The following is a 69,225-nucleotide window of genomic DNA, read 5'->3' on the forward strand; positions in this document are numbered from 1 at the left end:
GATTTTATACTTATCTGTTGTATTAACTTTTTATTGTCTACCCTGCCTTGTTTTGATTTTATGCTGTCTGATACAGTGCTGTTTGTTTTTAATTGGGTTCTGTAAGGTGTCCTTGAGTGCTCTGAAAGGTGCCCACAAATAAAATGTATTATTATTATTATCATTTTGAATAATTTGTAGAGATCCGTTTTCACTTTGATATGAGAGTCTTTCCATTGATCAGTGTGAGAAAAAGCAACAAATTAAACCCACTGTGATTCAATGTTGTAAAACAATAAAAACTAAGGGGGTGAATACTTACTATAGGCTCTGTGTAGCTTCATGCAGCCATTATGAATTGCCTTGATAGTTTAAACCAAAACAGAGCTGAATAACATTTTATTCAGTATCAATATTCAGAGGCTGAATGAGTCTCCATAGATAAAATGAATGGCTCTAAATGGATTTTAAAAGAGCATATGGCATGAAGGTAGATTTTACTTTATCTAATCATATCCACTATTTCCAAACTCCCATGGTGCAATGCAGAATTTGACTCATAACTTGGAGGACAAGCATTTAGATCCTGTTGTCTTTTTCTTCCTCACAGTGCCTTGCAGTCATTGTATGTTTGCCCCTCCATGAAGCGAATTTGATATTTCAGCTCCATAGAGCGTCAAGTGTTAGCTGGCCAAATTAACCGTTTTGGTGTTCTGCAGACTCCTCTCTCTCTCTCTCTCTCTCTCTCTCTCTCTCTCTCTCTCTCTCTCTCTCTCTCTCTCTCTCTCTCTCTCTCTCTCTCTCTCTGTGTTCTCTTTCTGTCCCTGTCTCCATCCATCCATTAGCTGAACTGCTTATCCTGTTCTCAGGGTCGTGGGGATACTGGAGCCTATTTCAGCAGTCATTGGGCGGCAGGCGAGGAGACACCCTGGACAGGCCGCCAGGCCATCACAGGGTCGAGAGACACACACACACACACACACACATTCATACCTAGGGACAATTTTAGTACAACCAATTCACCTGACCTACATGTCTTTGGACTGTGGGAGGAAACTGGAGCCCCCGGAGGAAACCCACGCAGACACGGGGAGAACATGCAAACTCCACACAGAGGACGACCCGGGATGACCCACCAAGGTTGGACTACCCAGGGCTCGAACCCAGGACCTTCTTGCTGCGAGGCGACCGCGCTAACCACTGTGCCACCGTGTTGCCTGTCCCTGTCTCTCACCTGTTTAATTTTGATCATATACACAAAACTAGACAAGCACCCACACAAATCACACAGAGAGAAGATATAAACCACTAACTAACCAGACACCAGGACTAGAAGAAAAAAACTAACAGTGTTGCAAGAATCATCGTGATAAGAATAGCAAAAGAGATGACATTACAATAACAGAAATCATCACAAACACATACACAGGAAGAAAGAGAAGAAAAAGAAAGGGAGAGTCCTTCCTTCAACTTCAGCCAAGGAGGAGAATCACCCAGCTGCCTGTAGACAGTGGCCCTCAGCAAAGATACACCAAACTTATGCAATGGATCTTAATACGCTACTGCTGAGCAAGAGAGAGAGATTCTGTCATTAAGGATGGGCTGAGAATGACCCAAGGAACATGGTTCACATTACTGATGTAATAATGTGATTGGATAACAATAAATATTGAGGAGGAGAGGAGACACTGTTATACTATCTGAATGTATGATCCATTGATCAAGCAAGCAAGCAACCAACCTATCAAGGCCCAAGTTTAATGCTCTTAATTTCACTTTAAGTGGTCATGTCTCTGTGAGGCTGTTGGGTTATATGTTGCAGAGTCAACTCAAAAATGTCAAATGCTACCATCCACACAGTGGCATTAAATCTGACCAGGTGAAAAGGTCAACAGGACAGTAGTCTCAAAATGCAGAAATTGTATTTGTAGCCCACGTGTTTTGGTGACATAATTATGTGCCAAAGAACTTGAAAATCGGATTTTGATGAGGTAAATGAATTCATTATCAGTATCCCCTCATGCTCATAAATCACAGCATGCAAAACCTTCAGTCTTTGGGAAGAGCTGATGGACACAGCCAACGGTAAATGACAGCAAATAGTAGTAGCCAGCCTTATGCATCTATCATGTATTGTAACCGTAGGATACCTCAGATAATTTCTTTTGAATATAATGCAGTAACAACAACTCAGTAGACTTTGTGAAGACAATATACAGTAATTTGACAGCATAATTTGTTTTTCCTGCTTCAAGATATGACATACGAAGTTCTCTTTGGCAAAATAAAGCGGTTCTATTCTATTCTGTTCTGTCTGATTCTATTCTGTTCTGTTCTATTCTGTTCTACTATGTTCCGTTCTATTCTGTTCTATTATTCTATTATTATTATTCTGTTATGTTCTATTATTCGATTCTGTTCTATTCTATTCTAGTATGTTTTATTCTGTTCTGTTCTGTTCTATTTTATTCTATTCTGTTCTAGTCTATTATGGTTTATTCTATTCTGTTCTGTTCTGTTTTATTCTGCATTTAAGCAGAACAGCGACACCGAGTGTTTCAAAGGCACACGATTCTTCGGTGTTAAATGTTTTACTATAACGTTTCTATTTTCCCCCTATCGTTTATCTGTTAAAAAGATAACTGTTTTGTTTGCTTGTTTTTTTCGTTTATTTGTTTTTTGTGCGTGGTTACCGAACAGCTGGATTATCAGCGAGGCCATCCGCGGGCCAGGCATGGTTTTCTGTACGGCAGCATTATCTGACGTACACAGATAGAGGCTGGTGGGCGTGGCGTTGACCCGACGCAACTGCAAAGAGCTGCAGCGCAGGACGAGCGCAGGACACTTTACTCACTGAGAACAATCACTGTAAGTCTCCTTTTTTTATTACATTTCCAAGGGAAGTATATCACTTAAGTGCGTGTTGAACGCGTTTCATCTATAATGGTTGTTGTACATCAATGTTATTGGATTTGGGGAAATTAGTTTATTAATCGATATTCGCCGGTAGTATTGTTTTCAGGTTGTTTTCATATTGTAGAGGAAAACAAAACCGATGTTTCATTCTTGTTCAATTCAACCGCTTTTGCGGCTGTGACGGAATCGTAACTTAACTTCGCTGAATATCAATGTTAAGTATCGTTTCTTTGAGTGTCAATCGTGAGTATCGTTTCTCCACGCGGGTGTGTAGGGGCCGTCATGAAAGTGCTATTTACGTATATTCAACTTGCAATAACTTTTTATTTTAGTTTTCAAAACAACCCAGACAAATTATACTATCATTAGTGATTCTCCGTCTACCTTTCACAGCCATTGGATTGCCATTAGCCCATGTTTCATATATTATATAATGGCTTTTGTATATTACAATTGGCTTTTGAAGTAGCTGTCAGTGTTCAACATATCAATTTCAAACCACGTCTTAACTATTTCACATCTAGTTTATGAGTTTTGCTGGCTGTTAAAAAACAAAACAAAACCTAAAACCAGACATAAGTTCAATAATCTCTTAATTATGACTATTCCTTGTGTTTTTTGCAATGGCTTTATCAATTCAAAAGATAATGATTTCAAATCACCTCTCATATGTTATTCAAGTCTTCTTACAACTTTAACAGCTTTGAGTCTGTTTAAAAGGCCCTTAAGTGTCATAAGACCCTTCAGTCATATTGCCTTACTTATGATGATTTCCTGTTTATATTGTCAATGTTTTTTTTCAGTTCAAAATATATTCATCACCTCTTATATGTTATTCAGGTCCTCTTACAACTGTCACAGGCGTTAGTTTGTCAAAAAAAAGCCCTTATTAAGTGTCATATGATCGCTCAGGACAGAGGTCAGTCTCATTGCCTTAATTATGATGACTTCCTGTTTACATTGTCAATTCAAAACATTTACATTTAATTATTTCTTAAATGTTATTCAGGTCTACTTACAACTTTCACAGCTGTGAGTTTAGGGCTATTTAAACTAACAGCTGTGAAAGCTGTAAGAAGACCTGAATAACACATAAGAAGTGATTTGATGTCAATATCCTTTGAATTGAAAAAGCTATTGTAAATATAAACATCATATCATCATAATTAAGGCAGTAACACTGACCTCTGTCCTGAGGGATCTTATGACACTTAATAAGGGCTTTTTTTTAACAAACGCAAAGCTGTGAAAGTTGTAAGAGGACCTGAATAACGTAAGAGAGGTGCTTTAATATTATCTTTTGAATTGATAAAGCCATTGGGAAAACAAAAAACAAAAAAACAAGGAACAGTCATAATTAGAGATTGTTTAATTGATGTCTGGTTTTAGGCTTTTTAACAGCCAGCAAAACTCAAACTAGCTGTGAAATAGTTAAGACGTGGTTTGAAGTTGATATGTTGAAAACTGACAGCTATTGCAAAAGGCAATTGTAATATATAATGGCTATTATACAATATATATGAAACATAGGCTAATGGAAATCCAGTGACTGTGAAAGGCAGAGGAGAATCATTAATCATAGCATAAGTCATCTGAGTTGTTTTGAAAAATTAAAAAAATTATTGCAAGTTGAATATATGTAATTAGCACTTTTATGACGGTCCCTAATACTCCCCTAGACTAGTGAAACGCCACATAAGACTGATACTCAACGAAGTTAATTTGCGATTTTGTCACAACCGCTGGAGCTTTTGAATTGAACAAGACTTTTATTTTCCTCTACAATATAAAACTAACCTGAAAACAATCGGTTGCATTTACATGAAGCTATTGAGGTTAGAAGGGAAAACTACCAGTGAATATCGAATATGAAACTAATTTCACCGTGGTACTGTACCACACATTTGTGTACATACCCACCTAGAGAAAAGTTAACATGTTATGAGATGTTAATTGCAACTTAATTGGGGATCTTGGCGTAATTCTGTCTCTTCTATTCAGTTACAGATGGTGATTGCCTCTTTAAAGAGAACAGCAGTCTTGTTAAAATAAAGTTCATAATGTTAAATACACATAACGTTTTACATGAGTCATTTGTCATTTGAGACTCATCACGCAACGTGTATCAGATTTATCCCTGATCATTGTTATCCTCAGCATTTAAATCATCCTCATCAAATTAAACTACATCCTGTGACATCTTAAAATGCAAGTAGAAAAGTTAGGAACTGCTTATGCTTGCATCATTACAGCAGTGTGTCTTCAAACCCACTCATGACAACAATTCAATTTGTGGTCCCGCTGTAGCACCATGCCAGGGGGGGATATGAAGACACCCCTGCTGGTAGATACAGGCTCAGACAGTCCAGAGCCCCCGGGCCATAGCCCTGGAGACCCCGTGATTGGCATCATAGGCTCAGGAGATTTCTCCCGCTCCCTGGCTCTTCGTCTGGTGGCCTCAGGTCTCCGTGTATTCGTAGGCAGCAGGAACCCAAAGCGTATTGCCAGAGGACTGTTCCCTGATGGGATAGAGTTGAAATCCCAGATGGAGGCCGTTGCTGGTGCAGAGAGGGTGATCTTCACTGCCCTCTACCCAGAGCACTACCACACCCTGGTGGGATTGAGGGACGTTTTGGCCGGGAAAGTGCTGGTGGATGTAAGCAACGCCACAAAGGTGAACAGCGGAGAGCTGTCAAATGCCGAGAGGCTGGCAGAGCTCTTCCCACAGTCCAGAGTGGTGAAGGGATTCAACGTCATCTCTGCCTGGGCCCTACAGGCTGGAGCTCAGGATGGTAACAAGCAGGTAAGATGGGGGATTATCTTGTGTTTGCAGCAAGCTTTGGGGCATCCTGGTGGCCCAGTCAGTTAGCGCCAGACACCAAATGGTCTGAGACCCTTTTGTAGCCAAGGACCTGGATTGTATGTCATCTCTTAAAACTTTTTTGTTTTCTCTAAAGAAAAAAGAGCAGTGTTTTAGTTAATAATAATACATTTTATTTCATCTCAAATTGCTTGACAGTGCATAAAACAATTAATACAACAAAAATACTACATGGTTAATACTGAATGGGCAGTGTAGGCTACTATTCAAAGCTAAGTTGCAACCCTAAAGAAAAGGTTATATTTTACACTTGTTTCACTGGAGGAGATAGCAGTCATGCCAACAAAATTTTTTTTTATTTGCATCAGGTGAGGGTTTTCAATTAAGTGGCCTAAATACTGTTAGGACTGCTGTATTACCCTGCCCAAGAGCCTGTTGGTGAGGGAAACTCTCTAATCCATAGATATATCACAATCAAGTTGTTTTCACTGGACCTTGAACTCAAGCACCAGATAGTCACTTGGTGATGTTTCCTACCTGTAATGATGTTGAGGATAACATGGGGCACAAGTACAGCTCCAGGCTGGTTTATTTATTTGATCCTTAAACTGGTTCAAATCCATGCATGAGCAAATGCACTCACACTGAATACTCACCCAGCGAGATGTAAAATATAGGAAATTGACCTTTTTCATTCACCAGATACAGCAGTAGGGAGATACAGAAGTTCAGCAACCCCTTTCAGAAAGATTTTTGAAAATTTGAGCAGAAGCTTGAAGTCATGAGTGGCAAATTTACCGTCTTTATTCTAAAACAAAAGCATCGTGTGAGTGGTAATTTTCTCACTCTGAAAATAAGACATGAACCTGCAAAATCATAACATGTACATGAATGTACCTCAGCCTTTTTAACTCTGCTCCCAAAATCTAACATCTCCCCCCCCGTCCCCCTCCCAGGTTTTGATATGCAGTGACTGCCCTGACTCCAAAGCCACGGTGATCCAGCTTACCCGTCGTATGGGTTTCAGCCCGTTGGACCTCGGGGGCCTATCAGCCTCCAGGGACATTGAGGAAGTCCCCCTACACCTCTTCCCATCTTGGGGAGGCCCCATCCTGACCATTTTCCTCCTTTTCCTCTTCTTCTATGGGTACAGCTTCCTCAGGCATGTGCTCTTACCCTACCTCGCGCATGGTGAGAACAACTTCTACCAGCTGCCGCTGGAGATTGTGAATCAGACTCTGTCTGCGGTTGCCCTGGTCGCACTAGCATCGGTGTATCTGCCAGGTACTGGACAAAGTACAAGTACAAAACTTTGATGAGAAGTTTTGTTAAAAAAGTGAGATATCCACTGTTATAAAATACTGACGCCTACTCATAAACTGATAACTACAACAAATTCAAACAAATTATGGTAATTTTTAAAAGATCGTGTTACTCAAGTCCGTGGTTGTCAAACAGTTTGTTTTTCTAAAAACAAAAAACAAAAAAAAACAACTAGGTCACAATGAATAGGGACTTTAATTCTTCTTAATTCAAAAATGAATGTAGCTGTGAAATAGAATCAGGAACACTTTGTCAATTCACTTCATGTACTTGCGTACATGAAATGTTGTTTCCCCCAGCCCACAGCACTGCAACACAAAGACAAAAACACATACCCCAAAACTAGAAGTGCTCATCTGCAAGACTCTTAGCTGAAAATATGGAAAGACTGCTCCAATTAATCTGATGGAATGGTTGAGCAATTAATTGTTTGATTAGCTGTTTTTTATTTTTGAATAAAGGTATTAAATCATCCAATATGAATCATGTAGGTGACACAGGCACATGATTTCAACACATTTATCTAAAAAAAAAATATAACAGGGTAATCAAGTTACCCACTTAGGTTGACAGGTAGTGCAAGTCCTGTTTTTTTTTCCCCTAAGGTTTGTTTGCTGCCCTTCTCCAGATGAGCAGGGGAACCAAGTATAAAAGATTCCCAGGATGGCTGGACTGCTGGATGTGCAGACGTAAGGAGCTGGGACTGTTAAGTTTCCTCTGTGCGGCGCTCCATGCCGTCTACAGTATGTGTCTGTCACTACGCAGGGCTGCTGGATACACACTGCTCAATACCGCCTACCGCCAGGTGAGCACTCTGTGGGTCGGATGGATAAGTGTGTTTGTATGTGCCGGGGGGTGTGCTGTCAAAGATATTGAATGATGAATACACAGAACAAACAGACATGAAGAGTCAAGTATTATGTTGGTTTAGCCAGTGCGAAGACCCTTTCCACAAAAACTTCTCTCGCCTAATTATCATTTCACTCATTTCGATATTTAATTAGTCTTCACTGAAATCCGCAATCCATTTTATAAATAGATACTGACTTAATATTCAATTGCAACATTTAGCCTGTGGTATTCTTCCATTAACCAACTGACTTAAAGGTGTTTTCAGTGATGTCAGTTATTTCTTTTATACCCACAGTGAGATAAGGTGTGATGTAATGGCATGACTCTGTATTGAAAACATGGTTCATCCCTTAAAGTGTCCCCTAAGGGGCGAGAGGACATTCAGGAGAGTATGCAGTTCATAGCCACCGGCTATGACTAAGATTATAGTTAAGAGACTGGTTATTCCATCTGGTTATTCCAGTCTCTTAACCCCGGCGTATACACAGGTTCACCTGTGGAAAATTGGCAAATTTATACTGTATTACCATGCACCTTCTTAATTGAAATCACCCCATTACACGATATACTTGTAAGAATAAATCACAACAGAAATGGGAACGATGAAGTCCATACATTTATTTCACATTATACTAACTAACAAGAGTATGTACTTGATAGTTATAGTAAGAATAGCCTGTAGTTAGTCTAATTTATCTCATATATATAAATCATTCTGTCTTTTTTATTAGTGGATCTTACAACTGAAGTCCCCCATCATCAAAATTAAGTTATTCCATTCTATTTCATTACTATTTCCATTTTTTATTTATTTTTTATTACATTCTATTTTTATTTTATTCTGTTCTATTCTATTCAGAAAATCCATCCACTTCGGAGAATATGCACCCGGTTTTTATATATTTTATTTACTCTCAATTGTGAATACTGTATTACAGAGAGTCAGTGTTTCCAATTGTATTGCTATGGTAAACTTTTTAGATAATACCTCATTTCTTTGTTTCACTAAGACTTCTTATCCACCCTTTGGATTCTCACTGTAGAGAATATATTCACTGTTCATTGTTTCTATTTTACTTGACGACTTAGATAAACTCTTTTTTAGAGTCTTGCATTATTTGTGCAGCTCACTAAGTCAACATCCTTGTGTGTGTGTGTGTGTGTGTGTGTGTGTGTGTGTGTGTGTGTGTGTGTGTGTGTGTGTGTGTGTGTGTGTGTGTGTGTGTGTGTGTGTGTGTGTGTGTGTGTTCATACGTGCTAAAAAAAAGCAGATACTGGTTTTGACTTTTATGCATAATAGAGAATTTCATGAAAAACTTAAATGAAATTATCATGCAAGTGGCCTTTTTCCATTGAGTGCCACACAGTTTGACATGTGGGATGAAAGCCTTTGTAAAGTTCACCAAGTGGCGTTTTCTCGTGGCTTGTTCCACCCCCATTTTCTCATCTCCCTGACACCCTCCTGCTTCCTGCTGAGCTTTTGTTTATCTGCAGCCTCTGGTCATGCTCACCAGTGTCTGTCTACATCACACCACATGTTTTATGAGCCAAAGGAATAAAACAGTTCCACAGATTTCAGAGGCACCGCTTCTATCTAAGCAGGCACATTTCTGATGAACTGAAGAATTAATTATGTATATTAAACATGTGCAGTAGAAATTACAGTTAGATAATTATGAGGTACTTATCAATTAATCAACCTAAATGCAATAGAATTTTAATTTATGCAGTACTTTATATTACCTTGTGCTAGGTCTAAACTGAATCAAATTCTGTGTGTGAAAACTTACTTGACAACTTAACAGTTCTGATTTTTATAAATGTCACGTATTACCCTCCATGAAGTGAGAAAATTCACTTTAACAGCTATTATATGATTAATTATTACTATTCTCACTCTATACCTTTGATATCCCATATTAAATCCCTTGATGTAGTCTAGACTCGGTGTCTTTGGGTTGCTCACCACATTTTATTTTTGCGTCCATGCAAGATTATAGGAATTGAAAGGTGTCCTACAAAAAAAAAAAAGTCTGAGATGCTTGGCTTTAGTATTTTTCGTTTGTCAACTGTTCTGTTGATGAAAGGATAACAAATAAGATAGGAAGCCATTAATCAAGGCAGCCTGGTTATGTCTAGATGGAAAACAATGATAAAATAGAAATATTCCTAATTTTATACTTGGGAGATCTTCCCACAGTAACCCCGACTTTGAGAATTACTACTTAAAACTGTTGTAAGATTGCCCTCTCCCAATCACTTCCCATGCATGCACGCACACGCGCGCACACACACACACACACTGGAATAGAGTAAATCATAATAAAGCAGAACATATCCACCTCCATACATTCCATTACTGCGTCTGTATAGTTAATTTTTCACAAAGTCCTAGATTGACGAAGTTTCTTCGGAAAGTTTTTTGTTTCTTCGATTAATTTCCAACCTTTTCTCTTCACTTTCAGGTGAAAGCAGGCGTTGAGAACTCCTGGGTGGAGCAGCAGGTTTGGAGGTCAGACCTCTACTTGTCCAGTGGCATTCTGGGACTTGGAGTTCTCACTGTGCTGGCTCTCACTTCTCTACCCTCTGTAGGAAACGTACTCAACTGGAGGGAGTTTACTTTTGTGCAGGTTAGGAGATTGTTGGGATTTTTTTAAGTAACGCTTTGAAAAAAATTAAAGTTGTTTAAATTAAAAGTAAATAAAGTTTTAGTTGGATATTGAATTATTGGGTCATGCTGCAAAAGCACATCGACGTTCAACTTCTTTGTAGACCCACTGTGTTAAGCCACTCTATAGATTCAGAACTCACTGCCATAAGATGTAAAATTAACCTTTTTTGTTTTAGGTCTTCACATGACGTGTCTTTTTCTGTCCCTTCAGTCAGGACTTGGTTACATTGCCTTAACCCTCTCTGTTGTGCACGCTCTATTCTTCGGGTGGGACTTTGCCTTCTTCCCGTCGGCCTACCCGTATTACCTCCCTCCTGTGTACCTCCTGGCCCTGATCCTGCCATGTGTAGTGCTGGTGGGTCGGGTCTTCCTGGCACTGCCCTGCCTGGCATTTAGACTGGCAAAGATCCGCCGGGGTTGGGAGAGCTCACGACACCATCTGGCCCAGACAGATGAGGGAGAATCATCTGGTATTGTTCCACCTTCAGACTTTAATGACGATGTTTGAGGAGCCCATGGTGATGAAGTGGAGCAAGAACTGACAGTCGAAGTCGTGGTGATGGTGAAGTATAGACATAACCTGTTGAGGGAATTCCAGAAAAATTCACTTTTTTTTTCCACAGCTATTACACTATCTCAAAATAGCTGTTTTTTTTATGCACATTAATTCAGGGTTAAAAATTTATACTTACAAAGTGTATTTGTCACTTTCTAAAGTGAAATACCTTTCTTCCTGTGGCTAAGGAGTTAAATATAGTTCATGTACTTGAATTGATTACCATTTTAAATAATGTTCAGTTTTTTATTTACATGTTTTGGCTCACTCATTGCCCATCAATACATGTACATACATGTACACAAATACATAAACTCTTCTATGCACATGATTGGTACTCCATATCTCCACCCCTATGGTGAAGTTTCTATTTTGCTGCTGTTTTTTCTGTAACTTTGTTTTTTTGTTTTGTTTTTTTGTATTGACTGTAAATCACTTTAGCTTTTATTTATTTTTCCTGCCACATAATACAAATAATAAGTGGCTCAAGATTAGTTAATCACGGGAAACTTGTTTGGAATCACGTTATTGCATCAGCTTAATTGACATTGTCTAAATTACTCACCTGATATAAACGTCACCCTTCAGGTGTGCCTTGAATGTCAGGAAAAATAACTTTTTGCAGATACTTTATTTGATGCAGGTCCGTTGGATGTGTATTGTAGAAGATCTGTTGTGGATTTAATTTGTACTCCATCTAACAGTTAACATTACAGTGATCATATACAGAGAGTATATTAACCTATGTGCAATGAACCATGTTGCAACAGTATTATTGTGCAACAACATTTCCATAAGTCAGTGAGCAGTTTGATATGCTGAAAGAATATTATCAAGGAACATATATATATAATAAGTTAAATGAAGGCAAAACAATGCTTAGAGACAGGGCTGTCACATTTCAGGAGAATGAAGGCGATTAATCAAACCAGACACCCGCCATGATTCAGCAGTCTCCCGCTAGGACAGTAATGGGACCCTGCAACCCATTTTTCTGCACCACTTGACTGCAGCTGAGAAATTTTATTCTCTTTTTCTCATTACATTGTGCTCAGAAGTTGTACTGATGTTGTTTACAACAAGTTCTAGAATAGAGGGAATAGAGGAAAATATGTAAAAGGGTTGTTTCATAAGGAGGGCTTATTTCAAATAGCAATGTCCTTCATCTTTTCATCCGCCACACAGTCTAAAGTGCCTTCAAGTGTTCTTCTGTGCAGCTGCCACCGACTCAGGACAAAGATGTTTTAGATGTCCAGGGCTCGAACGACACAGAGGACAGCTGGCAACTTTCGGGCTGACCCGCATTTCCAAGTAGTATTTAATATACAACAGTTCTTTCAGTGTTAAGCATTTCAGGAAGGTTTTGGATTAAGTCATTTCATCTCAAAAGGCTGAGCTTCTGGGATCAACAAGAATCCAGTAAATTGGTAGTAAAAGGGAGGATCGCTGTATTGGCTTGTTAAGTACAATGTGCATTTTTCAACCTTTTTTAAAGATTATTTTTAATAGTTTTAAATGTATACCTTTTTTTATGAAATTAAATATGTACGGTCAGCTGTAGAACAAACCCACGTTCCTTTATTTTGACACACGGGATGCATTTTCCATCTAGGGAAGGGGAAAATGACTCAGCTGCTGCATATTTTTTAATCATTATGCAAGCTTTTTGTCATGACTGTTATGGTACAGCTGCAACAAGCACACAACCAGAACTTGCCACTGCAGTAGCACAACGAGAAAGGAAGAGAAAACCAAACACAGAGCTGATATGAAAACAGAGGCGAGTAAACTGGCAGCTATGCTTACCGTCACTGCAGCCGTGAGCTGGTTCGGGACCCCGTGAGGACGTCTCCTCTCAATGGTCCGAAGAATGCAATCCCAGCTCCCGTGAGCGGCCGGTCCTGTTCATTGTAGGTGGTGTTCAAGTTTTGTTGGTAGTGGAGAGAGAGGTGTGTAGAAATGCTGTTCCTTCCCCTGAGTGTGTGCCATACTGTCCTTAACCTCGTGGGCCGGCCGGCAGTGACCAATCAGTCATTCCCGCCAAATGAATGGACAACACATAGTAATGAGCATAGCTGTGGCATCGCATGTTTACAATCAGCTCTGCACAAAAGATAAAACGGAAGGGGAAAGAAAGACCACAAAACATATCTGTAACCGACTGACATTGCAGCATTGTAAAGCAGTTTGTTTTTTTTAATGTGTAACGATTTCCTCAGTGTTATCTCACAGCCTATCATGTTGGGTACAGGGATGAGCTGATAAGCGCTGCTGAACACACAATAATAACATTTCCTCCCTTAATAACGTGGGTGTTTTCGAAAAGACATTTTGAATAAACCAAAAAATATCAGCACAGCACACATCACTCTAATAGGAAACGATTTAATACAATGCAAATCAATAAACAATCACATTAACTATTAAAAAAATAAAAAAGGGAAACCAGACAAGTTTGTCATCAATATTTTTGTTTTTTAAAAGCAAACTTAAAACATTTCGATGTCAACATGGGGGCACTTAAGTAATCGTCCCTGTTATTTTTGGTATGTTTGACTTTTGTGAATCTCATCTGGTAAATGTAGCGATGTGGTCACCAAACAGTTTGGGGATTTGCTTTGAAGAGACCATAATCTTCTTTCCTGAAGAAGGCCACCTCTGTTTCATTAGCTGCAAAAGAAGACAGAAACAGCGTTGGAATGGTCTTTGACCTTACATTTGTATGCTATACGTATGTTGTGTGTGAATTAGATTTTGGTCTTTATGAAAATCCCTATGGATCAGTAATTAGACATAAGTAGAAAAGGGCAGGGCCTTCTGATTATTGCTGAAGGTTTTAGCCTCAATAACTCGGGTTTAAGGGTGCAGATTCTGGTATATCTTAATTTGTATCTTCTCGTAAGCCTTTAAATTATTGTGGCACTTTATACAAGGAGTGTTTGTTTTTTTTCTTCTCAAGAGCAGAGAGACAAAGCACTCAGGTGCTTCTCACTGCTATTCTGTCAACTCCTTTCATTTATATAATAAAACACTTATGTTCAGACTAAACTTGTGTGTCGTTGGAGGTTCCTGGGAGCCAACACAGGGCTGTCAAAATTAGGCTGGGTCCACGGATGCAACAGAAGTAACTGCATCATTGAGCCCAGTAAATTGTTTTAATCAAGTGCATGTGTAGATATTCAACTAACAGTTACTTGCATTGTTGCAGTTGAGCTATTCAACAGCCCCCCACTGACAGCCACTCACACACACATGTATATCTTGCGATTTGTATATAAAATTGTACTTTTACTTTTTACTGTACATTTTTAGATCTGTTTATACACAACCACACTCTATATATATAGATAGCTGATGATCGCTTATGGCACGAAACAAGCGTATACTGTCTCATAAAGAATTTACTTGAATCACTGGATTTTATATATATATATATATATATATACAAACACACACACATATATATATATACATATATATATATGTGTGTGTGTGTATATATACATATATATATATATATATATAACTACTTTATACTGTGCTCTTGTTGTATTCTTAATCGCACCAACAACGCCAAGTAAAATTCCGAGTGCATGTAATGCACATGGCAGTAAAATTCATTCTGATTCTGAAAGGTTGTGAGGTGATTTCATACCAACTCCTGCAGCTCTTAGCGTCAGGCCGTTCTGCAGAATTAGCTTGTCATCGTCTTCTAAACTCATCACCAACTCATTAGTCTGCAAGAAGAAATTATTTGCTGTTGTTTTGACAGAAAAAGTGAATTGCTGTTTCCAAGAGCAGAATATCCAAAAGACTTAATTAAACTGTTCAGCCATTGCTGATATAAAAAAAAACGAAATTTACATCAAGTTTTAAAGGTTGTTTTTTTTCCTACAGCAAATGCCTTTACTTTGAATTGATGTGAATAAATTAAACTGAGCCAGCACAGACTGATGGTAGTGACTGTGACATTTTCAATAGAAGTACAGAAAATGGAGCGCAGGATACTGCTAGATTAAATATGAATGGTTCTCTTTGATGGGGGGAACATCAACCATGGGCCCATCAACAAAATTTTCTTTTTGCAGCTGGTAATGTTCTAATTATCTCTATATATGAACTGCTGAAATATTAAAGTGAAAAAGAAAATGATGCTTTCTCTGCTGTATCATCAGTCCTACCTTGGTATGTCCCTGCTACAATGGTGGCATTTTAAATTTGTGTTTCCCAAGAGCCTATGGTCATCTCCAACCATTGGGAATAATGTAACATTTAAGTCATGCCTGTAGTCAGAACCACAATTTGGGAATCGGTGAGTAACTCCATGCAAGACTGGGTGGGTCCAGATTGTGACGTTGATAATTACAGCTTTATGCTCCTCTGCCCAAAAACATTTGCTGATTAAATACTATAGACAATTGAAAGTTAAAACCCAGAATTACTTTAATTACAGCTAAATTTAAAAAGTATATATACAGCTGGGGTGAACAATTCACTAACTTGTACTTTATCTAGAATGAGATTTGCAGTTCTGTCACCATTTTTTGTTTGGATACTTGGCATCAAAGCTATGCCCCATCTTGATGTAGGATACCTTGGCTCCATGTGCCTGATGGATAATCTTCATTGTGTCTGTAATCACGAGAAGATAATCAGATGTAGTGCAAGAATTACACCCAATTTCGTAGCCAAAAACATACATAACATCAATAATATTAATTGTATATGACCACATCTCTTGGGGAATATGGCATTACATATGGCATGTCCACCTGTAAATCAAATTACTGTTGACAATTGTCCATACAACATATTCCAACTGATGCATAACCTATCCCTGCCCCATTACTATAACCTGCACTATACATTAATTTTGCAGTACTCAAGGGTAGCACTTGTACACCTTAATGAGATATGTATTATGCCAGTAATCCTCATTCAAACTTAGGACAATCAAAAAAATGGTATGTTATTTTTAATTTGGCTGAGCATTGTAATGTGCCACTGTGCAAGAGGTAAAAAAAAACTGTTGCGTTAAGCAGCCCATGATTGAAGCGGAAAATAAAGGCAAATTTGAACTACTCTCTATTTCATATTGGGGATCCTTCAAGAGCAAGCTCAACCAAAAGAAGGGTCAGGGTCGCGGGGATGCTGGAGCCTATCTATCCCGACAGTCATTGGGAGGCAGGCGGGGAGACACCCTAGACAGGCCACCAGACCATCACAGGGCCGACACACACACACATTCACACCTAGGGACCATTTAGAACGACCTGATCTACATGTCTTTGGACTGTGGGAGAACATGCAAACTCCTAGCAGAGGACACATGTAACCTACATGTAACAGAATCCACAAAAATTGGACTTGACGGTAATGTATTGGGACTTATGTTAATGCGCATGCTCTCTGGTTAGTCTTTGATGGGGGGCTCTCGCGAGACGAGACCAGGAAGTAATGTTACGTATGAGCCGAACTGGAAGAAACGCAGATGTAGCCTGATGGCTGAGTATCCTAAATTTGCTAAGTTCTAAGTAAAGAGTTGGTTTACAACCAATGTCTCTCTCATCTCTAAGTCGAATCTTACACTGGCGACGAAGCGGATCCAAACTCCAACAGTTCTGAACAGTTGATTGATGGAAATCAGCAACCTCCGATATTCTACTACAGCTTCGAGGAATCTGTGAGTAGCCTAACGACATCACCATGATCACGCTGGGTCGCATAGAAGAGTTTGATGAAGGCTCCGGCACTGCCATTGAAGAGTATATTGAGAGACTGGAATGTTTTTTCCTGGCAAATGGAGTAGATGGGGAGGAGAAGAAATGCGCTATTTTGCTTAGCGTCTGTGGGGCTGCAACTTATTCTACACTACATTCGGTGGTCGCTCCCGTCCTTCCTAAGGCCGTCACCTATGAAAACTTAATATTGGCCTTGAAGCGCCACTACAGTCCTTCTCCATCACAAATTGTTCAACGTTTTCAGTTTCACAATTGCAAACAAAAGCAAGGCCAAGGAATCTTCAGCTACATTGCTGAACTCCGTAAACTCTCAGTGCATTGCGCTTTTGGTGACCAACTGGAAGCCATGCTGCGTGACAGAATTGTCTGTGGGGTGCTAGATGAAGCGCTGCAGCGCCACCTGCTGGCTGAAAAGGAACTCACATTCAAAGCAGCAGAGGAGAAAGCCCTTGCAGCGGAAACAGCCACGTTAAATGCGCGAATACTACAACCAAACCAGCTGGGACCACCACAGCCAGCAGAAGTTCATCCAACTGCACAAAGTCAAACCGTTTTGAAAGTGAAACAAACAGTAGCAGAAGGTGGTGCAAAGCCATGTTTTCGTTGTGGAAGCACACACAACCAACAACATTGCAAATTTACCTCTGCTGTATGCCACTATTGCAAAAAAGGGGGCACATTTCTCGTCTTTGTTTTAAAAAGAGCAGGGATGTCGCATCAGCGGATTCTTCTGACACAGTTCCTCAAGCCGAACAACACACACACACTGTTAGGCAACAAGAAGAGGAATATGACATTCACACCATGGGCAGGCAGCTGTATGCTCATGTAAAAAAGCAATATCAAGCCACTGTGATCCTGAATAACAAAACACATGTAATGGAGGTGGACTCTGGAGCCGAATGCTCTTTGATCAGTGAGGGCAGTTACAACACCTTGTGGCCTGACCAGCCGCCTTTACTGCACAAGGACAGTAGTGTGCTTAGACAATGGTCACAAGCAGAACTACAAGTTAATGGGAAGAATTTTGTGGATGTGCAGTATCAAGGCAATCACAAGACCTTGCCACTGATTATTGTTCGAGGTCAGGGGGCAAGTCTACTGGGCAGGGACTGGTTCGAGGCACTGAGCATTTCTGTAATGGGGTGCGCCGAGTATGCTTACAATCTGTGGAGTCCATCTTAATGGAATATGCAGAAGTATTCCAGGACCTCAGGGCTTCACGAACCCCTCCAGTTGCTATTGATATTAATACGACAGCATCACCCAAGTTTTTTAAAGCACGTTCGGTGCCCTTTGCCCTTCGACCAAAGCTAGATGAGGAGCTTGACAAGCTAGTAGCTCAGGGTATTTTTGAACCCGTGAGACACTCAAGGTGGGCCACACCCATCGTACCAGTAGTTAAAAAGGATGGCAGCTTAAGAATTTGCGGTGACTATCGCTGCACTGTGAATACAGTTGTGAAACCTGATGTATACCTCATTCCTACGGTGGCTGAACTGTTTTCCAGACTGGCAGGGGGGGTGCTTTTCAGTAAATTGGACCTCAAACAAGCTTACCAGCAGCTGGTGCTGGACGACGAGGCTGCAGAGCTTCTCACTATAAACACCCATCGCGGGCTGTTTCGGGCCCGCCGCCTACGGTTTGGAGTATCGACAGCTGTGTCCATATTTCAGCGTTTCATGGATACACTCCTCGCCGGTATACCAGGCGTGCAACCGTACATGGATGATGTCTTAATAGCGAGAAAGACTGTTGACCAGCACAATGACCATCTTCGTGCAGTGCTGGAACGATTCGCAGAAGCAGGATTGCAGCTACAGAAGGAGAAGAGTGTGTTTGCGGCTGACCAAGTTGAATTTTTAGGTTTTCGTGTGGACAAGGATGGCGTGCGGCCGACTATGGAGAAAGTTGAGGCTATTCAGAAGGCGCCTTCACCCCGGAACAAAACGGAGCTTCAGTCATTCCTAGGCCTACTCAATTTTTACAGCTGTTTTTTGCCAAACAAGGCTACCATCTTAGAACCGTTGCACCGCCTCCTGGATCAGTCTGCACCCTGGCAGTGGACTGACGCACATGAAAAAGCTTACACTGCTGCAAAACAACTGCTTCAGGCTGATGGCGTGCTCACGCGCTATGACGAAACAAAGCCATTAGCCGTTGTTTGTGACGCTTCGCCTTATGGCTTGGGGGCACTGCTCTTCCATATGGAGTCTGATGGCCGGGAGGCTCCCATCGTCTTTGCCTCGAGGACACTATCCTCCACTGAAAGAAATTATGCTCAAATAGATAAGGAGGCCTTGGCGGTCATTTTTGCAGTCAAAAAATTTCACCAGTACCTTGCTGGTCGCCACTTTGTGGTTTTTACTGACCACAAACCTCTTTTGGGCCTGCTACACCACTCAAAGCCCATGCCACCTGTCCTGTCCCCACGCATGCTACGCTGGAGTGTTCTTCTTGGAGCCTACGATTACGAATTGTGCTACCGCCCTGGCAAACAGCTAGCAAATGCTGATGCCCTCAGTTGCTTACCACTGCCCGCTGGTATGCGTGAGACCCCTCCACCCATGGAGGTGCTCTTACTGGAAATGGCGCCTGAAGCCCCACTGAATGCAAAACACATTGCCGCCCTTACTCGGAAGGATCCAGTTCTGTCTTGGGTGCTGCGCTGGGTCCTGCATGGCTGGCCAGTGGATACACTCGACAGCCGTTTCAAGCCGTTTTTCACCCGGCGCCATGAACTGTCCGCACACAAGGACTGCCTATTATGGGGGAGTCGTGTAGTTATTCCTAACCTGGCGAAGGAGGAGGTACTAGCCATGCTGCATGATGCACACCCAGGCATTGTGCATATGAAGGACCTGGGGAGGAGTTATGCCTGGTGGCCAGGTATGGATTTAGCAATAGAACAGACAGTAAAATCCTGTGAAACCTGACAGAGAACTCGTCATGCACCACCAACAGCACAGCTGCACCCTTGGGAGTGGACAACTAAGAAATGGTCCCAGCTACACATTGACTTTGCTGGTCCATTCCAGGGGAAGACATTTCTCATAATTGTGGACTCACACTCTAAGTGGTTAGAGGTTGCCATGGTGAGTTCAATGTCCTCCTCTGCAGCGATCAGCACACTGAGGCTCCTCTTTGCAACTCACGGGTTACCAGATGTCATTGTTTCTGACAACGGAGCAGCCTTCACATCGGAAGAATTCAAAGTGTTTGCCAGACGGAATGGCATCAGAGCAGTGACTACGGCCCCTTACCATCCTCGTTCAAATGGCCAAGCAGAACGTATGGTCCAGACAACCAAGGAGGCCCTGTCTAGGATCCCTATCGGTGACTGGCAGACACGCCTGGCTAGGTTTCTGCTGTCACAGCATGTGACTCCCAATTCAACAACAGGGAAGAGCCCTGCCGAGCTTCTCATGAACCGGCGTCTTACCACGGCCTTTGATCGCCTTCATCCTGGCTATGAAAATGAGATGCACCTCAAGCAGGAAGCGAGTGCAGAAAAGCTGCAAGGCCCAAACAGATGTTTTAGGCCACAGGACACTGTGTACATGATGTGATAGCCGATCCTACTGACCCAGTTTCATATAGAGTGCAGACTCCTGATGGGCAAATGCATCGACGCCACGTGGATCAGCTGCGTGGTAGAGCAACTGCACGCACGGATGTGGTCGCTGGAGAATCCATTGTTCCTGGTGAGCAGTCACCTGAAGATGGGCCGCTGGAGTCTACCTCGTCTGAAATGCCACGACCAGAGACAAGCGGGTCTGTTGAAGATCCCTCTGGTCCTGTGTCCATTCCTGTGCCCACTACCCCTCTACAGCGTCTGGCAAGAGACCGGCACCCTCCACGCCGCTTGGCGGATTTTGTTGACTGGGGGAAAGGGGTGTAATGTATTGGGACTTATGTTAATGCGCATGCTCTCTGGTTAGTCTTTGATGGGGGGCTCTCGCGAGACGAGACCAGAGGTAATGTTAAGTATGAGCCGAACTGGAAGAAACGCAGATGTAGCCTGATGGCTTAGTATCCTAAATTTGCTAAGTTCTAAGTAAAGAGTTCGTTTACAACCAATGTCTCTCTCGTCTCTAAGTCGAATCTTACATTGACCTGATGTGACTATAACTCCGACCCTATCTGGTTTCCATCCTTCTCTATGTTGTTCTTTACTTTTTGTGGCCTTGACAACGTCTATGCTGTTTGGTGGTGTTTAGATGACGTATATATAATTGGATTTGTCAGACAACCACTCAGTGTAAAGCAGGTTTGTCAGAGCCAGTAAACGTACCATAACCATACTTCTTGAAAGGTGGCGGCAGACCGGCCCTCGTTGCAATATCTGGAAGAGATTTGCATGTGAAACAAGGGGTCTAATAAAACATGGTGATCAATGTCCTTCACTCGCTTTGCCAATCCCACTTACCGTCTTTGACATGCTGGATAAACTCCTGTACCGTCTGGTCCAAATTAATGCCACGAAACACGACTGGTTTGAAATTTCTATGTTCAAAAGACCTCACTAAGCGCACCGTGACTACAACCTCGCTGGCCATAGCATGCAGTGGCGACGAAGATCTTCACGATATCAGATGAGATGGGTGGAAAATATTTCAAAGTGGATTTCAAACGCTAACCTTATTAAATCAAAGCGTAAACTGACTCAATAAACTGACGTTCGGAAGAGACCAAAACATTCGGGCATGTTTAAAAATTCCTGTAAAAAAAAAAACTTCCGGGTTTTGATCAGGCGTGACTGGTCGCACTGTTCAGACGTAATGTGTCGAGAATCGAGCTCATGATGGGAACCCCTAAAGCTTTTTGAAATTGATGACTGCAAAAAGAAAAACAAGAATGGGGTAGTCAAGGATGGGGCAATGATGGGTTGTTGTTTTTTTTTTTTTGCTTTTTTAGTGGTGGAATTTAATTGTTTTGTTTTTGTTTTTTGTTTTGTTTTGGTTTTTTTAATTGGAACGTCTCCTCGCCTGCCGCCCAATGAAGGCTGGGATAGGTTCCAGCATCCCCGCGACCATGAGAGCAGGATAAGCGGTTTGGATAATGGATGGATGGATATTCTTTACAACACAACTGCAGTTTATATAGATCTGCAATCAAGAGAAGATTTGGTAAATTGATGCAAATGACTGCTAGGATATAACTGAATAAGAATCCTATTTCATATCAAAGAGAAATGGCTATATTGTGTACCAGACCTCATTGCGGTCTCCCTTGTTTTTGTACGGAAGTTACTGTGTTTGCAGAAAGCTCTGCGGTGGTGTAATGAGGACATGTCTAGAAATAAGGGGCCGTACGGTTGTAAGGTCTCTTGTAAGGACTCTGAATGCAGATCTGAGGCCAATAAAGTTATCACGAAGCGTTTATTTTCATGTGACCTGACCACTAAGATCCAACACCCCGTCTTTGCTTTTATTTGTCTCATCTGTGACGTATTGAACAGTTTGAGCAGGAAATTATAAAATTTAATTCAGAGTCACGCTAGGTAACGTAGTTTAACATAATTGGTTTTCAAGTTCATCACCTTCATGTGATGGGTTTTCTCCACTGTTGTGTACTATGCAAACTTATTTGCCTGACTTCTTAAGAGCAATAAATTTGATTTTTGTTGTTGTTGTATTGAATGGCAATACAGATTGCAGCCATGCTCTTTTTTATGGCACTAGCATGTCTTCTGTGTTATAGGGCGAAACGCTTTAATTCATGTTCTCTCGTCATCCGACTAAACTCCCCAGTCAAAACAACAGTCAATGCTATTACTTCATCCTAAACTGAGCACAACTCTTCGACATCCTAAACTCCTCCCCGTTTTTTCCATGTCTTCTCCCTCTGCCTACTGCAGCACATTCTCGTGTTAACACTAAAACCCGTTTCTATATTGCCTTTGCTCTTGTTTCTTAGATTTCTTTGCCAAATCTGATTCCATCTCATAGAATAATTTCTTGTTTCATTGCATAATTTCATACCCATTGTCATGATGTGTTTGGCTGTGAGGCAGGCACTCGGTTTTATTGGTTTCGTGTAATGTTTATAATCTGTGAATATGAGATCAGTCTGATCTCCCACTCACTTCATGGCACTCTGTAAAGATAGACAGAGAGAGAGAGAGAGAGAGAGAGAGAGAGAGAGAGAGAGAGAGAGAGAGAGAGAGAGAGAGAGAGAGAGAGAGAGAGAGAGAGAGAGAGAATGTCAAAGCCGGTGCAAAATGAAACGCAACCTGAATGTGTTAAAGCGTATAAATCAGCAGCATTTCCTCTGAGGTTTTAACACAACTCTTAATTTAGTGCACATGATAGTAGAGTGTCTCTTTCTAGAGTCAATCCACCCTATGGACATATAACAGCAAAACACCTCTGGGTCGTTAGTTCAGGGGTACACAAAGTGGACAGAGGAGAAACTCTAATTAGGATATAAAAATGAATGGGTGCTTCTATTGTTTCAATTCAAAATCTAATCCGACGCACTGCCATAACCCCTTCGCCCCAAATTCCGTCAGTGACCTCGCGTTCCTGCTACCAGAGGTTTGATTGGTCGCCGTTATCACCCCAACCAATGATTAGCCTAGAGGTGACGTCTTTCTCCCAATCAGCCAATGGCTTGGAAGGAGCGCTTGCGGTCGAGTGTGCATAATCGGCGACGGCGGAGTGGCACCGCTTCGAGCTGTCTGTCCTTTCGAACGGCAAGTGGGCCTCGCTGCGAAGGGTTTTGTAACAATGGCCGATCTTAAGGTGCGTATTCAATTTGTGATATGTAGATGATTTAGCCCTATTAATTTCCCATTTTTGAACAGGATATAGCAGGTCGGAAGTTTGCTTTACGTCTAAGCAGAATGATTGGCACCCTATGGAGCTGCAGCCCATCTAAAAACGTGCCCTTGGCTGGATCGCGGGTACCGTTGTTAAAAAGCATGGTGACAAAAGTCTATTGTTCCCTAAACGACGGCTCAATGCGTCTAAAGGACTGGCGAGTCCTGGCGCCGCCGCACTCATGTGTGAACACGGCGGACGGATTTCTCGTGGACAGAAGTGTGCTGAGATGGGCATTGTCAGTCCTTTTCGTGTAGGGTGTGGTGGTTGGACGTTTTACAGCGCTTTTAGGCTATGATGGTATTTGCGGTGCCGTTATACAAAATACCGCCTCCGTTATTAAGTAACGTCAAGCGGTTGCGTTGAACTCGACGGTATTATCCATTAAACGTGTTCGGAGCAGGACCCTCGCTGCGTTTCCACGGCGCCGCGTAGGGTCCACGTCGGTTACTGAAGGTAGCGAACAATCAAGCCCACTCCAGAAATCGGAAGTGGGTCTTTTTCTTCGATCGGATTCGTAGTCACCGTTTTACATAGTCCTCGTGCATTTTTCCTGAAACGCCTTTTCGCGAAGTTTTTTTTAAAGGTGGGAGGGTCAATTTTTTTGTGTTTTTGGGGTTTTTTATATTATCCTGTAGTTTTCCCTGTTTATTAAAATCCGAAATGCTTTGAATACATAGGGAACGGGAACGCCACTGGGAAGTCTCAGAATGATATAAAAACCTCAAAAATACAAAAATGAACCCCCCTTCCCCTTTAACAGTAGGTGAGCGGAGGGCTGCAGAAGCCTGTGACACCCATATTGTCAAGTGCAGTTGGCCCATGTGTGTCTCTGCAACTCGATGTCTCCCCCTCTTACCCGAGGCCCAAGGAGCTTAGTTTTATGTTGTAGAGCCCAGTAGATTGGCTTTGGGGATTTTTAATTCTATAGTGTTGCACAACATTGTTGTGCACCATTATCGTATCGTATTGTGTTGTTAATACTGTTGTGTTAAACTTTGGCCTCTAGCCCACTCACATGGTGCTACTGCAGCTGAATAACAAGATCTAAAGTCAAGATGCGTTTATTTTAACGTCTTAGCACAAAGCTGGGCAAAGACCTTTCTATCTGCAGTCTTGTGCAATACTGTCTCTTGCCTTATTCTGGGCCACCACCCAAACGGGAGGTTTTGCAAGCGTTGGCTTTGATGAAGACCTGGCTCAGCGTTTACCAAAGCTTGAATTTAGCCATGTTTTGCGACACTTTTTTTTTTTGGACCTCAATTACTTAACCCGCTAATGCCACTGACTCACAATTGGTACAGGGTGGCACAAGCATTGTGACGTTAACTGAATCAGTGGGGTCATTGTACTTAGAGGGCTGTATTGGCTCGGGTCTAATGGCTCTTTTCAGAGATTCATTTCTCGGCCAGATTGAGCAAAGCCCTTTTCACTCAGAATGAAAAGATTTTGAGGCCAAGGCGATGGTATCCCTCAGCTCTTCCGGTCATCCATATGTTGGCTTTGCCAGGGGCTTTCAGGCTAGTCTGTGTCAGATTGGTGTAGTTATCACTCCCAGAACAAAGTTCAACTTGTCAGCCATCTCTTAACAGCAGTCTGTTTTTTCTTGCAGCCATTATCCAACTTGTGTTTAGAATCAAAATCAGTTTTGTTTGCAAAGTTTTTGCCCAACATGAATTTGACTGGATGTGCTTAACTGACATTTGGATATAACCCTTAAAAAAGGGAAATAAAATAAACGGTAGACATTAATATAAAAAAACAATCTTTTTGGTGTTCTCTTTTTTTATAAAATTCTGAATGACTTGTTTATTAGATTTGCTCCCATTTGCTAATGTGAGACATGCATAAATATAGAAAATGTGAATAACATCTGCTGCATTAGCAGACAACCTAATTAAGTCAGTCTTTTCATCTTTTTTTAGCAACATTTCCTGTTTTCTTCTACAATAATATTGATTTTTGTCTCCTATGCAGGGTAATTTTGACAAGGCGGCTGATGAGGTGAAGAAGTTGAAAGCAAAGCCTGAAGATGCAGAGATGCTTAAGGTCTATGCCCTGTTCAAGCAGGCCACTGTGGGTGATGTCAACACTGGTGAGATGCTGACTTATTGAACTCACAGCTTACTGCCATTTTTAAACCTGGGAAATGAGCATGACAGAATTGCCAAAGACCTTAGACTGTGGGCAGAACTGACATAAAGCTGTTGTTTTGTTTGTTTGGTTTTTGTTTTGTTTTTTTCATTCGCTCGGATTTAAATTTCATACTGTGTTTACCTTTCCCTGCAGCTCGCCCTGGGATGCTGGATTTCACTGGGAAAGCCAAATGGGATGCCTGGGAGAAGATGAAAGGTACCGTGTAGATGAGGCTTCCATTATTGCAAGAACAGAGAGTTTCTGTGTTGCCACCACTCCACCTAACTACCCTGGTCCTTGCTAAACTCTGATCTTACAAATGAATGACAAACTATGTAACGGCAAGCAACATATTTTTGAGTCAACAGTTTGGGCAACAAGAAGTGGCGTTGTTCCATGATGTGGATGCATATTTACTAGGGATGCAATGGTACACAATATGTTGTCGACCTGTTCATTATGCCCCCTACGGTTCAATACGCACACGTGAACTGCGGTATTACGATATGCCTGTCATTTTCCTATAATTTCTAAAATTTGCTTATTTCACTGCAGACTGCATGTACGTTGTACATGCAGATCTGTAGAACATGTCTGGAGCCTGTCAGCGCTCTGTATGCAAATACGGGGGGGACTACAAACAAATATTCTCTCAGCTCCATGTGACAATGGCGAGCGCTAGCGAGACAAAGAAACAAATTTGAAGAGGTACCGCTGTCTTTCAAATCCGCTGTGTGGGAACATTTTGGATTCGGCGTTCAATATGATGACGACGGTAAGAAGACAGTAAACAAAGTACAGTCTGCAAGCATCACTTTGCCCCTGTCGGCTACTCAAGTGGAAACACTTCTAACATGATCTCTCATTTACATCTCCATCACCCAGCCGTATCCCTTGCAGGTGGAGCAAGGAGAGTCGACTCATTAGCTAATACACAACAATCTCTCACTGCTGCCCTCCAACGACAATTTGCGAGAAATTCAGAAAAAAAAGAAAGGCATTGAAAATGAATTGACACACATTTGATGTTGCACTTTATGCACTTTTTACATATTGCCTATACAAGTATGTACCATGTTTACTTAAAATGTAGAAGGCAAGGGCATCCAGGTGGCATGGCAGTCGATTTGTTGCCTACCAACATGGGAATCGGCAGTTCAAATCCCCGTTTTACCTCCGGCTTGGTTGGGTGGCCCTACAGACACAATGGACCTATCGCTCAGTCCTGCCCCTCGAATGCAGCTGAGCCAATGGCAGTGTAGTACCAAATGCACGTGGGAGCTCACTCGGACATCTAGAGCTAACGACTCCATTAAGTAGCATCAGAGTTGCATCAGAAGTCGTGGTTTTTGTGATGTTTTATGGATATAAGTTGAACAAAAATGGTCAAACGATGTGCATGGGGTACATGCAACACTGATATGAGGTATCCTGAGAGGATAGGCAATGGGGTATATTTTATCTCATTTCCCAAACCAAAACAAGACAGAGCCAAATGTCTCCGGTGGATTAAGCTGTGTGGCAGACCACACAGTCAACTCAACGTTTATCTTACCCTGCGGTGCACGAACAATGCTGGTCCTGGATGATGTTATTTGCAATCGTGATGACCATGAGATGAGGCTTTTCTCTCTTGCATTGTGATCTGTAAATTCTCGCCTCCAAGTTAAGCTTGTCACCCACCATATCTAGTTTTAAATTTTGTACATATCCCTCCGTAGCATAGTGAAGTCCTTTTTGATGGCTTCTAGACGAAATCAGGTCCTTCTGTCTCCAAAAGTTATGTAGCCTCATGGGATATAGTTTTGACAGCGATAGCTGCCGTTACAACTCTCTGGTCAGCCCGGGTACCTTGTTCGAGTTAGCAACAGTAACTAAGGGGGGGCAGGGCTTAGCAATAGGTCCATTGGCCATGTCTGCAGGTAGGAACCTGGATGTGGGTCTGTGTCCTGGTTGCTGCATTTGCGCCTCCTCTGGTCGGTCAGGGTGCCTGTTCAGGGGGGAGGTGGAACTGGGGGGAATACTGTGATCCTCCCACGCACATGTCCCCCCCCGATGAAACTCCTCACTGTCGGGGGAAAAGAAGTGGCTGGCAACTCCACATGTATCGGAGGAGGCATGTGGTATTCTGCAGCTCTCCCCATATCAGCAGAGGAGGTGGAGCAGAGACTGGGACGGCTCAGAAGAGTTGGATAATTGGCTGGATACAACTAGGGAGAAGGGGGGGGGAGGTGTGTAAGCCAAAGCACCTACAGTTTGTCAAAGACAAGAAGCACTTTAATTTTAATATTTTGCTTCCCTTGATTTCTTGCATAAGAGACAGAAACCAGGCCTAGACTGTCATGATGCCATTTCTCTGAATGGAAAGGGTTTTTACCCCCCCTTTTTTTTTTCCCCCCAATGGTGTCCAGCCAATTACCCTATTTTCCAAGCTGTCCCGGTCCCTGCTCCACCCCACTGCTGAGCCGCGGAGGGCTGCAGACTACCACATGCCTCCTCCAATACATGTGGAGTCACCAGCCACGTCTTTTCACCTGACAGTAAGGAGTTTCGCTAGGCCCGGCGGATGTAGCGCATGGGAGGATCACGCTATTCCCCCCCAGTCCCCCCCCCCCCCGAACAGGCGCCCCAACCAACCAGAGGAGGTGCTAGTGAAGCGACCAGAAAACATATACCCACATCCGGCTTCCCACCCACAGACATGGCTAATTGTGTCTGTAGGGATGCCCGACCAAGCCGGAGGGAACACAGGGATTCGAACCACTAATCCCTGTGTTGGTAAGCAACGGAATAGATCGCCATGCTTCCCAGACGCCCTTGAATGGAAAGTTTTATTTGTCTATAGGCAAAATAGTTTGTTTAAAGGGTCATTTGTTTTTGTTGTTTTTTTTTTTCATAAATATAAAGATACCAAAATTGTACCACTTCTGTGGCCCAAAAACCATGATACTTAATGAACCGTGGGCCCATTGTACCGTTGCAGCCCTAATATTTCTCCCCAGTTTTCATAACGAGTGCAGCTAAACACATCAGCCAGCGCCTAGATAGTCAAGGCACGTTCAGGGGCAGAATGAATGTTAGATGGACAATGCCATAGTTAATCTCGCTAGATTTCGTTGTTGTAGCATTTCCCTGCGAAGCAACGCTTCCTTACTGTTCCTTCACCATATTTTGCTTTACCCGTTTTCTTGACTTATTCAATGCCTTCTTTTTAATCATCATTTTCCATTTGTCGTTCTTCGTTTGTCTCTTGTTTCTAAACAGGAAAGAGCCAGGAGGATGCCATGACCGAGTATATCAAGTTCGTAGAGGAGCTGAAGGAGAAGTATGGAATCTAGTCGTAACATGAGCATGAACTGCCTGGTCACCCACTGCTGTCTGTGCAAAAACGCTGTCTATGAACAGCACTGCGGTCAGCCCACGGCTTGCCCATGTGAAATGCCTTAAATCTGACAAGTGTGCCCTGTGCTACTGTGTTGCGCAATGCATGTGAAATCCCGGGGGGGACCACCAAGTGGTCCTGCAGAGATTTTGGGGAATGAGCACCACCTTTGGAAAGACAGAAACCGTCCTCCACCAGCAAACAATATTGTACAGTCACTGAACTCTTGTCCTATGAATATAAAAGCCAGACCTCTTGTTTTGAGAAAAAACAAAAAGTTGTCGCTCTTGATTTAACACACATTTTGTTTTGCAAACTCAGAGCTTGCAGTGATGGTCTAACTGTAACTTGACTTGGGTGTGGGAATGATTCACAGTAAGGGAAGGGTTACTTTCGTACAATGAGCCTCATTTTTTTTCTTACCTCTAGTATTCGCTGAGTTTTATGGCCTTTTTTGATTTGGGTGAGAAAGGTCAACGGATGCAACATTATTAAATATCAAGTTGTTAAGAAACGTACGTTTAGCCTTATCACAGTGCTGTCACAGACAAGTTGATATGATGGATCCAGCTCGGGCAGCGGCTGCATCCAGTTTGTTTACTGTACATATGTTTCATACAAAGGCACACATATTGGACATAGTTGGGGGAAACGGTCACCATTATGACGGTTTCACACGGTCCTCTGAGGGTTTCACAGAACTGACTACATTATTGTTCACAACAGTGACTCTCTGGCAGTCTGAAACCTAAAATCCAGCCTCCGCCCCGGGTCTCGTTACCCTGGTAACCAGTGTGTCAGATTTAGGGCTTTTTTTTTTTTCCAAGACCCTCCTCCAAGACTTGGCCGAGGGTGGACAGGAAGGAGCTGTTTCAGAAGTCTATTCTCTATGAAGGGGCACTGATTGTCTTCCAGTGTTTGTTAATCATACACTTAAGACCCACATTTCCGCTGAACTTTTGACTTGATATCTGAGCACGTCGCATTTCGGAGGGAGACGCTGCTCAGGACAGAAATGACTGCCATTAGTATCAAGGTAAGATGGTTGACTTTGCATTAGAATAAAACTTAAGGACCAGTTGGGCCCACTGAATGACCAGATAATTCCAGTCAATGTAAGTGTAAACCTAACTAAATTTAACTGATCATATACAAATGTGTAGGACTAATTGGGATGGCTTGATGTTTTCAATTCAAAAAGTTTACTCCAATTGTAACATTAGCTGCAACCGTTTGCGAGGAAATGTCACGGCTGTTTCGTAAAACTTAATCGGCTGCAGTCCGTAAGTGTTGGTAGGGGTTTCGTGCTACAAGCGAATATCGAAGCAGCAGGTATTGGGTTACATGGAAAACACCAGTTAGCAAGAAAGGCTCCCTTATTCTTTGGGATCAGATTCACAATGTTTTGTTTTTGTTTTTTGAGGGGAGGGGGTAAATTGTAAGTCAAAATGTAGTAATAATGATAATATAAGCTTGTTACCGCACCTTTCTAAACAGCGTTACAATATGCCTTACACAGCAGGATAAAATAATGCACAGGCTATATCTTTAAAGAACTTTGAAAGTGCTCCTCCTGTTTGTTTGAATAAATCGAGCCGCTGTTGATGTTCTCTGCCTTGAACTTGAACTTCACTACTCGGCGTGCTGCTACAGGTCCATTAGGGTTAAAGCTGAATTCTGTGATTTTCCCCAATCTTTTCCTCCCTCGATCAGCCGGAACGACAGAGGTTTAGCAGCCATCGTTGCTGGTGTGCCATCAGCTCAGTAATAAACAGTTCCCACGCTTGTACCAACCAAACTATATGGAAACAGTATTGTACTGTAATATTGACTGCAGGTTTGGTAGATTATCTGTCCAACAGAAGTGTCGCCACAATGTCCTCATAGTTCACCATAGGAACGTGTTTGCCGCTGCACCAGTGTTAGTATAGTGTTAGTATTCTGTAATTGGCCTCAGTGTTTGTTTGTTGTTGTTTTTTGGGGGGGGTCCCGTTTTTTCCCCCATTTTCCTCCCCAATTGTATCCGGCCAATTACCCCACTCTTTCCGAGCCGTCCCAGACGCTGTTCCACCCCCTCTGTCGATCCGGAGAGGGCTGCAGACGCCTCCTCTGATACATGTGGAGTCGCCAGCCGCTTCTTTTCACCTGACAATGAGGAGTTTCGCCAGGGGTGGACGTAGCAAGTGGGAGGGTCACGCTATTCCTCCCAGTTCACCCTCTCCCCCGAACAGGCACACCGACCAGGACACATACCCACATCTGGCTTCCCACCCGCAGACATGGCCAGTTGTGTCTGTAGCCCGACCAAGCCGGAGGTAACATGGGGATTCGAACTGGCGATCCCCGTGTTGGTAGGCAACAGAATAGACCGCTACGCTACCAGGATGCCCTGAACCTTTGTTAATGGAGAAAGAATCCGGAATCCAGCTTTATTATTAAATGGTTTATACACTTGACCTCAAAGATCAATCGTCTGCTTCCTGTGGCCTTTGGCCTGAGACGTGTAATAATAACTCTATTCATATAGCACTTTTCTAAAACAATGTTACAAAGTGCTGTAGGCTTATGTCAAGGTTCGCTGCCACCCCCTCAGCATGGCGTCTCAGAGCCTCTTGGATTTGTATTGAACATTTGGTCATATTTATATGTATGGACGGTTTTTTTTGGAAATTTGCCATAGCCTACAGACGTTTAGACAAGAATTTTAGTATTTATGAAACTTTTGGGACTCAAGTTTGTTCAGGAAAATGTCCATTTATCTTATGAGAGCACCTGAGCACATATAAATTATACATGTAGGAATATCTGATTTTGTCATAGTTGCATTTTTGGGGTAAGGGTAGAGGCTATTTCTCAAAGGATGTTAATGAATAAAGGGACGTTGTGTGTGACGTTTAGTCAAGTTGAAGTCAAAGTGTCAATGAAAGATTGACAGTATACCTGAACTAGCTGAAAGTTATGCACAAGGTTTAGCCTCTGCCGCTAGAAAATTGAAGCAGGTTACATCATAACTAAGTTTCCAAGCACCAAATTATCAATCATAACTAGCACAAACAAGATAGTTGGGAAGTATTGCGGCAACTTCAGAAATTAGTTCCATAAATCATTTCGACTTCTCCTAATGAAAAATAGCTTTGAATAAACATAAAATAAATGAAGATATGTTTCACTATACTGAGATTTTTTTTTTTTTTGCAAATTAGATATGTCCTGGAGATAGATACACCTTATCATTTAAGGCTTAAATTGACCCTTGGACTGTGTCAAAGCCCAGCATGACAATTCAGCATGTTCATTCAGTATGTTTCTCAATACTGAAGCAATCGGTGAAGTTTTTGTCTGTATGATTCTAAATGAGGTTTTAATGAAGTCTGGCTCCAAAACAGTGAATCTAGTAACAACTGTACTTATTGATTACAAAACAATGCAAAAATAAAAGTGAACGCTTGATTCAAAAGTATGTGGCGTCTTCCCCACACATCGCCAAAGAGCAGCGCCGTCCCGTACAATGTCACCATCTGAGGGCCAGAGCCCTCCGAATATAAAACAATAAAGCTCTCCTGCACACAGTAGGTAGGCAGAGATAATATCAAGTGAGAGTGATGCATAGGCATATCTGACTCGAATGGCAAGGAATCACTCATGAGCAAAAGACAAAATTAAAAGCAGACAACAGTCTCTCGAGAGGTCAGGGCCGAGATCAATTGGAACTGAGGACACAATGCAGACAAGTCTCATCACCCCCATCACTGCACTGCTACACGCTACCTGCAGCACAAGATCTGGACTTGAAAACAGAGGACAAAGAGAAGGAGACCAGGCAGACTCATGTGATCACATCAACCACGCAGACAATTGGATACCAGCTTGGAAGGGTGCAAAGGTTTTTCAGGGAAGGGAGTAGAGCGTAGGGGTGTTTCCAGTTGGCAAGAACTAGAGTTTATTGCTTATTAGAAACACTAACATAACCTTGCATTGAGACTACGACCCTCCCAGTGAGGAGGTGCTATGGTTAAGCATCAACAAAGCTGACCTGCTAAGCCAGAACTAGTCAAGCAGTGATGAAACGTAGGATTTTAGTTAGATTTTAAGGAAACTATAGAATCAGCCTTTCAGATTTCAACAGGAAGGCCATAACAAAGAGAAAGGGAGTGGTAAGAAAATGTTTCTGTCTGCCAAGATATTTCTGGCTCTGGGAACACAGCCTGAGCCCTGGTGCCATTATTATTTCTATCCAGATTTTTTGTTTTTCCGGAACAGTAACACAACTGCTAACAGACCTAAATAAAATGCGTTTTGAGTATGCACTTGTTTCAATATGACTTCAAACTCTGAATCTGAAAGGTTTTCATTTTTCTGTCTCTGAGACATCAATCTGCTTCTCTGTTGGAATAGGAGCCTTCCCTCTTTTCTCTCAAGAGGGGCTTTATAGACATCATTTTGAGGTATAACGATAAGTTACACCATTCCAACTAAAATCAGGTGTTACAATAACAAAGGACAAGTATGAATATGAAAGAAATCTTTGATGCCAAACATTTTATGAATTTGGAAAGAACATTTAATTTGGTATGAGAACATACATTTTTACAAACAGATTGAAAAGTAACAGCCAGTGTTGGAACCCGACTTGTGAACGATTATGGGTGAATCATTGGTTCACACAGGAAAAGTGGAGGTATTAAATAATGCCAATGTATACAAACACACCTTCTCTCCACCAGTTTTTCCACCTTTTCTCCATCATTTTATCAGCTAAGCTTTTTCAGTTTCTTGACACCTCCATGTCATCTACTGTAGGTCCAGGGAGCATCCTCCCCAGAAAGAAAATCCCGCCCTCACTTTCTGGAGGTCCTGGTCCGCAGTCTGATCATCCTGTGTACAGCCATGGCCATTGTCCTATCCTCCATGGCTGTGTGTGATGGCATCTGGCTTCAGACGACAGGGGGTCGCACGTTTGGCCTGTGGCATTTCTGCACTATGGAGGCACATGTGGCTGAGGGAACAATGGTGGTTGAAGGTGCCCTAACAGCAACTGGGGATATTGTGGTGGGGCAGGACCAAGAGGCCTTTAGTGTGCATGGAGTTGAGGTAAATCAACAAAAGCCAGACCCGCCTGACTGCACCACCCACCTAAGACAGTCTGGGGTCACTGGGGTGGAAACGGGTCTGGGCCTGTGTCGATTTCTAGTCTGTTCGGCGGTGGTAGCTGCCATCTTCGGCTTGGAGCTCCAGGTGATTTCCCAAGTGAGCAAGGGCCGTGACGCAGCCTGCCGGTGGTACCTAGGGTCGGCTCTGGTGCTGGTGGCGGCAGTGATGTCTGCCTTAAGTGTGGTAGTGTTCGTGGTTCTGCTCCAAGGGTCTGTGTCACCAACAGGCTTCACCCTCAACTTCTGGTGCCAAATCACCACAGTCTTCCTCTTTTCCCTGAATGGGATAGCAGCACGCCACATTCATTCTATGGCTGTGCAAGCCCCTCCTAGTGGCACCCTGGGAAAATGCTAAGAGCAGGTCTACTGGTGGATCTGTTACTTGGTGCACATGTGAGTGTGCTAGAGTTCATCAGAGGAGCCTTTGGGTTAGCTATGTACATTCTTAGCTAATATTCAAAGAGATATTTCACGCATATTGCCACACTGATGAGTTAGAAAATCCTTTACTTTAGGAGCTTTGGGTTCAACCCTCATAACAGTAAGCATCCACTCTCCAGAAGTGTTATTGAGTAAGATACTGAGTATCTCCCAGTGGCAGACATGCTGCCCTGTATGTCACCCTGCATTTCTGAGGTGAGAAAAAAGTCAAATGCCTTTTCTTTTTTGGGGGGGGGGGGGGGATAAATAGAGTTTCACTTGTGATTTGTAATCAGAACGTTCAGTTGGTGGTAGATCTGTTTTTCCTTAACTGTTGTGGTGATATGCATACTTAGAAATAAGAGCGATCAAACAAAATCCTTTTTGTGAGCAATGTGTTTAGGAAAGATAGTCCCATGTTAGCCAATTGTAGTTGACTGAAGTGGCTGTAAGACACTAACTGGTGGTCAGATTTACTGTAAATGCTTATCCAGTTAAAAACGACAAAAATGGAGGCCACAGCGACAGGTGGCTCCCTGGTTCTCCCCAGCTTTGTGTTTCTATTTTTCTTCATGTACCTTTACTTGTTGACCTCAATATTGATACCAAATATTGAAGGCCGTATGTGGATATATTCTGTATTATGGTAAACGTTGTTAAAAAAAGTTTTCAGCAGCCTATTGCCTCTACATAAACATTAGATTGACTGCATATTCAAAATATTCTGCTCTTTAGTGTTGCAATACACTTTTACTTTTGTTAATGGCCTCACAGTTGTGCAGGAAATTACTAGAAGCCACCAGTCATATGGTGGTAAATTTTGTCTGTGTTTGTTTAGTTTATCTAAGATACTTTTTTTTGGGGGGGGGTTCCCCCCTTTTTCTCCCCAATTGCATTTGGCCAATTACCCCACTCTCCGAGCTGTCCCGGTCACTACTCCACCCGCTCTGCCGATCTGGGGAGGGCTGCAGACTACCACACGCCTCCTCCAATACATGTGGAGTCGCCAGCCGCTTCTTTTCACCTGACAGTGAGGAGTTTCACCAGGGGGACGTAGAGCGTGGGAGGATCACGCTATTCCGCCCAGTTCCCCCTCCCCACCTGAACAGGCACCCCGACCAACCACAGGAGGTGCTTGTTCAGCGACCAGGACACATACCCACAGCTGGATTCCCAACTGCGGACATGGCCAATTGTGTCTGTAGGGACACCCGACCAAGCCGGAGGTAACATAGGGATTTGAGCCGCTGGTCCCCATGTTGGTAAGCAACAGAATAGACCGCTACGCTACCCGGATGCCCCAGATACCGGCCACTTTGACAGGTGACCACCCATCTCCATCCTACTCTGCTCCAAGAATCTAGTTGGCAAACAAAAGTGTTGGCTACTGGGTATTAGCCACAATGGCCTCAGGACAAAAATTTTTTTTAACTTTTTTGCACTACAACAAAAAGCTTCACAAAAGAAGTCACTATCAGAGTAGGAAAAAAATGTACAACTGTGGCAGTTGGGGGATTTTGTCATTACAGAGACTGTCCTACTGGAGGACGTGTCTCTGCAAGCATCCTGCGGAAGCAGGGTACTTCAGAGGGGGATTTGCTCCCAGGGATAATAAAGTGTCACACTGTTACATTTACTGTAACTGTCTCTATACAGTTAACTTCAACTCAATTCAATAAGTGTTTGGTGGTTGAGCAGTAACAGGACAGAATCATGTCAACGAGTCAATGTAGAAAACCAAGCAAAACTATACTTTTCAATAAATCTTTACAACAGAGGGCGCAGACAGGTTTTTTATTGACCATGTGTGTGTGTGTGTGTGTGTGCGTGCATGCGTGCATGTGTGTGTGTGTGTGTATGTGTGCACGTGTGTGCAGTTTAAACGTTATGTAAGGTTCAAATGTGTCCACAAGGAGAGAAAACAAATCAGCAGAATGTGTCAGCAGGGGCTCTGTGTGCATGGGTGTGTGTGTGTGTGTGTGTGTGTGTGTGTGTGTGTGTGTGTTTGCATGCATCTGCACGTGTGCATGAGCACAGTTCCTCAGTATTTTGTCTAGACCAGACTGGAGCGGGGGGAACCGGGCCCCCTGTGGAGCAGCGAGACGTTGGTGAGAGCCCCTCCGCTCTGGCTCACCGACCCACGCTGTCTACTGGCCTCCTCCTGCACTTGCTGTTTCAGCCTCCACCTCTGCCACCTCCTTTGGATCTCATTCTGCACCTAGATCCCAGGAGGGTCAAAGGTCAAATATCGGCCAAGAGTTTAGGACTTCATTTATCTTCTACCATTGAATTGTCAGCTACTGTTTTTGGAGAATGTAATGTAAGCATAAAAACCCTCTGAGAGCGTAATTGTAATTTAGGGCTACATGTATATAAATGAACTTGGCTTGATTTATTTAATGAATCAAACTTTATTTATAAGGCACATTCCGTACAAATGTAATATAATGTACATTAACACAAATTACTTTGTTTTGTAAACATCTTGAGAAGGATATTAAATAGCCTGCTTGGTGGTTGATACAATACACGGTACACTATGGTAGAATTCACAAAATATATAAACATTAAATGCATAAATTAATGAAACCTTGACGGCTGTTATCAAAGATTTTGTACTCTGCAATTTGCTCTTCTTTTTTTTTAGGGATTTGCAAGTATTTACTTTTTCGCGGTTTTCATAAACCAGTGCATTTTAAGTAGTAGCCTTCAGACTAAACAGCGGATGAGCCTTTTTTAAATTTTGGCATATGAAGTAAGCACGACTTACCTCTCCATTTAGAAAACAGTACAAAACTGCTACGACGAACCCCTGGAACAGCAAAGATAAAGAAATTATTTCAGGTTGCTGTCATACACACTGAAAATTATTAACTTTTCTTGGGAAAGTTTGCCTTACATGTATGCTCATTTTCTGCAAAATACACAACTTCACAGTCACGGCTAAACCCGCACATGACACTGCAAGTCTGCCAGTGTTTGCTACTGAGAGGCTACACTGAATCTGTCAGGGTAAGGTGCTTTGCTCAGGGACACCTTGGCAGCAGTTATCATAACCAACAGATAAAATACAGGGGCTCACCAACATTTTCATTTAACAGACCTGCACAGACAAACTCTCTGCAACCAACTTCCACCTTCCATTACGTGTCCCGAGGACTCCCGTTTGAAAAGAAACGTGTTTTTTGAATTTGTGAGCAGGGATTGTACTGACGGCCTGTCCAGGGTGTCTCCCCGCCTGCCGCCCAATGACAGCTGGGATAGGCTCCAGCATCCCCGCGACCCTGAGAGCAGGATAAGCAGTTTGGGTAATGGATGGATGGATGGATGGAATGTATAATCGGGATAATTCTTACAATTGGGATCGTTTCTAGCGAATCAAATTAAAAGACAAGTCTAATTTTTCTTAGCATCACTCGCATCACTTCCTCTGTTCAGAGCCCCCCTCCCCCCTTTTCTCCCCAGTTGTACTTGGCCAATTACCCCACTCTCTGAGCCGCCCCGGTCCCTGCTCCACCCCCTCTGCCAATCCAGGGAGGGCTGCAGACTACCACATGCCTCCTCCAATACATGTGGAGTCACCAGCCGCTTCTTTTCACCTGACAGTGAGGAGTTTCGTCAGGGGGACGTAGCGCATGGGAGGATCACACTATTCCGCCCAGTCCCCCCTCCTAACTGATATCTCCACTGACTAGGGATGCTAGTGCAGCGACCAGGACACATACCCACATCCGGCTTCCTACCCACAGACACGGTCAAATGTGTCTGGAGGGACGCCCGACCAAGCCGGAGGTAACACGGGGAGTCGAACCGGCGATCCCCGTGTTGGTAGGCAGCGGAATAGACCACTATGCTACCCGGACACCCCCTCTGTTCAGATTTCTCTTACCAGGTCTGAGCATTTGAACTGCCCAGTATTCAAAACCCACTTCTCTAACTTTCTACAACCACCCAGATGATTGACACAATCGAACATCGTAGGCAGAGACGGGAGCTTCAGGTGGATTCATGAAAGTTCAATACTGTACCTGAGTGGAAGCAAAAGCCAGCTCAATGAAGTTCCATATTTCATCTTTATGTGGAAGAAAGGCAAAAAGGATGTAGTGCAAACCAAAGAGTGACACTAAGAGAAATGAAGACTTTGCAAGCTTCCTGGTTGGAAAAAAAAACAAAAAAACAACATACAATTATACTGATCAATATAAGGGTAGTACATGAAAATTCACACATGAATTGTAGTGAATTAGTTACAGGATATCTCAAGTCACATCAGAAAGAGCATTTTCTGTTTTGAATGACCCTTTCTATAATCAGTATTTGAAATGCAAAACAGCTTGGCAGACCACTGACCTGTAGTGGACAAACTCATTGCCAGGCATGTCTTGTGCCCTCAGTTTGGCCACCAGTATTCGTATTATACAAAGGAAAAATAACAAGTTCACCTGTAAAAATATCAATAAAACTGTGGGTATGTGAAATTTATGAAGACATCGTTAATTCTCTCACTGTATATTATTTCGCACATTACAGTTATTGATCTAAATGCAGGTTTTATTTTGTTTAAAATTTTTTAACTAAATAAACTCAAACATTAAATCGATCTAGACTCAGCAGAGTGAAACTTAACTAGGCAAATCAAAATCAAACTGAGATGACCTTCACTGACCCGGGCTAGAATAAACAACCCAACCTCAGTAAAATCATCTGAACTCGATCGAACGTAACTGTGTTCCAGCGTTGCGGAATTATCTGGCATTGCTCTACCATCACATTTTTTTGAATGAGCTCAAGGTTAAAGATCTACTTAACGATAATGAAGAGCAGAACAGGAACTCTGAGAATCCACCAGATCCATTCCCGTCTTCTAGTCTCCCAACATCTGCAACACCCGAGAAAATGTGAAATAACTAATAACTATGTGTACACACACACACACACACACACACACACACACACACACACACACACACACACACACACACACACACACACACACACACACAGAGTAAGCAGCCATGCTCATCAATACATGCATGTAATCCATACTGATGATCCATAAAACATGTCGTTCTTAAAGGAGCTATGTGTAATATTTTGGCTCTACTGAAGTACAATATGATGGACAATATGATAGCAATAGTAAATATCAGTGTGGATTGCTGACTGCTAGGAAGTGAAACATAGTAAGTAACTCCGCTGCCCAGATTCCAGATTTCAGCCTTCATAAATGCTCAAGCCAGGCTGGCTGGGTAGTTTTGGTTGCTGTTTGAATGCCTGTGGCTCCCTTACCCCCCAAAGTCTTGGCTTGCACATCCAGCCTTCAGCAAACTATGCTGTGCTTAAAGCTAACCAATATCTACTAAAGACGTTCAAAAATGGTGGTTTCGCGTCCACAAATGTACTGGCTTGCCGCTAACTTTCCATTTGAATTTATTTTTGGTCTCCTCTTGTTTGAATCAGCTGTTGTTATTCACATCACTGAACGAAAGAAGTTTGGGACCCTCCTTCCGGAAGATATTAATTATTTTCATTTAATTTTGGCTGAATTTCTATTAAACAGAATTACTTAGCTGTCAACGCTACACCACACTTGGCATAATACAAGTTTTGAGAAGGATGTGTATGATTACAATAGTCATGGGGACCATCTAGAAGTCCGCCTTTATGACCCCTGTGGTCCTCGGGCCCTGTCTTCTCAACCTCTCCAAAAGGTGATTATGCATTTAACCTACCCTATATCTTCATGAAGGTACCTTGCCCAACTCCAGCCTACAATAATAACCATTGGAGACCCTGCGGATAAGAAGAATCAGGGATTTTAGTACAATGAGCAGCCATTCCCTTGTAATGTGACTAGATTTTGACTGAATGTAATGAATGAGTGTCCTTCCTCTTAGGCACTGTCTATTTTCCCTGTATGTTTTGACTCTACAGACGTTTTCCCCCATCCAAACATCAGTTGCCTTAACTTTGCATCGAAAGGGAGAACAGATGGTGTACTGACAAATGCTAGAGTTGTTTTATAATGAAAGAAATCTCCTAGACTGGCATCTGTAAGGTGTTGCCACCATTATCACTACGATGTACTGGTGATCTTGCCACTGGCAGTGGTGATATTAACAAGTTGCATGGCTTTGCAAAACTTAGCCAAGACAGGACAGGAAAATAACAAATGATTAGACAAGGAGGAAGAGAGAGAGAGAGACGAGAGAGAAGAGAGAGAGAGAGAGAGAGAGAGAGAGAGAGAGAGAGAGAGAGAGAGAGAGAGAGAGAGAGAGAGAAAGAGAGAGAGCAGAGACAGTGGGACAATAAGAGAGACAGACAGAAAAAACAAAGACAGCAGAAAGAGCCAACTTCTGGAGCACTTGTGATGAAGAAGAAATGTAGTAAAAGTGAGATCTACCATAGTCGCAAAGTCTTACCCCAGCCAAGGATGATGTACCACCACAAACTCCTTCTCCTGGAGAACAGGGAGACGCTGACCAGGCTGTACAGGTAGTGGGCCTCAGCTAGCAGCCAGCTGTAGTTGGCCATGATGCAGTAGTTGGATATTGCAGTTGCAATCTTACAGTACACCTGAGGGAGGCAGCAGATGATGAAAGTTCAAGGGAAAGACTCATCATGTTCAAATGTGCTAATTTCAGCCATATCCCAAATTACCCAGACCACTGTGTAAATGTATTCTAAGCATGAGTGGCCCTGGCAGACACTGATCCCTGACCCCTGATATTGTCAGTGCTGCTCTCTGTCCCCCGAACTACACAGCAGCGATCAGAACCCCTGACCTTGTCAATATTAGCGTCACTCAGTTTCAGTTGGTCTATTCAATCACTAATATATATATAGACTGTTCCAGTGATGCCCTGTTTGACCGACACATCTCCAGATAAGGACCCGGCCTGGGTAAGTCACAGCTGAAGTACATTCAGAACCCAATTTCTCTCCTCTAAATTGACTTCGGCTGAAACGCTGCCGGTTGATGTGAATCTCTAGTTATCCAGGGATAGTTTTCTTTTTTTTCGGGGGGGGGGTTCCCTCTTTATCTCCCCATTTGTATCCAGCCAACTACCCCACTCTTCCGAGCTGTCCCCGGTCACTGTTCCACCTCCTCTGCCGATGCAGGGAGGGCTGCAGACTACCTGCCACATGGTCGCACGCCGCTTCTCTCCACCTGACAGTGAGGAATTTCACGAGGAGGACGTAGCGCATGGGAGGATCACGCTATTCCCCCTCCAGTTCCCCCGAACAGGTGCCCCGACCGACCAGAGGAGGCGCTAGTGTGACGACCAGGACACGTACCCACAACCAAGCCGGAGGTAACACGGCGGTTCGAACCGCCAATCCCCGTGTCGGTAGGCAATGGACTAGACCACTACGCTACCCGGACACCCCATCAAGGGATAGTGTGTTGAGTTTGCATGCTCCTTTCACACCCAGTCGTGTCAGCGTGAATGCTTCACACTCCCATGCTTTCAACCCTGGGATCTCCAACAGGAGGGATTGGGGGGGGGGGGTTGTTGTCTTGCTCAAGAGCATCTTTACAGCAGTTAAGGAAGGGGAGAGAGCTGCTTATTTATTTTTCCCACCTAGATGTTTCCAGTTGGTCAGGATTAAAACCGGCAACCTTCCGATTTCAAGCATGCTGCCCTAAGAGACCATCAATGGTGGATGATCCGACTGTACATACTGTGTACTCTTTTCTATTCAATGAGCCTGGGTCCTCAGGCAATACTTCACATACCAAATCTAGATTCCAAGCTAAAGAAAGACATCCGCTCCCTTAGGGGTTGACAGGACACAAGGATCTTCTCTCTCCCTCTCTCTTATTTCGAGTGGTTCTTGAAACATAAGGCCGCATGAGGCATAACAACACCCTTATGATAAGCTGTTGGTAGTTTAAGCACCGGGTAGACGCCACAGTGAAAGTGGTCATCTGACGAGAAGAGGACAAAGTCCCTGACGAAGATGAGGGCTGCTCGGAGGATGAAGGAGATGAAGAGCTGTATGTGGACAAAGTTCCGCGTGCAGTGGAGTCTCCTGGGTAGAGGGAATGTCAAAACAAGATAGTTAATGAGAGCAGGGTCTGAGATATTCGTGTTGAATTAAATTATGTACACACAACATCCAATTGCACGCCTGTCCGTCTTGGGAGAGAGATCCCTCCTCTGTTGCTCTCCCTGAGGTTTCTTCCTATTTTTTTTTTCCTTGTTAAAGTTTTTTTTTTTAGGGAGTTGTTCCCTATCCGATGCGAGGGTGTAAGGACAGGATGTTGTGTTGCTGTAAAGCCCCCTGAGGCAAATTTTAAATTTGTGATAATGGGCCAAACAAATAAAATGGACTTGATGTGTGGAAGTGTATTTAGTTCCCCTAAATGAGGAGCCACATGTGGCTCTGCTCACCCAGCATCACAGGGCTTCCCCTCATGTGAGGTTAAGAATATCAACAGTGTGAATGGACTGCTCCCATTAAAAAGATTAAATAAATATTTGAGATTGAAGAGTTATAAATTGAACACCAGGATGCAAATAACGGCGGAGAATAGGGGGCTGCTGTTTGTATACTTATCGAATTTTTTGGTTGTAGATACAACTGAAATTTATTGGTCTTTTTTTTTTTGGGCACAGAGAGCAAATGATCCACTCGCCTTGATAATTGTCTTGTTTAGACAGCGGAGAAAGTGGAGCGGGAGATGGGGAGCAGACACAGGAGGCATGCAGAGGAGGACACTGCGGTGGGATTTGATACCACGAGAGCGAGAGTGGCTGAACACAGGACCACAAAACTACCCCTGGACATGCAATCTAAATTAAAGATCGTGTGTGTGTGTGTGTGTGTGTGTGTGTGTGTGTGTGTGTGTGTGTGTGTGTGTGTGTGTGTGTGTGTGTGTGTGTGTGTGTGTGTGTGTGTGTGTGTGTGTGTGTGTGTGTGTGTGTGTGTGTGTGTCCTCTAAGAGGATTTCACTTGGTTTGACATGATAACTCAAAATAATGACACTTAAAACAACTGTGCTTAGCCCACAAACATTTTCAATGGAAACAAAACTGGTCACAGCCTAGGGAATTGTGTCAATTCCCTGTTTGGTTGCTGCATGGTCTCAGTCCTTCAGCTGAGGATTGAGACAATCAACTTCACTACTTGACATGGTTTTCAATCAAACAAATCACTTTATGTAGCAGTCAAAATGTGTTTGACTTAACGATAGATGTTTTGTTTAATTTTTCACACATGCACGGGTTAATTTTCTTATTCCAATTGATTAATTTATTAGTTCGAATTGTCTTTGTGTTGTGGGCATGCATTATTGTGTTTTGTGTGCTTCTCTATTGGTTGGAGGAGGCTTTTTAGCTGTGCTTGAACCTGTGATCGGGTTTGTTGCAGGTGCAGGGGCAAATGTCAGCAACTGTGCAATACAATGTCTGTGTGCAAGGTGTGTATAGGGAAGCATGGCATAGAAAAAATACATTTAATACCAAACTTGTCTGGATTGTAACCATATTTGGTCTTTTTTTATTGTTGCTTTTTAAATATGCATCAGTTGGACGTGGTGCCTGTTCCTTACAGTCATGTCAATTCTATGATAGTTTTTTACTATGTGTTGTTCTGTGTTTTGTACTGTTCGTGGTGGTGATTGTCTTTATCTACTGTTGATGTATGTATGCTTCTTGTCTGGTGGCAAATGAATTTCCCCTTTGGAGACTAATAAAGTTGTCTGTCTGTCTATCTATCTATCTATCTATCTATCTATCTATCTATCTATCTATCTATCTATCTATCTATCTATCTATCTATCTATCTATCTATCTATCTATCTATCTATCTATCTATCTATCTATCTATCTATCTATCTATCTATCTATCTATCTATCTATCTATCTATCTATCTATCTATCTATCTATCTATCTATCTATCTATCTATCTATCTATCTATCTATCTATCATATCCAGATAGATAAGTTTATTGATTCACATCTAACAGGGTGGAGACAAATCTAGAGGAACAATTTGGCCACAACACTTTACATCGAAAAAGGTCTATGGCATTTGTGAGAGTGAAAATGAGAGAGATCGGTTTTGTGTGTCTGTTTGTCCACCATGTGTCTTGTTAAAATTTAACAATTCAGCCGCTGATCAACTACCTACCTGAAGAGACAGAGTATGTTAACAGCGATGGTGAGCGACACAAGGGAGATAGCGTAGCCCACAGAGTACATGATCCTGGCGTAGAGGAAGTACCTGTGGGACCTGGGTATCTGGGGAAATTCACACACCAAGTTCACCAGGAGTAAGGTGATAGCAGAGAGAGAGCGAGAGAGAGAGCGAGAGAGAGCATGTGCCATGGTGTATGTGATTTCATGTGTGTGTTTTGGGGGAGCATGTAGGTGAAAATTTAGGTACAGTATTTCATGAAAGAGATGTTGAGTGAAGAGAAAGTATGAGGATACAGTGTCCATCCATCCATCCATTATCCAAACTGTTTATCCTGCTCTCAGGGCCACGGGGATGCTGGAGCCTATCCCAGCAGTCATTGGGCAGCAGGCGGGGAGACACTCTGAACAGGCCGCCAGGCTATCACAGGGCCCACACACACACACACACACACACACACAGACACACACACACACACACACACACACACACACACACACACACACACACACATACACACACACACACATTCACACCTAGGGACAATTTAGTACAAGGTACAGTTAGAGAGACACAAGAGACATAGACAGTGGATGTGTTTGCATCTGCATGTGATACACATGTGTATCCTCTGAGGAAGACAGCAACAAGGAGGAATGTGTGTGTGTGTATGTGTGTGTGTGTGTGTGTGTGTGTGTGTGTGTGTGTGTGTGTGTGTGTGTGTGTGTGTGTGTGTGACAGTGAGAGGGGGGAAGAGAGAAGAGACAGAGGAAAGAGAAAGACAAGAGACGGAGAGAGAAACGGACACACAGCTAAGAGAAAGAAAGACAAATTGATACACACAGAGAGAAAGAGAGGCGGAGACAGGCCCGAAGAGAATGTACAACTGTTTTGTGCAGGTACCATCTATCATCTAAATTACTCTGGTTAAGCGTTGCTGTCTTCCCAACAGGAAAACTGCACTCAGCACGCCTGGAAGGAGAGGCTGAGGAAAACCAGAAGGCTCCACCAGATGATTTACATTTTTATTCCACTTCTAGCCAATCCAAACAGAACGCTGAGAATTGGTCCGGGACGGCACTTTACCACATAGCAACAAGTCTGCAACGCTCCACAGTTTCCATAAAGTTAGCATCATTCTCACAATGTAACAGCTAAGCAGCGGCATAATCTGCATGGTAGCATGAGACTGTTCAACACTTGCATTTAAATGAGGAGATGATCACCAGTGATGGTTTACTTGTAGGCAGCTGATGAGTGCATTGAGCACGAAACAAGCTTGTTCTGCCATTTAATAGCTTTGAGCTATAAAAATCATATCTTTGCCCCTGAATCGTTGAGTTCTTTTTCTACATCGAAGGTTTCATTGCAGCATCCTGTGGACATATACACCTATACACATACATACATACAAACCCCAATTCCAATGAAGTTGGGATGTTGTGTAAAACATAAATAAAAACAGAATACAATGATTTGCAAATCTTTTTCGACCTATATTCAATTGAATACACTACAAAGACAAGATATTTAATGTTCAAACTGATAAATTTTATTGTTTTTTTTGCAAATATTCACTCATGTTGAATTTGATGCCTGCAACATGTTCCAAAAAACCTGGGACAGGAGCATGTTCACCACTGTGTTACATCACCTTTCCTTTTAACAACACTCAATAAGTGTTTGGGAACCGAGGACACTAATAGTTGAAGCTTTGTGGGTGGAATTCTTTCCCATTCTTGCTTGATGTACGACTTCAGTTGCTCAACAGTCCGGGGTCTCCGTTGTCGTATTTTGCGCTTCATAATACGCCACACATTTTCAATGGGAGACAGGTCTGGACTGCAGGCAGGCCAGTCTAGTACCCGCACTCTTTTACTGCAAAGCCACGCTGTTGTAACACGTGCAGAATGTGGCTTGGCATTGTCTTGCTGAAATAAGCAGGGACGTCCCTGAAAAAAACGTCGCTTGGATAGCAGCACATGTTGCTTCAAAACCTGTATGTACCTTTCAGCATTAATGGTGCCTTCACAGATGTGTAAGTTACCCATGCCATGGGCACTAACACACCCCCATACCGTCACAGATGCTGGCTTTTGAACTTTGCGCTGAGAACAATCTGGATGGTCCTTTTCCTCTTTAGCCCGGAGGACACGACGTCCATGATTTCCAAAAAAAATTTGAAATGTGAACTCGTCAGACCACAGCACACTTTTCCATTTTGCATCAGTCCATCTCAGATGAGCTCGGGCCCAGAGAATCCGGCAGCATTTCTGGGTGCTGTTGATATATGGCTTTCGCTTTGCATGGTAGAGATTTAAATTGCACTTGTAGATGTAGCGACGAACTGTGTTAACTGACAATGGTTTTCCCAAGTGTTCCTGAGCCCACGTGGTAAGATCCTTTACAGAATGACGTCGATTTTTAATGCAGTGCCGCCTGAGGGGTCAAAGGTCATGGGCATTTAATGTTGGTTTTTGGCCTTGCCGCTTACGTGCAGAGATTTCCCTGGATTCTCTGAATCTTTTGATGATATCTCAGCAAACATGCCCGTGCGGGCCCACTGTGGGTAGGTGTGGGATTACTGTGGAGCAATGTGGGCAGGGGCAAACCCGCACTAATACCACATGGGCCCCATTTGGTTAGCCCATGCGGGGCCAGCAGTAGTTTTGCCCTTTGAGGCCCCCATGAGGGTTTTTTGTGGGCAACCCACTGTGGTCTTGCCCACAGTAAGCCCACATAGGCCCCCTGTGGGTCAGCCCATGCGGGGCCCACAGCAGTTTTGCCCTTTGAGGCACCTATGTGGGCTTACTGTGGGCAAGACCACAGCAGTTTTGACCTTTGAGGTCAACCCCCTGTTGACAGTACAGTTAAAACGTTTTAAGATTACAACTGCTTTAGGGTAAGCGGTACTCAAACTTTTTATTTACTGCCCATGCCCAATGCTGCATATAGTCAGACCTCTGCAAAAATGACAGTAAAATGTAAACAAATTGTCCAAGGTATAACCGGTCCATCCCATACTTAACTAAAAATGCCCATCCAACAAGACAAGTACCATCTCAACTTTTTGGTTTGTCGCAGCTGTTTCATATTATAGTTAAGAGAAAGAACACTAGTTTTTGTTGTTAATTTTTTGTCCCTTAAATGTTCCCATAGAGTAGCTCATGCTTTTTTTAACCAACTTAATTACAGATTAACTATTACTCATAACTTTACAATTTTAATAATTTTGAACCATCAGAAATTTAGCGAACATACACACACAGCAGCTTATTGTAGTCTCATATAGTCTGCAATACATCCATCATGTTGTGCATGTGTGCAGTAATAAACTTGACACACTCCATCACTCTAGCAGTACACAAGTAAATATAGCCTATAGCCCTGGTTCAGTTTGGGCTTGGTCACGAGGTGGTGCCAATCCTAATTACTTTAAATACTCCAAGAAGTTGGATTTGGGTAGTTTAATTTGAATTTTGCCCCGCCTGAGTCCACGGAACAATCAAAGTGTCAGTTTGCCTAAATAAAAAAAAACACGGTCACATACAGATAATTTTGGCTTTACTTGCCCAGGTTTCGAGACATCTCTGTTCGAGATTTGCCTCTACCCCAACAGGTGAATGGGATCCCAGGCTAGATTAAATGCTCCACCTGTGGCTAACTCATACTGTGCACTTACATGTCAATTGTTGTTTTCTTCAGATGCTGTGACAAAAAGCAGCCGGGCCACAGCATCCGAGGTGGAAGCTGCCATCAAAATGTGGCTCAGAAATGCTAGGGATAGAGACGGAGAAAGGAGCAGAAGGAGCAAAAAATAAATAGATTTAATGTTTGGGTTTTTTTTAGATTTAATGTTCTTATTGTGTTCAAATGTGGTTCTATGTTTGTTGTTCTGTTTTATAAAAGCATTTAACTTGGTATATAGTTTTGTTTTTCAATTCCAATTGTTTCCAATTTTCAATAAAATTCTTTCTTCGTATAATTTATATTTTCTTCATTTTTTTGTTTGAGCTGGCTGTCAATAAATGTCACTAGCATACCAGGTACACATGGGGCACTATGGGCCCGTGTGGGATCACTGCTCCCCCCCAAAGTGTGGACATACTGTGGGCATGCTGCAGGCCCACAATGGGTCCCACTGAGAGCGCACTCTGCTTAGTGTGAGCAGCCACACTCAGCCCAGAGTGTGGGCTGAGTGTGGGCTGCCCACTGGGGCCCCACCAGGGGCCTTTAGTGTGGGGCCCACACGTGCCCCGCATTTCATGCCGGTAATGGGGCCCACAGTGGGCCCTCTGTTCCTGCCCGCAGTGGCCCCACATGGGCCCCAAAGAGGCATGTTTGCTGGGATTATGGACTGTAGATGATGAAATCCCTAAATTCCTTGCAATTGTATGTTGAGAGACTTCGTTCTTCAACTGTTGGACTATTCGCTCACGCAGTTGTTCGCAAAGTGGTGAACCTCACCCCATCCTTGCTTGTGAACGACTGAGCCTTTTGGGGATGCTCCTTTTATACCCAATCATGACACTCACCTGTTTCCAATTAACCTGTTCATCCATGGAATGTTCCAAACAGGTGTTTTTTGAGCATTCCTCAACTTTCCCAAACTTTTGCTGCCCCGGTCCCAGCTTCTTTGGAACGTGTTGCAGGCATCAAATTCAAAATGAGTGAATATTTGCAAAAAACAATAAAGTTTATCAGTTTGAACATTAAATATCTTGTCTTTGTAGTGTATTCAATTGAATTTAGGTCGAAAAGTATATCCAAATCATTGTATTCTGTTTTTATTCAAGTTTTACACAACATCCCAACTTCATTAGAATTGGGGTTTGTACATACATACATACATACATACATACATACATACATACATACATACATACATACATACATACATACACACACACATATATACACACACACACACACACACACACACACACACACACACACACACACACATATATATATATATTGATGACCCAAGTGAGAAGTTCTGATTAAGCGCATCATCACAGCCAACCAATCACCTTTCTGTCCTCCCTTGGCTATCCTATCAGCCATCACATGTTGAAGTTGAAAAGTCATCACTAATCTGCCATTCTCCGTTCACAGACCCTTACCTTACCTTACAAACCCACCTCCACCCCCATCACCGCCTCAATACAGCCTTCATTTGCCCAGGGTATCCACCTCCATGGTGTAAACCACCACCAGCATCTAGACTCTGGGCATCCTATCACCTTTACCTTCACAGGTCGAGTTCTACGGAGAAGTTTTTTTTCCTCCCTTTTTTCTCCCCAATTGTATCCAGCCAATTACCCCAATTACCTGTTCGCTGCTCCACCACCTCTGTCCACCCGGGGAGGGCTGCAGACACCTCCTCTGATACATGTGGAGTCGTCAGCCGCTTCTTTTCACCTGACAGTGAGGAGTTTTGCCAGGGGGACGTAGTACGCAGGAGGATCACACTATTCCCTCCAGTCCCCCCCCTCCCCCGGACAGGCACCCCTACCGACCAGAGGAGGTGCTAGTGCAGCGACCAGGACACATACCCACATCTGGCTTCCCACCCGCAGACACGGCCAATTGTGTCTGTAGGGACGCCCGACCAAGCTGGAGGTAACTTGAGGATTTGAATCGGTAATCCCCATGTTGGTAGGCAACGGAATAGACCGCTACGCTACTTGGACACCCTGTGGAGATGTTTTTCATGATTGAGTCTGAACGCCAAAATAAAGATATAAATTCTGTGTACGTGAATATATACAAAATTTTGCTGTTATTCTCAGTTTGGTCTCTCCTTATTGAAATATTGATGAAGATAAAACAATGAGAGGCTGAAGGTTTAGCAAAGGACAGGAAAGCATGTTTAAGTCGATTCAGTGTACTTCGCTTTGGGAAAGTTTACCCGACAGTATATCTGCACTGTGCTGCTATGGTGAAGCCCTCATGCACACCCATATCGATACCTGATTTCATTGTTAGTCCCTGCTACTTGCAAGCAAGTTATACATACACAGATGCACTCTCCCAGGAATTATTGTTTCTCTTAGATATTACATTGTATTGTCATGTTTATGTCCTCGACTTCTTAGTATTGTGCATTCCACCACCTAAAGTTACTTGGCGGACATAACTTAAGCTCGATACTCAGCAAAAATTAAAACAAACTATAAATTAAATGCAGCTGCTATTTGGCCCTGACGTGTACTATGCATAAACAAATGAAAAGTGAAAATACTCAAACAAACGGAGACAAGGCGGGTGAAACACAATGAGTAAGGCACAGCAAGGAGCTGCTGATTGAGCAATTCACCGCTCACTGGTGTCCCTCATCAGTAAGTCACTAAACTTGTTTTTATTCATGTTAGACAGAACTCAATAAGCATTTCATCAAATAAATCATTGTAGCTGCCCTGAGACACTTCAGCGGATATTGGCGATTCATTGACCTTAAAAACAGGGAATCGGTCAGGGAAAAGTATGCAAAATCGACAATTTTTTTTACCTAACACTCACAAAATGCACAATCCTGAGTATTCTTAATATTATACTGTGGAAAAAAAATGTTTGCACTATAAAAAAACAATTAAGCATCACATATTTATGTGTGCATGGTATAAGAAAAATAGGAAGAAGAGATGGAAGAGAAGGAACACGTCCCAGAAGTAATAATTGAAACAGTATACCTCGATGGGAAGGCTTTCATTGACGCCGTATTCACATGCTATCTCATGTGAAGGGTAGGGCTCGGTCCAGCCATGCTTTGTACAGTTCCTGAACACTCTTCCTGGAGAAAATGTCAGGACATGTTCCTCATTGGCTAAGGTCTTATTTATACATATAAATAAGTATGATATACTGTATAGCCACATCTTATCAGGACCTCTCTTGCTCTCTCACTGCATTTACATATATCTTGCACTGAGTGTGTGTGTGTGTGTGTGTGTGTGTGTGTGTGTGTGTGTGTGTGTGTGTGTGTGTGTGTGTGTGTGTGTGTGTGTGTGTGTGTCCAGCTCCATGCAACTAACCTGAAGAGTGTAGGAACATGGGACAAGGTTGAGACACGACCTCTCCAACTACAGCAGGAGGCCAGCAGTTCAGATGGTCCCACAAGCCTGTGCATTCTGTTTGAGAAACAAAGAATTCAATGAACAGATCTCAAACAAGGTGATTAACATTTTATATCGGACCTGTGAGAGGAACCTGGAGAACCAGTAAATCGTAATGGTGTAATGATGAACATTTGTCTTTTAGATAGCATGAGCAGGAAGCTCTGACTTAATATATTTTCATCTTGGACTATGTGTTGTCAGTTCATATTTAGCCAAGAAAATAGGCAGGTAAAATACGGTTTCATCTTCTACAACTTTTCCCAAATGTTAAGAGTGTAGTTGAGATGTAGAGTCATTTAAGACACATTTAACAAGAAACCCTGATCTGTCAACATCAGGAGGACAGAATGCTGGCTAAACTGGCGATCCAGGGCAACGCCTCCCGCGCCTGACACAGCATGTTAGCTAAGCTAAAGAGCACCTTCAGCAACAGACCCGTTCAACCAGCGTGTTTTCAGAAGCAGTAAAGGAGGTCATTCCTGCCGGGTGCTATCGGACTTTACAATTCATATGCCTTTGCCAGGCCTGCTGACACTCAACTGCTTGTGGACTAACTTGCGTTTACGAGAACCCTTTTTATTATTTATTTGTCTTATCTATTGTCATTTGTGTTTTACTGTATCTGGTTGCTATGACATTTTAATTTCCCTGTGGGGATCATAGAGTCTATCAATCAATTCATCTATCTATCTATATATCTATTAGATTCACCTGTGGTTTCCAGGATTTTTACCATGTCTCCTACTTACACAGAGTCAGACAAACGCATAACTAGATTTATTATGTGTGCCCATGCAGTTTTAATGTATTGTAGTGAATTCAGGGGGCAGCCGGGAATCCGCCGCAGCCGGGATGCGAACCCGGGTCGCCCGCGGGCGACTGCACTAACCAGTCAACTAAAGGGTCCAACCCGTTAGCCAATGGCTAGCGTCCACACATTCGTGATCGTTACACGACCCCCCCCCCCCACACACACACACACCGTTAGCTAGTAGTGGCGTGCAGCTATGGAGGGTGGACATTTGGAATGTTTAGTGAAAAAGGCAATTTTACAAAAAAAAACACTGTAACAGCAATTTAAAATTAAAACTGACGGCAAGTCAACGCCAAAACTAGAGCTGCGTAGTACGGAGGGGGAAAAAGGAAGGATTAGGACTTCCATCTATCCATCAATTATCCAAACAGCTTATCCTGCTCTCAGGGTCGCTGGAGCCTATCCCAGCAGTCATTGGGTGACAGGGGGGCAGACACCCTGTACAGGCTGCCAGGCCATCACACACACACACACACACACACACCTAGGGACAATTTAGTACAGCCAATTCACCTGACCTACATGTCTTTGGACTGTGGGAGGAAACCGGAGCCCCTGGAGGAAACCCACACAGACACAGGGAAAATATGCAAACTCCACACAGAGGACCCAACGGGACGACCCCAAGGTGGGACTACCCCGGGGCTCGAGGCGACCGTGCTGACCACTGTGCCACCGTGCCGCCGGATTCGGACATTAAATAAAGAAAATTATTCACACAGAGTGGCTTGCTGCTAGCACTAAACTTCTGCAGCTATTTTGCTGGCCTTCATGAGAATGCCCTTGTTTTTCAAACAGGGTGAGTGAAATGCACACCCCCTTCTTCTTTTTTTTCTGTGGCTTTACTATTGACAGAGCTGCCGATGTAGCTATGTGTGCAATTTCTGATGTGGTTATATTGCTTAGATGTATTGTGCCTTGCTTGACTGGATTTAGATGCATGTGTTAATCGACTGGAGTAGTTTTTTTTTTAGGGTTGTTTACACATAGAAAATAAGTGCCACGGACAGCTCCTATCGGGCCAGGTTACCTGTTTAGATGAGATGATGATTGTTAATAGCCTCTGCAGGTCTGGTACCTGATTGTTAGGTCTTTTAGGCCATGTTGTATAATGACCATTTGGCCTAGTTTTAAACGATAAGTATGGAAAGTATTTGTGTATGTCAAACACATGGAACGGGGTTTGTAAGTCATGTGTTGTGGCCTACTGATACTTTATGACGTGAACGTATAACTTTAAACGTCATCTGACTGAGTTTGTGAATGAATGCTTCTTATCGAATCTTTAGCGTGTTGTAGTATTCCTATTACACGTGTATCTGAGTAACTGGGCAATATTGTATAGCCTATATTTTGTACAGCAAGAAGGTAGATAGCTAACTGGCATTTGCAAGTCCTGCATCCGTGTGATACAATTTTGTGTAAAATGATACCGAGCTCTCTAATAACTCATCGGGTTGCATCATGGTTCAAATTATGGGGGTGACTGGGGCAGTCTTATGCCCACCCCCCCCCAGAAGAGGTAAAAACAACAGGTCAGGGGGGTTGAAACATATATCTTTCTTACCTGTAATCATAAATATTACAATATATTTTCCATATTCATGCCTGGGACAAGCTTGTAATAAGCTTTCAGTAACCCCTTAAGTGGACCACACCATTTCTTAACCTTGACGTTAGTCGAACGTCTCCTCTGCCCATCACAGTGGCCCGTATCCTCATTAAAGTCTACGCTTGGTGTAGGTTAAAGTAAGCAGATTGCTATCTAGCTAGTTTAGTACACTTTAGTTTCTTACCTTCAGTTTCTGAATATGGATGAATGCTAACGTTAGCTAGTTACTAACGTTTGCATCCAGTCGTTCACTCATTCATTCGTTCGTTTGTTCATTCATTCATTCATTCATTCACAGCATGCAGTTTGTAATGGTTAAGCTAACTAACATTAGCTAGCTAAAGCTAACGTTTGTCTTACCTAACATTAGCTAACTAATGTTAACTACCCAATGATGGTCTGTTGTTGTTGTTGTGTATGTGGGTCTGACTTGCTGGAAGTATTGCTCTAGAACACTTTGTTTGTGACCCCTGACTACAAAATATGTTGTTGTACATTCATTCATTCATTCAACTATTTTCTCAGACCAAATTAAATTTACATGAAACTGCTCACAGCAAGGTCTTTGGATTATCTTGAGTAACCGGGTCATGATTTCTAGAAAGAGACATTGCTGTTGAGTTTTTCAAATGTATTTTTTTGCCGCTTTGAGTAACACAAGCCAAGTGCCATCCAGTTCCATTGTATTTGAGAGTAGGCAGACATCTCTACGGCTGATATCTCCAAAACTAAAGTCATGATTTATTTTTGAAAAAAAATCTGTAGGATGCATATTTCGAGCTGAACATAGGAGGCAGCAACAAATCATAGAAGACAGACTTAGACAAGAAGTTACTCCTTCCACCATATCTTTAGGTGTAGTAAGGTCTGGTCAGTGTTGACAGGAGTAGTGGATGCAGGGTGTTATGGGACTCCAGCACTGTTCAGCCTTTGTTCTGGAGGTGTCGTAGGTGTAATTTGAATAAATGTCTTTTTTTTATCCATTTTATTTAACTTATGCCCAACGAATCAGTCACTCTCCCTCCCTATTTTCAAGCTTGCCCTTAACATGTAGATGAGCCTTTACCCTAATAGTAAAATAACCACGAAAAACCTACATTCGGTTTTGTGTCAGGATCAAGAGATATCAACACATAGTGTCCTTGGTTTGTCATCTCTACATTAGTATGGGTGTAGAGATGTGTTACAGCCAATGCCAAATTAACAGACAAAAGAGGCTTGAGATACACAACACTCTAACAGTCTCTCATCTGAAACCTACCTTCTATATACATATAGATTATGGAAATATTCAAAACATTTCAATGAAACATGCGTGGACATTTCTTCACTTAGGTCCCAATTTTACTGCAGAGCTAAGCTATTTTCTTGCATGCACGACGAAGTTAAAATACAAGTCTGTTTTTTTTCTGTCTTTCTGATGGTTGATGCTCAAAGTTGAAATTGACAACTTCCTCTCAAGTTGAAATTCTAATAAAAGTTTTGGAGCAGTCAGTGTAAGAAAAAAAAAGTTCAGATGTCAAAGATGAATAGCAAAACAAAATCTACTGCACCCTGATTTGTTCACCTGCTAATGGATGTACTGCCCAGAACATGACAAGTAAAGGAAATGTTTGCTAGTCATTATTACTTTGGTGTTTGAGATAAAGCCGAGCCCCTTGGCCCAGTGGAACTCTAGAAACGTGGGATGTCATCAAGTGAGACATCAGTCAGCCAACTGAAGAGAGAGATAATGCAATTTTGTTAGATTTTCACATATTTACCCATCTGGCAGAAGAAACCATAGCCACAAATGTGATTAGCTGACCGCTCATGCCGTTACCTCCCCCTATAATAGGGCAAGGTTGGCTTCATTGCATTTCCTCTCGTGTCATCACATTTGGCGATAATGACATACTAGCCCACCAGGAGCACATCAGTATAATGCAGGTTATTTCTCATACTTTTCTTCACCTTCAGCTCACCATAGATCAGCACTGCTTATAGTAAGCTTCAGTTCATAAGGCATGACAACAACCTTGCCGGATTAATACTCACCAGGGTTTCCCCATGTTAAACTGTGTGATACACGAATTATACCATAAGGCGCTGCAAATTAATTAACCAAATGGCTTACATTTCAATTAATATCTCTCATCTCTTTGAAGCAGGCAGTGACAAGCCAAATTCAATGTGACATTGAAGGATATGGCCATTCTTTTTCAACTAGAACTCATTTTAACATTGTTGAGGATTAGATAGATAGATAGATAGATAGATAGATAGATAGATAGATAGATAGATAGATAGATAGATAGATAGATAGATAGATAGATAGATAGATAGATAGATAGATAGATAGATAGATAGACAGACAGACAGATAGACAGATAGATAGATAGATAGATAGATTCTTAAATGATTAAGAAAAAATATTTCAACCTCACATTTTTACCTAAATAGGAGAAATAGGTGTATTTTTGTTTGACGTCATAAACCTTATAGACTCAGAAACGAAATTGTTTCTTCTGTATATTTGTATTTAAAATGTAATAAGAAACACTAATTAACTAAATTCATAAGATCAAAAAATCTGTTATTTACCCTTGTCAGCTGTGCCAACGATGAAAAGTTCTGCAATACTTTTGTTCCTTGTTAGATGGGGCAGACAGAAAGGTTTTTGAGTGGCCACAGTCTTTTTTATGTTCTGTTTAGTTGCCCACCTCATATACCCAAATACCCACACAAGCAAAACATCCTAGTTCCAACACTGAACTTATTACCCTCTTCTTGACAGGGGGATTGCTAAGTCATGACTAAGTTATGACTTGCCTTGACTTGCAAAGTCAATAGTGCTCCCGTTGAGTTTCAGGACTTCCAAACAGTTCACTTCATCCTGGAGTAAGATGTAGTCTGGATCACACTCAGGGGGAATTGCTCTGACCTACAGAGTATTGACCGAAGTGTGTATGAGGGCGAAGTCAAAACATAATGACATCCACACTTCTGATCTTGATCATGCATCCATTTCATATTGGCAGCATTCGTTTTTGCCTCATCTAGGTAGAGAGGGTGCGATCTAAGTCAAACACCAAAATCCTAAGAGGGGCATCGGAAGATGCAGAATGACAGCATGTAGGCAGAACTCACCTTAGGGAGGAGTTGCAAAAGAACCGCAATAAGCGCAAATTCACCAGGTATCCGCATTGAGAAATGTCATCGGTACACATTAAGCAGGGGGTTTAAATGTCCTTCCAAACACGGCAAACTCTTTCCTAGTGAGGGAAATCCATAAAGATGCGTCTTCGTGTGTAAATGGTCCAGGTGGCAGCGCAGTCTTAAACAGTTATATTCTCAGACAAATATTCTGTCAAAGCGAGTTTGAAGTCTCGAATCGAAAGAGATTTAAAAAGAAAAAGAAAAAAAACATCGGGAAGAGCCGTCAGGCTTTGTCACAGCGGTCAGCCTGTCAGATCTTTGACAAAACGCGCGGTGGGACCACGCTCGTAAAAGAATTAGTGCGCTTCTATATTTACAGTTATGGTAACGTCAGGAGTCGTCAGGTTTGAATTGATTTCGGGTTTTCACGAAAGAGAAGAAAGAAATATGATTGCAGTAAGAAAATTAAATTTTCATTTTGCATTTTTTATTACATTAAAAGTTCTTAGAGCATGCAATAAGCATACAGAAACATGTACATAATTCAGAATTCGTATCACATTTTATTATCCTGACGCAGACTTACACTATGTGCACCTCTAATATGAAAAAAAGAAGTTTGCGTTGCTCAGATGTGTTCATTCTGAGAAATGACCACGTCATGTGTAGACAAAGATATATGAAAAAGCAATTTTTAAAATTTACCCATAATTACTACAACCTTTTATTAAATTTAGGATAAGTAAACAAAGACCTGGATTATGAGCACACCAAATATTGAAAGGTTTTACTGTAGCATTTTGAAGATATGACCATTCAAAGTAATAACTACGCTACATTCACCACGGTAGGCTGATAGAATGTCCATTACACAAGATTTACTAGCAATAGCATTTTAGAGATAAAGCCATTAAATGTTCTTGTAGTTATATTTAGGTGACCGTGGCAACAATATATCTTGGACAGGGTTTTATCATATCACGCCACACTGTCTTGGATTTGGTATACCCTGGGAAGTGGGAACACACAATGTGTAGAGCCAATATGAAGACGTTTTACTATGGCATTTGGAGAAATGGCCATTTAAAGTGCTTTTGACTGTGTAAAGGCGCTTATGATAACAATATCTTTGATAATCCAACGCACATAGTTTCCCTCAATTATTACTGCATGCTTTCACTTGACCACGCTTTGTAGGCTACAGAGTAGTTATGAAAACGTTTTAGGCTGGCATTTGAAGAAATCGTCATTAATTTTTCCAATGAATGGGGGTGGGGGGGCAGCACGGTGACCCAGGTGCTTTCTGTGTGGAGTTTGCATGTTCTCCCTGTGTCTGTGTGGGTTTCCTCCGGGTGCTCCGGTTTCCTCCCACGATCAAAAAGACATGCATCTTAGGGTAAATACTCCTGTCTGTGCCCCTCACCAAGGCAATGGAAAGAGAACTGGAGTATGTCCCTGGGTGCTGCAACTGCCCACTGCTCCTACACAATAGGATGGGTTAAATGCAGAAGACAGATTTCGTTGTACGTATATTTTTTGTATGTATATACAATGAAAAAATAATTGTGTGTGTGTGTGTTAAACAGGTGTGAACGTGCATTTGGTTGCATATTATTTCGGTATGTGTGTGCATGCGTGATCTGTTATTGTTTTGCGTATATGTAAGCAGGCATGTATCTGTATGTAAGCAGCCTTGTGCTTGACATATATGATGAATGTGGATAATGCAGCTGTTTATAGATAAGAACCGTAAGAGGGCTAATGCCAGAAATATGATAAAGCACACTCATTAGATTCCACTTGCCATTCTACTTTAGGATAATTGGTTGACTTTCTCATAATGAGATGGGTAAATCACTTGTAGATCTTTCTTGCTGATAATCAATGCCAGCTAAGAGTAGCCACAGAGGAAAGACATACACAGCAGCCTGATATTTTTGTGTCTCATTTCATATCGCATTCTTCTTCCAGTAAGCTTTTCAAAGCAACTCGAGTATAATCAAGTCAAATCTGTTCATAGTAATTTCACTCATAGTTATACAAGTGAAGCACAATATTTTTTTTTCAAATCACATGATTAACAGTTTTGCATCAAGCACACATAAACTATAGACGAATACAACAACAATAATGCAACACACTTAATAAAACAATGCGAAAGTAATCCAAGAACAGGACATTAGAACAACAGTGCAAGAGATACTTTCTGACACCTATGGAACATGGTAATACTCTCCCCCAGGCGGTAGCCTGGAGGGGATTATGTGTTTCGTCATGTGCAAGTCCTGGACACTACCTTGAGGGTCCGCCTAGGAGGCTGTGCTTCCACAGACTGACAGGTCAAACGTTTTTATTGGTAGATTTTTAGCTTGAGCCCTGCATATTAAAACCTTTTTTTTCATATGTCCCATTCAATCAACTTGAGAGCTGTGCAAAAGTCTTATATTGGCAGGAAAAAGATTGTTTTTCTATCCATGTGTGCATGTATCTGTCTGCTGCTAATCTCACACACTTCACACACTACTGGGCCTATCAGCCTAATAATTTTTGTGCACAGTTATGATTGTATGATAAAGGACTTCTCATGGTTGTGGGAATTCAAAACCTTCATAAAATCTGTTTTATAGCGCAATTCAGCGCTAACTCCTCAGCAGGTTTGTCATCAAGTCTGAGCACTGGAGAAGGAGAGATATACCTGGTGGGAATTTGCACTCTACTGAGTGCACTCTTCTAGTTTAATTTGTGTTTGAGCACTCAAAATCCCTGAAATCCATTTGACATGAAATAGTTTCTGTAGTGGTATTGTGTGTCTCCCTTTATCATCACCAAACAAAAAACATGGCTGAACCTGAGTTTTAACTGTTGATGTTACAGTATATCTGTATCGCATCTCACCTGTGATGACTGGTGTCAGGCCTACCCTCACATGACCTTTGAAGATGACACAAAGCACCTCTGAAAAGCTTCGTTCTACCACCCAAAGAGCATCTCCAAACTCCATCTCGCTTTAAACCCTATGCAGAAGCAAAGAAACCTGCCATGTCTTTATCTCCTCAGGGATGGACTACTGCAATGCCATCTTCACCGGGATCCCCAACAGGAGCATCTAGATGCTCCAGTGTATTCAGAGCAGTGCTGCCAGGGTCCTGATGAAAATGTGAATAAACAAATATACTCCACTGGCTCCCTGTCTCCTTCAGGACTGACTTTAAACTCTGTATATTAAACCTCCAACGCATCTATGGATTTCCACCTCCTCCAATGGACTGTGTTGTGTTCTATGCATACGCCAGTGGGTGACACCAATGTTATGAATGCCCTGTTGTGTGTAATGTAGGTCAGAAGAGATGAGAAGAAGAGAATAAGAAATGCTTGAGCGTTACTACTGTACTCCGTGCTTTACTTATTTATACTTACTTACTTATACATACACTGCTTACACAACACACATCCAAACATAAGAGACTGTTTATCCCAAAAAAAACCCAAAAAACAAAAAAACTATGTTCACTGCCTCAGAACCAGCAGCATTCACACCAGGGCTGCCCAAAAGAGGTGAAAAAGAGGAAAGCTTTCTGGCACCCAGCCATTAGTGGGGTTCATGGAGGACAGGAATAATCACGTTCATCCTAAATATAAGCAATGGTAATGGCAGTACCTTCCACTGAGTGTGAACTGGCTAAACAGATGGACTTTAAATACATTATAAAGGACTTTGTATTCTGTCAGACAAGGAAGACGGCCGTATATGCAGCAAAGATGAAGCCATAAGGTAGAAAATTACATTTCCAACTAAGATATGTGTGATGTAAGTGTGGCAGACTTTTGCTGACCTTGATGTGTTTAAGTGTGTCAGAGTTCTATTATGGTGTGTGTGTGTGTGTGTGTGTGTGTGTGTGTGTGTGTGTGTGTGTGTGTGTGTGTGTGTGTATCTATGTAGCCAAGCCCCTGTTACTGGGTAAGCCTCTCCAGTTTTCATTGTATGTGTTTAGTAGAAGAGAGAGCATGCACATGTGTTGATATGAGTGAAGCAGATTTTTTTTTTGGGGGGGGGGGGCATTAACTGGACCTTTTCTGGGGCCGAGCCATTTCTGTGGACAGGCCTGATTCACACCATGGGGATCAGACTTTCTGCTTTGGCTGTACTGTGGTTATGAATGAAAAGTATTATTATTATTATTATTATTATTAATGTATCAAAAACGATTTTTGTTTTCTTGAAAATCTTCAGGATTGTCACTTTTATTTTGGTTGAAATCTTTATACTCTTTCTTTATATTTTTATATTTTCTTTCATCACCTTATTTTGTTTTTATCATAATTCTCATTTTATCGTCTCTAATTCTTAACGTTTTAATTATGCTTTTGAGATTTTATCCTGACCGTTTTTTTATCTTGTTCTGTGGAGCGGATCTGGCATTATGTCCTATACTTTTATTGTATTTTGTTGTTTTATCTTGACTATGTGCATTATTTTATTCTGTTGTGTAAGGCACCTTGTAACATTGTTTAGAAAGGTGCGATATAAATAAAGATCATTGTTTATTATTACTATATAAACTGTATGAGAGCATGGGGGAAGTGGGATTCTCAGTGGAGTGCTAAACCCTAAATCCAATGAGTATATTCCAAAAAATGTGAAAAGGTAGCACATCTTAAAGTTTCAAGTCAAGGAGGATAAAATATTCACATTTCACTTGTTTATTTGGCTCACATCATAATAGAAAAACGCTTACATGTTTCAGCACAGAGCCTTTATCAGAGCATTTGAAGTATACAGGTTCGGTGTGGTAATACACACACGGGCACAGTTAATGCACAGCTGGGAGTGGTTGGGAATTGGACCCAATTATTTAGGAACAAATCACTTTTCTTATCCCATGGTTCTAGATACAGGGAAAATCCATCCATTAGCCAAACCGCTTATCATACTCAGGGTCGCAGAGATGCTGGAGCCTATCCCAGCAGTCATTGGGCAGCAGGCGGGGAGACACCCTGAGCAGGCCGCCAGGCCATCACAGGGCCCATACAAACACCTAGGAACAATTTAGTATGGCCGATTGACCTGACCTACAAGTCTTTGTACTGTGGAAGGAAACCGGAGCACCCAGAGGAAACCCACGCAGACACAGGGAGAACATGCAAACTCCACACAGGACGACCCAGGACAACCCCCAAGGTTGGACTACCCCGGGGCTTGAACCCAGGACCTTCTTGCTGTGAGGTGACCGTGCTAACCACTGCGCCACCGTGCTGCGACACACACACACACACACACACACACACACACACACACACACACACACACACACACACACACACACACACACACACACACACACACACACACACACACACACACACACATACACATATATGAAATTATTATATTACTAAAATCAATCAAATTGTAAAGTCCACTTTTTTGATTATCCTAATGTTGGCAACTGATGATGAAATTACATCCAAAAATGTACCCTATTGTGTCCAATCAATATAGATATAATTCTTGGAGTTGCATAAAGTCCAATTAATACAATCTAAAAATACAGGAGTCTTATTATATTACCGGAGTGACTGTAGTGTCGGTCATATGGCCTGGAGTAGTTCGTTTCCATAATGTATTATTAACTTCCGGGTTGGCCACGGAATTTCCCAAGAAGTGAGGCCGGACAAGCGTCACCGCAGTCACATAGACTTTTCACGAACGGCCGGTCCCCGCTAAAGTTCGTGAAAGTTAAGATAAAACGTACAGGGACAAACACAATTATGTTGCTAAATCTGATTTCAGTATGAAGCTTTACCTCAAAATCCAATGAACATTTGTTCAAAATCTATTCCCACCTCCTCATGAATTCAGGATTATCAGTGCCAAAGGCTGGAACTTTGTTGATTCGAAGGCCTCACATCATCATCTTGCCCTTCATCCAACTTAAGGCCTTGTGAGCTTGTTTTATAGGTGTCAGTAGGGGAAGGCCTCAGCTACAGCCCATCTGCAATCAGTGCAGCAGTCAGCCCCACTTCAATGGGTTCGGCTTCTCAGGCACCACCTCAGATCAGAGCCCTAGAAGAGAGAGTTACGTCAACTCCATAGACGTCAATGGGCCACAGCAATGGCAGATCATGGGAGCCCCGCATAGTTCCAAACAGTGCACATAGAATATGTGTCACGTTGGAATATATCTATATATAAATGTAAAGATCTGAAAATATTGGTTAGTAGTTACCAGAAATCGTGGCTAAGCAGTTCATTTAAATGACCCGCCAAGCTTCGTTTGGAACTATTCGGCGGCTACATGAACCACGTGACCCTCTCACGTTCTGACCCCTCATTGACGCAACTCTCTCTTTCTAGGGCTCTGCCTCAGATGACAGGATGGGCAGGGGCATAACACTAATCAACTCAGCAAGTTTTTGAACTCAAATGGTCACTTCGACAAATATCAATCAGGTTTCTGTCCTAATCACAGTACTGAAACAGCTCTTATAAAAGTATTAAATGATATATGGCTGAATACTGACTCAAGTAAAATATCCATTCTGGTTTTACTTCAATTTAATTCAATTTATTGTCATTAAAAACAATGTGCAGGCACATGTTAAAAAATAAATGAGGGCTGTGGCTTCACCAAACAGTTCAAGACAGACACAGACAAACACAGCAAACACAATATAAGATATACACACATGAAGACCAAAAGCTAAAAATAAGTCAAAAAAGAGCTGGAGTGCAAAATATTTAAAAATATCTAAAGACATTCAGTGGGGAGCCAGGTTCAGGTGGGAAACAGCTTGTGGAAAGAAGCTGTTTTGAGCCTGGTAGTGCGGGCTCTGAGGCTCCTGTAGCGCCTCCCAGAGCGCAGGGAGGAGAACAGTACATGGTTGGGGTGGGTGGCATCTCTGCTGATGCTCAGACCCCTTCAAAGGCAGCGTTTGTGATAAATGTCTTTTATAGCTGGGAGCTGGGTACCGGTGATATGCTGGGCAGCCTTGGCGATCCGCTGCAGAGCTTTCTGGTCTACTGAGGTGCAGTTGCCATACCACACTGAGATGCAGATGGTCAGGATGCTCTCTATGGTGCAGTGGTAGAAGTTGGTGAGAATTTTGGGGGGTAGACGGGCGCTCCTTAGCCTCCTCATGAAATGCAGGCGTTGTTGGGCCTTTTTCACAAGGGCCTGGGTGTTTGATGTCCACGAAAGGTCCTCGCTGATGTGGACTCCAAGGAATTTAAAGCTGGAAATACGCCCCACTTCCACCCCATTGATGTGTATGGGGGAGTGGCTGCAGCTTCTAGACCTCCTGAAGTCCACAATCAGCTCCTTTGTCTTCTGCACATTAAGGACAAGATTGTTGGTAGTACACCATGATGTGAGGCGCTAAATCTCGTCTCTGTAGGCTGTCTTGTCATTGTGTAGGCTGTCTCGTCATTGTACTACATACTTGATCTCAGTGCAACATTTGACACTGTAGATGTAGATCATAGAATACTGTTGGACAGGCTGGAACATTGAGTAGGTCTTTCTGGAGCAGTCCTTAATTGGTTCAGGTTTTATTTAGAAGACCAGAGTTACTTTGTCACCATTGGCAGTTATGAATCTGATAGAGTGGCTATGACATGCGGAATACCCCAGAGATCAGTTCTCGGACCTCTCCTGTTTAATCTGTATATGCCAAATTCCTCAGAGCAACAAGATGGAATACCATAGTTATGCAGATGATAATTAGATATATCTGGCTCTTTCACCTGACAATCTCAGCCCAATAGACACACTGTGTCACTGTTTGGAGCGGACAAACAATTGGATGAGCCAAAACTTTCTTCAATTAAATAGTAAAAAACAAAAACAAAAAACAGAGTGTTTCTTTGTTACTTTGGCAACAAAGAGAGGAGAGCTATTATAAATAAACAACTCAAGTCTCAAGCTCTAAAAACCAAAGACCAAGTTTGAAATCTTGGCGTTTTAATAGACTCAGATCTCACATTCACCAGCCATATCAAAGCAATCACTAAAACAACCTTCTATCATCTTAAAAATATGGCCAGAATCAAGGGTTTGGTATGCCAAAATGACCAAGAGAATTTCATCCATGTTTTTATTTCCAGGAGAAATTGATTACTGTAACGGTCTCTGAACTGGTCTTCACCAAGAAAACAGAGCACATTACTCCAGTCCTGAAATCTTTACAATGGCTTCCAGTTAGTTACAGAATAGATTTTAAAGTGCTGCTACTTGTCTACAAATCTCTGAATGGTATAGGCCCAGAATACATCACTGATATGATTAAGAATACAAACAGGGTAGGGCGCTAAGATCCATGGACTCAAGTCAGTTAGTTCAGCCCAGAGTCCAAACCAAACATGGTGAAGCAGCATTTAGCTTTTATGCTGTATGCAACTAGAACAAACTACCAGAAGATCTTTAATGTGCCCCAAATATAGCAATTTTTAAATCTAGGTTAAAAACTTTTCTTTTTTCTTGTGCCTATGATTGAGCATTAAAACTTGCACCTTATTCCTACTGCACTTTAATTCTGGAAGTAGAACTCTAGTCACTCCCGGCAGGGAAGTGACTATGTTTTTATTCTTTTTTTTTTGTACTTTGAACTTTCTTTTTATTGTACCAGTCTTTTAATTATATTCCTCTTTTTAATTACTATTTTAAAGTATATTTTATGTACTTTTTACTCTTTTGATTATATTTTATGTATGATTGTTCCTATTTGTTTTTATTTACTCTCTTTTAATTATATTTTATATGGTTCTTCTTTTTCTGTTTTTATTTGTGTAAAGCACACTGAATTGCCCTGTGTACGAAATGTGCTATATAAATACATTTGCTTGCTTGCTTGTGATATGAGCCAAATAAGTGAAATGTGTCTGTGAATGTTCTCATTCATCCAGGTCATGGTTATCCAAAGGAGTTGAATCAAGTGCAACTGGACTTGGTATATATCCGTGAAGACGTTTCGCCTCTCATCCAAGAGGCTTCCTCAGTTCGTGCCTTTCTGACTAGACCAAGCTAGACCAAGCTAGTCTAGCTAGTCTAGCTAGTCTATCCAAGAGGCTTCCTCAGTTCGTGCTTTTCTGACTAGACCAAGCTAGACCAAGTTAGTCTAGCTTTGTCTAGTCAGAAAGGCACGAACTGAGGAAGCCTCTTGGATGAGAGGCGAAATGTCTTCACGGATATATACCAAGTCCAGTTGCACTTGATTCAACTCCTTTGGAAAATAAGTGAAATGTGAGAGTTTTGTCCTCCTTGGCTTGAAAATGTGAGATGTGCTGCCTTTTCACATTTTTTGCAATATGCGCATGGGAGAAATGTGAGAGAACAGGGGACCTTGTGAAAAAGATGAGCGTTCAAGAGTATTTTGTACAGTCAGTGTGAATACACAGTAATCCTCACTATGCAACTACTCTGCATTAGTGATGTTTCAAGATACTCCGAATAACACCTGCTGTGATAGTACAGGAGTGGTCCCATATGTAAAAGCTGCCACAGTATGTAAAAACTGTGTACAATGGATATACATTTATAGAAACAATAGACTACTGGCCCTTTTGGCTCAGGGCTGTGGTAATGAATAAAACAATTGCTTCTTTGTTTTGTTTTGGGTTTTTTTAATTTAAACCTGTTGCTGATTTTTAAGAAGCAAATGTTGCCTGAAATAAATTCATAAATAACAATAGATTGAATAGAATAAGATTAAATATATGTTTTACACCTTTTGGAGAGCTTAGAGGACAAGTATTTTGAGTGAAGCCTCAAATTTGGCCCATTTAACAGAGTCTACTTCAGCATCATCAGTGTTTACTGTAACCAGTATACACAGCCGGTTTGACAAGTGTTGAGAGGGGGATGGTTTGGCAGCATTATAATTTACTGCCGAGTCTTCTGTTGTTGGTCTTATTCATTTATCAAGCAGACACCTCCCATTTGCGTTTCACTTTATGACCTCAACAAGCATCCTGGTTCACCACACTCCTTTCTTTCCTTATCATTTTCATGGTCATGCATGCTGGATTAAAATCACATAGCACAGATACTCCACTTCCTGTGTACCAATAAATATACACCGATCAACCAAAACATTAAAACTACTGAGAGTTGAAGTGAGTAACACTGATTATTTTCTTACAATGGCACCTGTCAAGAGGTGGGCTATATTAGGCAGCAAGTGAACAGTCAGTTCATGAAGTTGATGTGTTGGAAGCAGAAAAATGGGCAAGCATAAGGATCTGAGGGACTTTGACAAGGGCCAAATAGTGATGGCTAGATGATTGAGTTAGAGCATCTCAAAAACAGCAGGTCTTGTGGGCTTTTCCCAGTATGCAGTGGTCAGTACCTACCAAAAGTGGTTCAAGGACAACTGGTGAACCGGCGACAGGGTCATGGGTGCCCAAGTCAAGCCAATTTTAAGTCAAGTCAATTTTATTTGTATAGTCCTTTATTGCAATTTACAAATTTGCCTCAGTGTGCATTACAGCAATACAACAACCTGTCCTTAGACCCTTGCATTGGATAGGAACAACCCCCTTAAAAAAAAAAAGAAACCTTTCACAGAGAGAAAAAATAGCAAGAAACCTCGAGGAGAGCAACAGAGGACGGCTCTCTCTCCCAAGACGGACAGACATGCAATGGATGTTGTGTTTACACAATTTACAGAATACAACATTGAAAGAGGAAAGCAGAATTATAATGAAATTATAAGATATATGAAGAATACGATGAGGAGCATGCCAAGCAGTGTCCAGATGCCACCGGAACAGCCTAGGACATGAGCCACACGAGTATCATCACCATGTAGACCTGACAGGAGGACAGACTACACATGCACACAGGAGAGACTCACATCACACCATTCACATAAGCGGGAGAAGAGACAAGAAAAAAAAAATTTCACAGTGAGAGAAGGATATAACACTGAAACATTGTTGGCAGCCATACCAACACCTACCCTGGCTCTGCCAAATGATGGAAACTAAGCAGGTATGGGCTTGGCTGGTACCTGGATGGGAGACGTCCCGAGAAAACTGAGTTGCTTTCAGAAGTGGTGTTGGTGGGCCAGTCGGGGGAGGTCTTCCCTCTGGTCCTAATAAAAACAACAAATATCAAATCCCAATGCCCCAGTGCGGTGACAGGGACACTGTGCTGAAGGAGATGCTGTCCTTTGGATGAGATGTTAAACCAAGGTCCTGACTCACTGTGGTCATTAAAGATCCCATGGCACTTATCACAAAGAGTAGGGGGTTCACCGGTGTCCTGGTAAAATTCCCAACCTGGCTGTCTCCATCTGGCCACCTAATCATCCCCCCATGTAATTGGCTCAATGATTACTCCCTGTCTACCTCAGACTGATGTGTGGTGAGCGTTTTGGCACAAAATGGCTGCCATGCATCACCCAGGTGGTTGGCACACATTAGTGGTAGTTGAAGTGAGTTGCCCCCTTCAATGTGAAGTGCTTTGGGTGTCTAGAAAAGTGCTATATCAATGTAATGATTATCATTATTATTATTATTAAATAGGATAACACAATTATATGGATTTATAAGCTATATAAAAAGAAAACATGATGAGGAAGATGCCAAGCAGTGTCCAGGTGGTGATCACCGTCACCATGGAG

General features: G+C 42.2%; 5 protein-coding genes across 5 annotated transcripts; 3 read left to right on the forward strand and 2 right to left on the reverse strand.

Moving 5' to 3' along the window:
- Nucleotides 1–5,197: 5,197 nt before the first annotated feature.
- steap3 (STEAP family member 3, metalloreductase) lies at nucleotides 5,198–11,505 on the forward strand. Its single transcript, XM_056289154.1, has 5 exons — nucleotides 5,198–5,698; nucleotides 6,673–7,000; nucleotides 7,645–7,844; nucleotides 10,357–10,521; nucleotides 10,774–11,505. The coding sequence occupies exons 1-5, from the start codon at nucleotides 5,207–5,209 to the stop codon at nucleotides 11,068–11,070; spliced, it is 1,482 nt and encodes a 493-aa protein (XP_056145129.1). The 5' UTR covers nucleotides 5,198–5,206; the 3' UTR covers nucleotides 11,071–11,505.
- Nucleotides 11,506–13,489: 1,984 nt separating this feature from the next.
- Nucleotides 13,490–21,574, reverse strand: c11h2orf76 (chromosome 11 C2orf76 homolog). The gene is made up of 5 exons (XM_056289155.1): nucleotides 21,289–21,574; nucleotides 21,154–21,204; nucleotides 15,713–15,750; nucleotides 14,774–14,855; nucleotides 13,490–13,788 (listed from the first exon to the last, which is right to left on the reverse strand). Exons 1-5 carry the CDS (start codon nucleotides 21,416–21,418, stop codon nucleotides 13,712–13,714), a joined length of 378 nt encoding a protein of 125 aa, XP_056145130.1. The 5' UTR covers nucleotides 21,419–21,574; the 3' UTR covers nucleotides 13,490–13,711.
- A 1,905-nt stretch (nucleotides 21,575–23,479) lies between these two features.
- On the forward strand, nucleotides 23,480–29,478 carry dbi (diazepam binding inhibitor (GABA receptor modulator, acyl-CoA binding protein)). The gene is made up of 4 exons (XM_056289142.1): nucleotides 23,480–23,605; nucleotides 25,661–25,778; nucleotides 25,973–26,035; nucleotides 29,084–29,478. The coding sequence occupies exons 1-4, from the start codon at nucleotides 23,591–23,593 to the stop codon at nucleotides 29,155–29,157; spliced, it is 270 nt and encodes an 89-aa protein (XP_056145117.1). The 5' UTR covers nucleotides 23,480–23,590; the 3' UTR covers nucleotides 29,158–29,478.
- A 122-nt stretch (nucleotides 29,479–29,600) lies between these two features.
- On the forward strand, nucleotides 29,601–36,541 carry tmem37 (transmembrane protein 37). Its single transcript, XM_056289141.1, has 2 exons — nucleotides 29,601–30,237; nucleotides 34,002–36,541. Exons 1-2 carry the CDS (start codon nucleotides 30,217–30,219, stop codon nucleotides 34,704–34,706), a joined length of 726 nt encoding a protein of 241 aa, XP_056145116.1. The 5' UTR covers nucleotides 29,601–30,216; the 3' UTR covers nucleotides 34,707–36,541.
- A 283-nt stretch (nucleotides 36,542–36,824) lies between these two features.
- On the reverse strand, nucleotides 36,825–60,604 carry sctr (secretin receptor). The gene is made up of 13 exons (XM_056288878.1): nucleotides 60,524–60,604; nucleotides 57,277–57,388; nucleotides 51,956–52,084; nucleotides 51,614–51,714; nucleotides 44,913–45,022; nucleotides 42,676–42,808; nucleotides 41,194–41,347; nucleotides 40,504–40,564; nucleotides 39,581–39,650; nucleotides 39,122–39,213; nucleotides 38,800–38,923; nucleotides 37,542–37,583; nucleotides 36,825–36,989 (listed from the first exon to the last, which is right to left on the reverse strand). Exons 1-13 carry the CDS (start codon nucleotides 60,602–60,604, stop codon nucleotides 36,825–36,827), a joined length of 1,374 nt encoding a protein of 457 aa, XP_056144853.1.
- Between the last annotated feature and the right edge of the window lie 8,621 nt (nucleotides 60,605–69,225).

The sequence above is a fragment of the Lampris incognitus genome, chromosome 11, assembly GCF_029633865.1.
Source record: "Lampris incognitus isolate fLamInc1 chromosome 11, fLamInc1.hap2, whole genome shotgun sequence".
Classification (NCBI taxonomy): Eukaryota; Metazoa; Chordata; class Actinopteri; order Lampriformes; family Lampridae; genus Lampris; species Lampris incognitus.

Coding starts and splice junctions, on each gene's coding strand:
- dbi (XM_056289142.1), top strand. Junction 25,779..25,972: donor TGTGGGTGATGTCAACACTG/GTGAGATGCTGA, acceptor CTTTCCCTGCAG/CTCGCCCTGGGATGCTGGAT. Junction 26,036..29,083: donor TGCCTGGGAGAAGATGAAAG/GTACCGTGTAGA, acceptor GTTTCTAAACAG/GAAAGAGCCAGGAGGATGCC.
- steap3 (XM_056289154.1), top strand. CDS start 5,207: ATGCCAGGGGGGGATATGAAGACACCCCTGCTGGTAGATACAGGCTCA. Junction 5,699..6,672: donor CTCAGGATGGTAACAAGCAG/GTAAGATGGGGG, acceptor TCCCCCTCCCAG/GTTTTGATATGCAGTGACTG. Junction 7,845..10,356: donor TCAATACCGCCTACCGCCAG/GTGAGCACTCTG, acceptor CTTCACTTTCAG/GTGAAAGCAGGCGTTGAGAA.
- sctr (XM_056288878.1), bottom strand. CDS start 60,604: ATGGAGTTTGGAGATGCTCTTTGGGTGGTAGAACGAAGCTTTTCAGAG. Junction 38,924..39,121: donor AATGAGTTTGTCCACTACAG/GTCAGTGGTCTG, acceptor TTTTCCAACCAG/GAAGCTTGCAAAGTCTTCAT. Junction 36,990..37,541: donor ACTGTTTTCTAAATGGAGAG/GTAAGTCGTGCT, acceptor CCTGGGATCTAG/GTGCAGAATGAGATCCAAAG.
- tmem37 (XM_056289141.1), top strand. CDS start 30,217: ATGACTGCCATTAGTATCAAG. Junction 30,238..34,001: donor TGACTGCCATTAGTATCAAG/GTAAGATGGTTG, acceptor CATCTACTGTAG/GTCCAGGGAGCATCCTCCCC.
- c11h2orf76 (XM_056289155.1), bottom strand. CDS start 21,418: ATGGCCAGCGAGGTTGTAGTCACGGTGCGCTTAGTGAGGTCTTTTGAA. Junction 15,751..21,153: donor TTTCAAGAAGTATGGTTATG/GTACGTTTACTG, acceptor TCGTGATTACAG/ACACAATGAAGATTATCCAT. Junction 13,789..14,773: donor GCTAAGAGCTGCAGGAGTTG/GTATGAAATCAC, acceptor CTTCTTTTGCAG/CTAATGAAACAGAGGTGGCC.